We start from the raw sequence: 72,089 nt of genomic DNA on the forward strand, positions 1-72,089 counted from the left end.
AGAAAACTAGCAAAAAAAGCAAGTAACTAAAAGTAATCATGTTGCTGTTGCTCATATTTCAAAAGAAATAAATCCACTTTTTAAAAGTTTGACTTGAAAGCAAAATACTGAAAAGGTAAGACCTTGATTACATCGGTGTAAATCCATTCCAGCTGTAACAGTGACTGTGGAGTTTACTGAAGACTTGTTTTCGGCTGAACCCAAGCACTGGGTTCACAGTGCATCCTTCTGTTCTGGTCTCTTTCTTTCTCCTGACATATTCTACCTTTTCATCTCTCACATTCTGGTCCCTCCCTTTTCCCAGTGTGCCTTTCCCTGTCCTTTCCTGACTGCAGCTGCTAAGAAAGCTAAGGAATTTTAGCTGAAAGGCTCTAGCACAGTTGCCCTAGTATAGGAGGTTACTCTTACATGCATCCAAGGAAGAAGAGTCTATAATATCCTAAGGTTATTAACACCACAATTTTTACCAAAATTACCATAGCTCCATGTTGTCACCCTCAGACTTCTTTTTTTTCCTGAAATTCTGAAAATTTCTTCCTGTCAATTGTCAAGAATTTTGGGGGCTAATACTGTTAAACAGTGTGTGCCACACCTTTACACAGTGCATACAGTCAAGGAGAGTCAGGTAAGTGTATTTCAGTAAGTGTTCACTAGGTGCAGTGAACTCCTCTGTTGTACCACCATTTCACACAAGCATCTGTTATCAAGTAAATTACCCTCCATTCACTTCCTAGCTGGAATAAAGGTAAATTGGCCCATGTTGTCAGACAAACAACCCATCAGCCTGCTTCCACAAGATTTTGTGGACCTGTGTGTTTGCTTATAATCCACTGATTTAATTCCCTCTTGATGTCAAAATATTTGGAATCAATTATTACCACGAGGTCCTATCCTTCAGTAGTACATTACTGTTCATTAAGACATTCTTATAGGCAGAACTGATTTTTCTGGTTTTTTTCCACTTTTTGATTTTCTGGGACCCGCTTACATCATGCGCTCAGCTGCATGCCGTGACACAAAATTTTCATGGAAGTTTCAAAGAATAAAGGTCCTCCTATAAACCTATTGACACATCATAGCATGTAGATAATTTTAAGTTTTGTGTAGTGATAAAGAAGGAATTGTTGGTTTCATCTAGCCATGGTGATTAGTCAGCAAGTATCTCTAATGTCACAATGCAAAAATTGAAGTGGAACAGAAATAACCATTCTGATTAAAGTATGAATACTCAGATGTAGTATCTTCACCATTAAATGCAGCATGTGTTTAACAATTTCTCAGAAAAGCAAAACCAATGGAGTAGAGGATTTTTGTGAGAGGCTTTTCATGGAGCTTAGTAGTGGCTTAGCAGAACTCTAATGAAGGTTAGCCTTAACAGAGACAGCAAATGCTTGTAATGTTCTGTCCCCTGGAATGAGAAAGTAAAGTAAAGCAAAAAAGGCCTGATGGATGCATTGTTCTTCTATAAGAATTTCAGTGTTAGCATGAGCATTTTGTGATGTGTGTATTAAAAGGCACACAAGGAAACCTCACTGCTTCATGATGAGGGAATTTGTACAAGACAGTTTCTGGCATATTTGCCAGTGCAGAAACTTCTCATCACAGTAGGTGATGCTTAAAGTGGCAAGCATCATAACTTGTGTTATGTTGCTTGATGTGTTGATTTGAATCCTGTTCTAATATGATTTCTGATCATACAACCAGATCTGTTACAAAGTAGCACTCAAGAACATGGGAATTATATTGGAGTCAAAACCTTGGCTCAGGCAAACATGGGACTTGCAAGTAAATGTTTTTCCTGATAATTCAAAATTTCTCACCATGTAATGAGCTTCTTCCTCTAGTCAATATATTGGTAAATGCATTAGGTATTTCCATAGTTATATTGGTAAATCATTAATCAATTTATCCTATGTTTAAAATCTCCTGTATGTAGTGAGTTTGTGTAGCTGTGGCCCTACAAGGAATTTCACAGAGGTCCACTCTGTCTTTGTAGAGTGTTTTTTTCCAGAATCTCCAAAAATTCTTGTCAGAGAAAGATGTACAGGAAGCACCATCAGGCTGGTGGTTATCTTTAAACTGTAGTCATAATTGAACTAATTTCTGCTTCGGCTATAAATATCCCTGAAAAGCTTATTTTCACTGGAATATTAACTGTGTGGAAAAGGACAAGGGTTATGGCATTGGATTGTTTGCTCCAGTGGGAATACAACAGTTCAATGAGACACTAACAGGCAAATTGAATTTTTCTATTACATTCAAATACTTTTTCCTTCCACATATTTCATCTAACTTCTTCATCAGCTCAAACTCTTTGCTTCACTGTTGTTCAAATAAATCTCCAGCTCTCCAACAAAAATTGACTCTTTACAGTGGTTCTTTAAATTGGTTTGTTACTTCAGCTAAACATCTGGCAGAAAATGCAAAAAAAAAGTGTATTAATATATAAATTCTTCCCATCACCTCTCTGCATTGAAATCATAGAAATCCTGTCTGCTGATGAATACAGGTTCCTGCTCAGGAACCAGGCTCAGCCCATGCCAAGGGTGTTGGTTTTTGCTCTTATCAGAAGTTAGGGAGCACAGTCCCAATGTTCCCCACACTTCTGACAGCAGGACAGTGGATTTCTAGTGTCTCTAAGTGAGGTTCTCAGCCTGGAGGGGCTCATACACACCCTGGTATACTGCACATCACCTGCCAGCTTTTCTTCCCTTCAGTCGTAGCATTTCCTTGGAAAATTGTTTTTTGTAATTGAATTATGGCTTACACACCATTTTATTTTTGTGTGTCTACAGAAATAGTGCTGCAGTTGCATTTTCATGCCTTGCTATGCATTCCTAAATCGACTTAACTGGGTGAAAGTACATCAAATTCAAAAACTGTAAAGTAATTGAACAGTCAAATACAGCAATTACTTCAGATGTAGAAATTGCAGCATTGAGTAGATGACCTTGCAAGTTGCATCTGTGTGGGTGGGACCATAAGCTCAAGAGAGATTGTAGCACAGACAATGAATTTTTTTCAAACTGCAGGAGAAAATCTCTGCAAGACACTTGTGACCTTTTTATTTACCGACAGCTTTTATTTAAATTTGTAAAGAGGAAAGGTGAATATTTACTCAACCCAGATGAAACCAGACACAAATTACCACCCAGGGAAGTTTGTCCACTGACTCTTTCAAATTCAGCAAATAGAAAATGATTCTTCATTGGGCTTTTGTTCTAAAAATATTTTTTCCCCGATTACAACCAATTCATCTGTATGTTTGTTTTTGAAATACTTTATTTTCCACACTTTCAAACCCCAGTTATTTTTTAAAGCATTGTAAATATCTTTCATTAGCATATCTCATATGTTTCAGTTCAATTTTCAAATTTGATGAAAACCTCTGCAACCTCAGCTCTCAGAGGGCTTTCTGAGGTCTCTTGATTTCATTTATTCAAAATAATGAGGCCTCTGAAGTAGTGGGAAGTGGCGGAGGTGTGGAATAGAAAAGCAAGGGCAACACAATAAGGAAAATATTGAAGGTATGTATGTGTTTTAATCCTAAATACTAGCCAATCAGTTTGTGATTCACATTTTCAGCTACTTATGTAGCTGAAAATCTTAGAAAACTCCCCATATTTTCATCTTTCTTTTTCTTTCTTTTTCTTTTTCTTTCTTTCTTTCTTTCTTTCTTTCTTTCTTTCTTTCTTTCTTTCTTTCTTTCTTTCTTTCTTTCTTTCTTAGTTTCTTTCTTTCCTTCTTTCTTTCTTTCCTTCTTTCTTTCCTTCTTTCTCTCAGAAAATAAATTTAAGTGAATTTTTATAGCGACACTTTTATCTCAAGGGATAGTTTCCTTTGAAAAATAGAAACTATTTAGCAGACAAACAGTCACAATTTGCCACCACTGGAACCCAATAAATTCAAGAGACTAATCAAATTCTTATGTAGGAAAGACAGTGCTGATATTGTGTTCTTTTAAGCTGATAGGTTTTGGAATGCACTTTTCAGAAATGTGAAGATTATCTTGCTTTTTCCTTATTTTTTCAGACCACTATATTAGTAAAAATGAACGTCTTGATCAACCCTTTCATATTCATGACTTATGTCTTGATAGCATTTAAAAGTAAAATTTCAGTTGCTATTTAAATTTTAAAGTACTTTTCTCATTAACTCATTAGAAAATATTTGATTTCTGCCTAATGAAAACACACTTGAAGGTCGAAGCACAAATAAGCCCAGTCGGGGTTGAAATCCCTCCATCACTCTCTCATTGCTCCTGACAGCATTAAGCAAGGGACAAAAGGCAAATGTTAATAATGGAGTGTCAGCTTGGATGTTTGTCACTAATGCTGAATGTCCTTGCTCCTCTGTGTGCTTTCATCAGTGCCCTTACATTCCTTAAAATTTTATTTTCTAGGAGAAAAACCTGTAAGAGAAAACCAGCTCCATGTCAGCAAACAGTGTAAGTATTTTGAGTTCATTATGAGGATTCTGAGGATCTCTTCAGATGTTGACTCAAGCTCCAAAGCTGCATTCATCTGTCCTTGATGAACTCCTCCCTAATTTTGCTCCTTGAGGGAGATGACACAAAAAAGGACATCACCAAAGGAAACAGTCTAGGGAATTTATGGCCCATATGTTTTTCTAGAAACTATCAGAGATAGTGTGTCACTGGATGTTTCCATAGGAAAGGCCCTACCCGTTTTCCTGCAAGTCAGAAGAAACAGCATTCAGTGCACTCCCACTGAAAGCTTGTTTTCATTTGCTGTTTGAAACACCACCATCAAGTTAGCAAAAAATAAAATATGCCTAACAAGCAGCAGTGGGGATGAGTTAGTCACATCATTAGCAGCCTGGTCATGTCACTTAACTTATCAGCCCAACTGCTTTTGTCATCAGATCTCAGGTTTTGGCTACCAGAGGTATCCCAGGAGTGCCAAGAGCAGAGAAGGTTGGTTTTTCTCTGAGCCCCTGCTCCAGGTCTGCTCCTTCCCTCATCCAGTTGTTTCAGCCCAATCTCACTTCCACATCTTCCTAACTCCAGATGAAATCCATTGGCCAGAGAGGGTGGGAAGATGAGCTGGTACACTCTGCTGCTCAGTGGGATCCTCCAAGGAAATGGTCAGGCCTGGGTTAGGCCCTCAGAGGCTTTGGCACCTGGGATAAGGACCGAGATGATGCTGTGCATATTTCTCTATTCAGTGCCACACTATGGGTCAAGCAAGTTAGTCTATTCTGAGCCTGTTAGGAATGGTCCAAGAGCAAGGATGCTATTGAAAGAGGGTATACAGACATCCCCAGAATTCCATCCATCCTATAAATTGTCTACAAAACATTCTCGTTACAAACTAAGCAGCCTCACCCAGAAGTGCTTTATGCAAAGAGAAACTGTACCTGTGGGAATGGTAGAGCCAATGGAGACAAACTTAAGTTTTAAAGTGTGACTTAGAACTACCACACACTGTATCATTGTCCTGCCTTGGAATGTGGTAGAGATTTAGGGTGTTTTGCTGCTACTGCCACTGCAACTTTGATGACCTGGGCACAGTTCTTATTTGTTGGTCTGTTTGTTTCATTGTGCTTAAGACAGCAGATTATTTTATTTATTGTTAGCAATATACTTCTTCAATCTGTCTTCATAAATTTAATAGAAATATGTTGGCCTGTGAATAACACACAATAGAAGAATGGAAAAACATTTTCCTTAAAATTCAAAACACGGCAGTTTGTTTCTTAACCTGCAGCAGACCTCTGAAGTGTGAAATGATCAGTGCAGTCAATAGCACTTTACAGTCTAATATAGCTGAAATCTCTGTGAGCTGAAATGAACTTGTGGGAGAAGAATGAGTGCATGGTTATGGAACAAGCCTGTGCAGTGTGGATGGAAATGGGCCAAAGATAAACACAGCCACGGACTCTGCTTCAAGCAAGGATCAGAACATCCCAAGCTCTGTCCCTATCATGACATGTTGGTTTTCTCAGGAAATAGTCTCTCCCTGGGAGTCCCTGGGATGAGCCAGGAGCTCTCCCACCACGAGTGCAGTTGTGTTTGTTGTGGGACACAGAAGGAGCTGTGGGAGCTCACACACACACATAGGAGGGCTCACCATGGGTCTTAGCAAGCTTTGTCCTGTGAGAGCAGCATCAGTCTGTGCAGCTGAGGTTCTCACCTGAGAACTGACCTCTTTTTACCTCAACGTAGCAAAACTAAAGAAGAATCAAAAAGTTAAGAAGAATGAAAGTAGGAAAAAAAGGTTGGTCCTCGCCCCTTGGTATAGGTAGAAATGAATCCTGATCACTGCAATAATTTTGGAGTCAGAAACAGAAAGAGATGGATGGGGCCATTAGTGTTTTCAAAAGAACTTACAGTTCCTGCAGCTAAATGGCTGAGTAGGATGAATGTACTCCAAGATTTTGATAATATTTCCATAGGTGTTTAGTCTTCTGACCAGTAATTTAAATACTTTTGTTCAGCAATTTCTACAAATAAAAGAGGGAAGTGGAATAAAATTGAACTGGCAGAACTTTTTATTTGGCTAATCATTTTAAACTCCCAAGATTCAAGCTCAAAGTCTGTTCTCATTCTACTAGAGTTTTGTAGTCTCAAACCTTTGCTCAAGAGGAGAAATTTTTCTTGTTTCATCTTACTTAAACATTCATGCTACTGTGAACCAATTTTGACATCAAAGACATATTAACAATCTCAGGCTTCTTTCTCCTCCATGCTGTAATCACACCTGTTTTAAGTTGTCCTGACATGGAGACAAATTTATTTAAAACGGAGAATAATTTATTTAAATTTACTATTGGGAAACATTGTTCTAACTTTTAATGCTGTGTATTTGTTTTTGCTTCAGCAGCACATTTATGACAAGACATCCTTCTGCCTGTTTTCCTTCATGACCAGCAAAGCTGTTACAGGCAGCACCGAGTGTCCCCACCTCGCATTGCCTGAAAAGCCTGAGTGGGACAGCCTAGCTCCTTACTTATGATTTTACTGTCATTTCTGTGCTTTAGATCTCTTTCTCTTTTTATTTGCTAGCACTTTGTTTCTAAAAATGATGGCTGTTAAAAATGCCTTAAAACATTCAAGCACTTAGTTAATTGCATAGTCCTAAAGTAATTTAAAAAATATTAAAAATCAGAGGTTTTTTATTATGTGACTTCCTGGAAGTTCACTGAAATCATGGTAGATGACTCATGACTCCAAAAACCTCCTGATAATGTCACATCTCTAGAAAAAAATCGATAGTAATGGTAGAGGCAAGCACCAGTATTCTGAGAGGATCTTGTAAAACTTACACTGATTACTGTGTGTCTATCAGCCTGTCAAAACTCAGGAACCAAGAAAGTTTGTAAAACCAAAAAATCTGATAAAAAACAGAGGGGAAAAAAGGTGAAAACTCTGACAGAACTAGTTAGAGATAGCACTGAGATATCTCTGAGTATGAATAATTTATTTTTGCAGGTGTGGGGATTTTAAAGAACGTGGTTTAGAGATTCACCATCACTTTGCTGCCATGGAAACATCAAGCAATAAGTGTTCAAATAAAGCCATCATCAAAACAATATTGTTTAGCAGATTTCACCTCAGAAAAATGTTGATTATATATGCATTGTAAATATAAACAGCTTGGGAGAGAGGTATATATTACATGTTTATTAGATACTGAATAGGTTTCTGTCTCAAAGTCGTGACTCCTGAAACCCAGAAGGGCAAAATTCAGATCAGTATGGGAAGATGTCTTCTATTTAGCTGGGTTATTTTATTCAGTAAGTTTATTTAGCAGAAAGTATACTTTTGGATGATCAGAAATATCCATGAACATTTGAGAAATACCCAAACAAAGTTAAAAAATATGCTACAAAGAGGGAGCAAAGTAATGTCAGAGAAGCTAGTACATCTCTTTTCTGACATAAACGTTTTGAGATTTCATTTTAAAGTTTTCATTGTATAGGTCAGTGTTTAAAAATAGTGTGTTAGATCGATGAGAGCCAAAAAAAATTACAAATAAATATTGGATTTGATCTTTGAAAATTGAGATTATTTCATATTTTTGCAGAGAAATCTCTCTGATTTTGCTTTAGATTAGTTAACCACTGGCTCTGCTTTCTGTAATTCTAATAACTAAGTTAAAATCTGATAATGTCACAGCTACATATGCCTGGAAATGTAAACACTGGAAAGATTTAAGTTTCCTATTTTTCCTTACTGCATTGTACAGAAGTGATTTGTTCATAATCTCAACAAAATGAACAAATTGTTTTTCAGTAATAGAAAGACAGATTTATTCTTTCTGAGGGTTATATTCATAGGCATTTTACTGAGCCTTCAAAGATACAGATGGTATTTTTAAAAGTTCTGACCTGTTTTAGAAATGCTTTCTTTCTGACTGTTCAGCACAGAATTGCATCAGGATTACTTTCTTGATGTCATCTGCCATTAATGAATCAGCCAAAAGAGAATTGAATGGTACAACTATAAGCTAGTATGAGGCAACAACCCCGATTGGGCTATCCCACATATGAGAGTCAGCAAAATATAAAAAAAATTGTCCAGAATATATTTCTGAAATGACTTGCCCTTTCCCTACTCTGTATATCATTGGTAATTTCTGCAGAGTAAATACAGACTGCCTCAAATGGACTTTATTACTATTTTTCACGACAAGTAATACTATGTGTGACATGACTATAAATTAAATTTAACACGGAGTAAGCGATGTTCAACTTAAAATATCACAAAACTAATTTAAAAATATGACTTATAATAATTTAAAATATTAGAAATAGCCCTTCAAACAGAGTAATAGTGTTTCTAGAGAGGCTTGTGTAGAAGAGACTATACACATTAAAACATAACATTACTCAAAATTACATTAAAATAATAATGCAACTAGATAAAATATTTTTTATTTTATATATTATATAACCCCAATTTTTTAAGAAGTAGATAAAAAAATTTTGATTATTTGAAACATTATATATTATATAAAAACTAATTTTTATAAGAAGTAGATAGAACCAATTTTTGATTATTTAAACATTTTTAATAAACATTTTTTATTCCCTTTACCTCTAAATAGCTGACTTAGTGAAATTACCCCACAATATTTCTAGATGTATTTCTAGCCCAGGGCTATTCAGCTATCCACATTTCTGGATCTTGAACAGAGACAAATCCTAGTAAGCCTTCTACCGCTTTTTTACTACTAATAACTAATACTTCTGACTTTCCCATCTGGAGAGCAGTACAAAGGCTACTTTACTGTAATTCCTCTCTATGGGATTACAAGAAAATGGACAAAATTTGTTCAGAAGAAAGTATCTTCACAGAGGTCTTCATGACTTTCTTCTATTCACAGAGAAAGTAAACAATCTTCACCTTCATAGGGCTGCCAGCACAATGAGTTACTGGACCAGACCTGAGTCCATACTGAAGAATATAACACATTGTGAAGATTTTCATAGGTTTCAACTCTGCCAAGAAGCTTTTTTCCCTTCTTGTTACTGTTTAGTTGAAACCACATCAAGTCTCGACATACTGTGGTGGGTTGACCCTGGCTGGATGCCTGAAGCCCATCAAAGCCATTTTATCACTCTCTTCCACAGCTGAACAAGGAAGAGAAAAAAATAACAAAGGGTGCATGTTTGAAATAAGGACAGGCAGAGATCACTAAGCAATTACCTTCATGGGCAAAACAGACTTGACTCGGGGAAATTAATTTATTACCAATCAATGCAGAGTAAGAAAAATGAGAATTAAAAAGTAAATAATAAATTACCTTCTCTCTACTCCTCACTTCTTCCCAGGCTCCACTTCTTCCTTCTTTTTCTCTATCTCCCCTCCTCAGTGGCACAGGGGGATGGGGAATGGGAGCTGCAGTCAGTTCATCACACATTGTCTCTGCCTCTCCTTCCTACTCAGGGAGAGGATTCGTCACAATATTGCCCTGCTCCAGAGTGGGATCCCTCCATGGACTTCTCCAAAGTGAGTCCTGCTCATGGGTTGCACTTCAGTGGCCTCTCCAGCTTGGTTCCCTTCCTTGCACTGCAGTCCTTCAGGAACAAAATGTCCTTCAGGACATTTTCCCAGCAGGATTACAAGTCCTGCCAGCAAACCTGCTCCAGCATGGGCTCCTCTCTCCATGGAGCCACAGGTCCTGCCAGAAGCCTGCTCCAGCATGGACTCTTTCAGGGTCACAGTCTCCTTTGGGGGTCTCCCACAGGCTGCAGGTGTTCTCTGCATCCCCATGGACCTCCACGGGCTGCAGGGTGACAGATGCCTCACCATGGTCTGCACCAGGGACTGGATTCTGGATTTTGTGAAGTGGTCACTGCAAGCCTTGCAAGGCAAAGAAAGAAATTTGAAAGTCAAATGTGTGCAATTAACTGTGGGATGACACTCTTTCCTTCATTGTTGTCAGTTAATGACATAAAAGACTAAATTGAAGAGAATTGTTTCTCTCCTTATTTATAACATTTTATTTAATCATGAGGCAAGCAAATCAATGTTATTCCATTAATATTTTGTTTCCACAGAAGCAGACAAGAAACTAAATGACTTACTAATGATTTAAATTTAAAGCACACAGAACAATTTGCATTGGACCTCAGTGTAGTACTGCTCAAAACCAGCTTTCATTTTGGAAAATTAAATTTGTTTCTGAACAATCCAGACCATTTCATCCCAAGTAAAATTTTCTGAGCAGAAGTCTAGCATGTGTCTTATATTCATACCCTTAGATAAAAGTACTGCTTCTTCTTAAAGATGTCCTGAGAAATTAGATATTCCCAGAAAAGTTTAGATTTTTTATGTCATAACAGGACTTTGTGCAAAGTTGTAGTTTATGATGTTTTGAGTGATATATTTCAAAGTGTAGTTCAACCAGAGAAACATAACTAAAAAGGATACACTTGCTCAATATCATTGGCTTAATAATTCACAGAAAAGGATTTCATAATACTACATGAGCAACATTTTTTACAAAGCACTTAGGGGATGAAACATTTCTTTACAATACTTGTATTAGGTAAAGCAGCATTAGAGCTTCACTGGGAGATTTCTCTTAATTTTTAGCATTTCATGACTCATGTACTAAGTAGACTGCATAACTTCATAAGGGTTGGTAATAATGATGACAGATTTTTATGCATATCTTACAGCAGAATGTTGATCAGATTTCTGCAGCCACATGAAAAATCTAACTACCTGAGAGACTAAGTGTGGAAATTGAAATGAAGTAGGATGAATTAACAGGAAAAAATCCCCAGGACTATTCTTGTGCTCGAAAGTATTAGGAATCTGAGAGCATTCAGAAGGCCTTGAGTAATTTCTCTCCTCCAAGCAAAGATTATTTAGCTTGGGAGCTACATAGAGATACTAAAGTGAGAGCATGATATTTTCTTTTTAAAGAACTTTTTATTTTTATTCTGAATAACTATTTGTTGAACATATTAGGGGAAATGTCATTATGTTGAACTTCTTACGTTAAAACATTTGAAAATAATGAAGACTGTCTTAATGAAAATAGAGTTTCTTCTCAACCTACTACACAACAATTTCTGAGGAATAAAGTGCGAAAACTGCATGCAAAATAACTATTCCCCAAAGTCGTGGGGCATTTTGAAGACAGCAGCTCATAATTCCCAAGATATCTCATGGTCTTTTCTCTGAAAGGGGGGAGAGATGAAAATGAGCTCCCTTCTTTGAGCAGCAATTAAAGGCTGGGGGAGAGTGCCTGGATTCTCTATTTGAACAAAGGGCTGTTCAGGTCTGTGAACATAATACCTGGCATATGAAACTATTTATCCTTCAAACAATAAAAGGTATTAAAAGAAATAACTGTGTGGGCTGAAGGTGATGGGTAACTTACTGATGAGAGGGCTCTCTCTGCACCCTCTGGAATCTCTCCTTGCCAGTCACTGGCCACATCCTGACACATTGTCCTTACCTCTGCCACACAGGGTGTGGACCTTGAGGTGTCTGGTGGTATCATGAGTATGTTTATATTGCAAAGTGTACAAACACCACCTGCTTTACAATGACACAAGGTGATCCCAGGTGAATGTCAGGGCCACAAAACCACCAGTGTGGTGGAATGGAAAATAGAGAAAATGGGTGGGGTTTCAGCTACGATTTATGTAGATGTATGTCATTACATCCATTACTCAATATCTGTTTTAGCAGAGAACACTTTTCATGTTCCAGTATGTTGCAATGTTTTACCTCTAGTTTTCCAAGGCTCTTGTTACTACTACAAACTAAATAAAGACAAGTTTAATACAGAATTCTGAGGCAAAAGGAATCCCCATTCCTATTGAAGAGAAAAATAAGAAAATAAGCAAATTGGAGATAAAATTATTATTATTCTGTAGTGAGACATTATGTTTTCTCATGCACAGCTTGACGTTCATGTTGTGTACTTTTCTCTTAATAACCTCAGTGGACCTGGGCTCCCACGTGGAAGCTGGAAGACAGAAGTAGTTCACATCTATGATTTCTACCTCTCCTCTGGAATGGCTGTTCCTGTAGGAGGTTGTCTAAAGTAAGCTGGCAATGGTTTTGGTTTGTTTTGCATCACTGGCTATGACCTGGACAGCTTCTGTTGAGCCATGACCACGTTAGGGTGGCAGCTCCTCCCAGAGAGGAGCTGGATGGGCAGGTTGAAAAGGCTGTTGTGTCACCTGGCCTGGTTTAATCCCCACTACATTCAAGAAGATACAATGGTGTCACTCAGTACTGCCTCCCTAGCTGCACAAAGTCATGCTGACTTTAGCAAAACTTTTGCAGGCAGGACCTCCATCATGTTTATCTGAAACAGGTTGAATGTGCGCACTGAAGCTTAAGGATGTTTGAAAAAATGAAAATTATCACTGACAGAGAGCAAAGAACAATTGAGAGCTGAAATAGTCTGCTGTCTGACAGGCAGCAACTAGCTGAAAATGGAACTTCTTTGCTCTGCTTCTCTTCATTTATTCTCACAATACAGATCATACATTTTTCATGAGAAGCAAGTGCCTATGCAGATAAATGTCTGCCAAGAGTGCAACCGGGATGCAAGAGCCCATTTTGAACTCATATATGAGTAACCTTTGGAAACACTAACTGGAATACAATATTGCAATGATTTGCAAATTATATATGGATTTTCTTTTGCGTCCTGCTTCTCTAAAGATACACCAACTTCTTCCCTCAAATGGAAATAGATCAAGAACAGAGCAAGACATTCCTCATTTAATATCATCCCTTGAATGATATGTTTAAAATTACATCAAACTTCACTTCTTAGCATTTTTTACTTGTACTATATTTGCATTTCGTATTTCTAGAACAGAAAATGAAAAGTAAAGCAAGTGGCTTTGAATGTCAAGGTTGAGCTGTAAAGTTTTATTATATTTTGTTCCTCACATCAGCCTTCTGCCCATCTCCTTTAAAATGTATTCTTGTGTCCACATAGAAATCATTGCAGTTTGCAGTGTCCAAATCGCTTGGATTTGTGGATGAGATGCAAACACAGGTGACAGAAATTTTCAGCCTCCATACACAGAAAACAACAAAACCTGTTCTCAACTAAAATAATTTAATAAACCTACCTTAAGTTTAAAGAAAATGTTCATGAACGTTCCATCATATCCTGATGGCCGTTTCTCAAAAGGAAGGGATAAAGTTTGTTTTCAAAATACTCCCACAATTTTGAGACAAATTGCCAGCTGCTGTTGTGCACTGTGGACACAGACCCTCGACTGCAACTGTGGACTTAAAGTGCATAATTTTCCAGGTTTGAACACATAAAGTCCATTCCCAAGATGAGTCCACTTATTGTTGGCAAATTCAACAATGAAAGGAATGAATGAGGAAAGGAATGAGGATTAAAAATTTATTTTCTTGATCCTGGCATTGATCAAAGAGATTGTCAGCCTAACTTAGGGAAGCCTATTTGAATCTTCCCTTATGCTCAATCATCATTAGTCATGCAGATTTTCCTTCCAAATGTGCTTATATTGATGATCAAGATGGACCTAAAAATCAGCCCATGCAGAAGATCATTAAATACAGTGGATGGATTTCAATGCAGAAATAGGCTGGACACCAAAAAAAAAAAAAAATCCCTTATTCTTTCCCAGCCTCTCAGATTTTTCCTCTTCTTATGCTTTTTCTCCTTATAAATATGGTATAAATGCAGAACAGTGTGAATACCACTTCTCAGCCTGTTTTAGTCAGAGGGCTCACCACTACTGAGATTAGCTTTTCCACAAAGATTTAATAAAATCAGTGACAAAGAATAGAAACAGGTAATGTCATTAATAGAGACTAATAAGATTGTTGTTCTTAACTAAGCATATTTTAAGATTGTTTGTGCAAGGACACATAGTCAGAGGGAGAAATAGGGCAAGCCAGGATTGTTAGTTATTACAGCAGACTGCAATAAAGTCTTCTCTTCAGCCTGAAGAACCCCAGCTCTCAGCCTTTCCTCAAAGGAGAGACTAGCTCTTGCAAAATTCCTGTTTGAAGGGTATCATCATGATTATTTCTCTTGGACAAAGTTTTGTCTTCACTTTATTCTTTGATCAGACTTTCTCCGTTGGAAACTTTTGTGGGAAATAGAACTAGTCAGCACTCCAAGAAAACTTGTGGATTCTGTGTCCAAATGATATGTACTTACTCAATGCAAAATAAGATCAAGAAAAGGGAAGCAATTTCTATACTTTGGTTTTCCTTCGTTCTGATTTGACAGCTCCAAAATCTGCTCCTTGAAACAATAGGAGAGAGCACTATTTTATTTTCCAGCTCCCAAATAATGAGAATTATGCTACTTCTTCCAGGAAGTGTTGTGTCCATAGGAGTAGTCCCAGCCTCCAGGACCCCTGTGGAATATCATGGTACATTGACTTCAGCAAGATTCAGAGAAGGTTTTAGGCTTAGTGCTGCAACATCTCAGACATACATATATTAGGTGGCAGGATGCAAAATATCTCCAGCCATGCCCAGAATGTGGGTGTTGTGAAGCCACAGGAGGGAATCCTGACGTGCCAGAGATATGCCAGGTGACCAGGGGGTCAGTAGAGACCATCCTGTGCCATAAAGTAACATGGTGAGAGGTAAAATGTGCCCTGGTAGTAGAGATACAGCTGGGTGAGCTTGCCTTGGTTGCAATCACCTTTTTGCTCTTCATTCTTCACATTTAAGCTCCTAATTTGTATATCTTCAAATTTAGGATTCTGTATGTGCATGTATGCGTGCATACATATTTATATATTTATACACACACACACACACACACATCTATATGCACATATGTATACATAGGTACAGGCCTTGCTGATGCTAGTTCTTAATCTCTGACAGAACCTGGGAAGTTTTCTCCCAAAAGCCCTGTTCCAGAGTAGGTGCCCATGCCCCTGGTGACATTGATCCTCTACAGAGCTGAATAATGTCACCAGGGAAGGAGGGCACATGGGTGAAGCATTTTGCCATACAGCTGAAGATAAGGCAGGAGAAACACAATTAACCTAAACTCAACCTTCACCTCCAAGCAATTCTTTGGACCATCTATGAGTCAAGATTTCACTCAGATCTGATTTTTTCTGAAGTCTCTACTAGATCTGACTGAGCTGAGTCGTAAATTGTTCTGCGTTTTCTCCAGCTAAAATTGACCTGCTTTAGTCTACTTTATTTGTGCCATCTTTTGTAATTAAAGCACTCTACCTGAGGTCTCTGTGCTCTGTGAAGCCTTTTGTGTCTGGGCCTCAGTAATTATTTTTATAGCACCTCTTAATACATATTTCCTGCCAGGGCACTTTACTGCAAGATGCTGGGGAGTAATTGGGTACAAAATAATATGTGTTCCATAGAAAAGTCTGTGCAAAGGAAAAAGAGATGTGTTGTAGTATTTAAATGACCAAAATTATTGACCTAATAAACAACTAATGACACAGGAAGAACAAAAAAAGACTGTGATCCACTTGAAAACTCTCTTTTTTCCACCCAGTGTTTTGAGATCTACATCTTCCACACTTCTGAGCTGTTGTTTCATTCAGGACTGACTAAGCATAGCATGATTAACTCCTTTCAGCTCAGAGGATATGTATTTAGTATCCTTTCATAAGAAGAAAATAATAAGCAACTTGGACTTTCCAATATTAGCCAGAGAGCATGTAGAGTGGTTTGCAAATGCTACTGAGATTGAAAAATAGTTTAATTTCCAAATACTCATTTTGGCTTTGCAATTGAAAGAAGATTCTTTTGTTATGTTATTTAGTGACATGGGGTTTTTTAATAGAGTTTTTTCCCAAGAACCTCTTTTGTTTTAACAGACTGGTTTAAAAAGACACAAGAATTTCTTCATCCAACTGAAGCTTTTTATTTATCAGATAATTTAAGATAAACTTCACGTGTATTATAGTCTAGATATTTCCAAATTTTTGATGAAATTCTATGTTTACCCATTTTACCCTGTTTTCTTTCAAGATTTCTATAGAAAAAATCAGTGACTGAGGTTTAATAACACATTTGATCTCCTCGTTGTTAATAAAACCAAAAATACTATGTCTCTTTTATCAGACATGGAGCTGATACTGAAGCAGTCATCTCCAATGTGAGTTTTTTCTGCTTTCTGGTTTTTAATTTGATTGCTAAATAGCAAAATTAGAGTATGAGCCTTCATTCCACTGGATATCATTCCTATAATAAGTTCAAAGTCTTGTGGGCCTAAACAGAAACTTTTTCTAAAGGAAGAGATCTAAATAAAAGAGAAGTAATGGGGGGAGACAAATGTTCTTTCTCAATGTTAACTGAGAGTAATTAATCAGCAGTTAATCAAGATGAAGACTAATTGCAGTGACTCAGGTTGGAAACACAAGCCAGTTTTATTCTAGAGGATTTATTTTTTTCATTTTTTTTTTCTTTTAAGTATATATATATATATATATATATATATACATATTTCAAATTACTTCCTGATTTGGGTCCTAATGTGGGTCTTTGACCATTTTTAGTAGAGCAGAGTGGTGCTTTTCAGGAAATCATACTTCAAGGTAGACCTTACATTACTAATATATGTGAATCACCATTTCCCCTCATTGAATATGTTCCCCTCTGGACTAGAAATCACCAGTATAATTGCCAAAACTGAAGACTCTGGTTCAATCTCCCACCCCTGGGATTAGAGAGGTTACAGCCATGACAAAATCACCTACTGTTCCCATGGAAACTTCTTTTTTGCATAGATGCTTCCAGGCAAATGACAACACTGGTGATTGTTTAAAGAGCAAGATTTCAAATTTCTGTTTGAAATACTTCCCAAATCCTGTTGTAGCCTCAGGGAGAAAAATAACAACAAAAAAAGCCAATATTATTAATAACAATAAAGGTCTGAGTAATGCACATTGTCTTTAGTTCAAATCATAAGTGATTTGACATGAGTTTAACAGAACATCTGGATTAATTTTGGACCAGGAACTTTAATTGCACCCGATCTTGAAAAGGCTAGATGGGTGTTTTTTGAGGAGTAGTTTTGGTTGGTTTTCTTTCACTTTTGGCATTCATTTATAAGTCACTGAACTGATGCTTTATATCTGGGCAATGAAGCTTGCCATAGGTTATTCTGCTAGCCTTCATCAGCTTGAGACAAAGGAAAAGACTGAGTTGCATGTTCCAACATGTGGCATTGGATATCCCTCCCTTGTGTCTGCCCTGCCTGCTATAATTTACACAGCAGTGGTCTCCCTGCAAAAGCTGGAATATATTTCTAGGCACTGAGGCTGGAGATGAGGGGAGCAGAACTTCCTCTGGACCTGGAGCAGCATCTATTCACCTACAGGTCACCAGGAGAAAATCCCCGAAGAGCAGACTCAGGTCTATGCAGGAGATGGGAGGAAAAGCATTTCCACCCTGTATTCTTAGAAATTCTACACAATTGGAAAAAGGTCCCACACCCTTGGAACTCAACAGAAAAAACTTTCTCCTTCCTCATACTTCGATGCAGTCCTGCTGCACAGCCTGGGATGAGCATCCAGTGCAGAGCCCTTCCTGCAGCTCCTCATGCTGACAGCAGGTACAAAAAGCAGCAGCATTTTTTCTTGGCCTGTTCTTTACTGAATTTATCAATTGGATCTTTGGCACTGCTTATTGATTAGAGAGACTTCACTGATGTGTTACCTTGAATGTCTGATGTCTTCCTCGAATACCAGAAATTACTTTTCAGTTCATAAGGTACTTTCCTCCAAGAGTATAAAAGACCACTTTTCTTCAATAATGTGGAATGTTGCACAAAATGAACACAAAACTTGTGTAGTTTTTCCTCTATTGAAAATACCCCAAAATAGAGAAAGATAAGCAGATAAAAACCAGTACTACTTAAAAAAGTTAAATGCTCATAAAAGTAAGGACAGAATGGAAAAAAAATTGTGGAGCTGAATTTTAGGGAACAAGGACTTACAGAATTCTTGGGCTCCTTCAGTAAAAACCTTGTCACCTGTGAACTTGGAGCTGATATCACAATCCTCATAACCAACCAAAACATGACAGAGAAGGTCTCAAAAATAAACAGTGCTAGTTTTCCCTGAAAATTTGTAGCAGTAATGAAAATTACAGAGACAATTCTCTACTGTTTTTCCAATAAATGAAAATATGTAATTGAATATGTCCATTTTGTTCTCCCAGGGCTCTTCTGCACTGGTCACTCTGAGTGGCAGAGAAATGAACATTACCAGCTGAAATGCTATCTGTGAAACAGAATCTTGACCAAGCATACATACAAATGTGTCTGTTTGAAATCTCTGCATTAATACAGCCCCTGGGCAAAGGTGACAGGCAATGGTGAAACAAACATACTCATTAGAATATTTCTATGCAGTAAACAAATACAGATAAAATATAATTATTTTTTCCAGCCCCAGAGCTATTCTCTTGCCTTCTAAAAACAGTGAAGTCACCTTTCTGGTGTGTCTAACTCGAAGAGAGGTAATTAATGGCAGGTAGATTAGATGTCAAGATGTTTTCCATCAGAGATCCCATGGTCTGACATGCCTCACAGTATGGCATTTCTGTTTCAAGGTACCCTTGTCACCCCTGACTATGAACAAATCCATTTGACATCTGGATGTTTTGTCACCTGCTCTGCTAAAAATGGGTGTCGAGCAAGAGTAACAAAAACTCAGTAACTGACACACAGGAATGAAAGTTTTCTCTACTTTGAATTGGAACCATAAAGAGGCTAAGAAGATTCAAAATAAATACTGTCACCTGTATCTTCACACTTTCATAATATACTTAATGAACACGGATATATGTTATCTTTTAGAATCACAATTATTTAAAACTCTTGCCTTTGTAGTAATTTTACTTTAGGAAGTGCACAAGATTTCCAATACTGTAAAAAGAGTTGATTTTATATTCTATTTTTGCACCAATTTTCTTCTAACAGCTTGCCTGCATTAAGAAAAAAGAAAGAAAATTTACTAAAGTAGTGAAGTAAAAGAATTTAGTACCATTAAATAAAAGCTCTCCTTTTTAAACAAAGACCACCACCACTCAAAAAACCCTCTACAAAATACTTTACCATGCTATGACTGAATTATTCCATTAAATAATTTATTCCATTAAAATAATATTCACTGTTTTCTGAAAAAAAATGAAACCCAAGTTTCTATATCTGAATATTTTGGGGATTTTGTAATCCTTTTTCAAATTCTTGCTAAGTTCTGCATTACAGTTTGGGCAGGCAGTGATCAATGAAAGTAGTAAATAGAGCTAAAGGGAACTAAAAAGGTCAATTGAATATCCCTGAGGCCTACAGGTCAGCAACTAAGATAGTTTTCACTGAATGCTGCAGTGGCAATTCACTCTTCAGATCCTCTGGGCATTGCAGGGACAGAACCTAATTCTTGCATCTGAAATGAAAAACCTCAGTCCTGACTGGCTGCTCAGATCTGCCCCCAGACCCTGTCCTGTATCCTGCCTGGGAAAAGAATGCAGCTCAAATCAAGCCCCTGGGTGTACAGTCCTGGGAGACTCCAGGCTTGGAGTGCAGTCCATCTGCTGTCCCACCATTGAGGTGCTGTGTTCTAACTCTTGCCTTTCTGTTAGCATGAATATCTTACTCCTTGGGTTCTCAAAGCACTCCACAACTTGGTATCAGACAGGAGGAAGAAACAAAGGAATTAGTACCATACCCAGATCAACAGCTGGGTTTTTCTCATTAGCCCTCCCCAGACAGCATATTCTGAAGCAGAAGTTTCGGAGCACACTTTTCACACTGATTAGCACCCCTTCAGCAGCCTGTCTGAATCAGAGGACGTGTCCTGCCCTGTTAACATCTGCACAAAACCAATCCTTTCCACTCACTTCAGTGGGGACAGTTTTACACACAAGATTTTCTTTGGGCTGCAGCACTGATTTTGTTGTTTTTATCTGAGAGCACACAATGGTTCCTAAAGACACACCAGGGCTATTTTTAGTTTTCCTTGTCAATACACATGCAATTCTAAAAGAAAAATACCATTAATCTGATGATGTCAGTAAATCTGGTGGCATTAGTAGGACCTAATTTCCAAATTCAGCTTCCTCACAGCAGATATCACTTGAAATAACTTACACAGTTTTTATCTTTTCTATTAATCCCTCTTACCATGCATGCATTTTTAGTCTCCTCTTCTTTGGAAAAGGTAAATTAGCTCCATGAACTCACTTTGTAACTTTCCAGGCTGTTGACATCCCAGATGGTTTTCAATGTCTCTGAAACATGCACACACAAATATTAGGAAAAGCAACAAGCTCTCACATACCTAGGACCCTTTTAGTCATCACCCAAAATAAAGGAATTTTCAGGTTCATCTATTACCTCAAAGATGTATTTAAAAGAAGCTCTGCATGGAGAAAGCTTGGTCTAGGTCATGTTCACATCTGTAGATGACTATTCTAGCAAACACTCACCCAAAGGAAGGTCTGACTATAAAAAATACCATCCAATAATGCAGTCACAAATTTCAGCCTGTTTGTGTGACACTAATCACGCTTCTATTCCACTGACATTAAACTTCTGTGTTCCTCATCAGCCATTTCAAAAAGAAAACCTGTGTAATCAGTACCTTCTAAAATAACAGTTTTCGTATTAAGCTGCAATCCTGACATCCCAGCACAAGGCTAAGGAAGTTTTTCTGCATTACAGTCCAAAAGAGGAACCAACCTGGGAGCATCCTGTTTCCAGGTAGTTTGTCATCATTCATAACAAGTACTGACGAGAGGGAAACACTGCAAAAAAGTTGGTGCAGGAAAAGTTTCCAAGTTTTGTCTTTTACTAACACAGCTTCCACTCCGTCAGAAAGCTGGGGCTGCTGCTTACACCAGCATGGATTTACAATGATACTCTGCTTCCACACTGTGGCAGAGTTTGGTAGCTCACCAGTCATGCAACAACATAAATGGAAAAGAGGATGTTTGTATTTATTAAAGAACTTGAATTAGAAAGAATTACAAAAGGAAAATTGTAATGATTATCAGAAACATTTTCAATGGTGTTCATCCTTTCACTACAGTCATTCATTTTTATATTTTCACTTTCATTTTTTATTTAATTCTCTTCATTATTTTTTCATTCATTTTTATAATTTCATTTTTATTCATTTCCATCTTCCACCTGTTTCAAGACTACTTTTTTCACCATAGATTGCAATGCAAGGTATTCTTCTTAAGACCTCCCTGTTACCATACTTCCAGAGCTGAGGCTGGCAGCTGTGTGCCAGGGGAATGGTGAGGTGCAGGGTTTGCACTGAAGTTGGGGTTCTCCAGCACTCCCCATCCAGCCCCAGGCACGTGTGGGTCTGGAGGCATAGCCAGAGCTCGGGAACAGCTCCTGGTGCAGCAGATCTGCTCCCTGGCTCAGCCCCCTGCCGAAGCCAGGAGCAGACAAAAAGGAGGCAGCCTCGAGGATGCTCTCGGTGTCTGTGCTGAAGTGTTTAACAGAGGGTCCATCCAGGTGTGCAGTGGCCTTTTTGCACAAGGAAACATGGCCGGGTCACCAACATGTTTTATGAAAAATCTTTTCCTTAGGATTTTTTCCTCCTGAGAAGCTGAGAGGCCTCAGGAACAAACTGTAAACAATTCTTATCTGCTGCTGTGGAATGCAACAGGGGGAATCTGGGATTGGTATCATCTGGTTGTTTCCAATTAAGGGCCAATCACAGTTCACCTGGCCGGACTGTCTCGGTCAGAGACAAGCCTTTGTTATTCATTCTTTTTCTATTCTTAGCTAAGCCTTCTGATGAAATCCTTTCTTCTATTCTTTTAGTATAGTTTTAATATATTATCTATCATAAAATAATAAATCAAGCTTCTGATACATGGAGTCAACTTTCTCGTCTCTTCCCTCATCCTGGGACCCTTGTGGACAATACCACATGGCCCCAGGAATATGAGTCATTGATTTCCAGGGTCACAGGTAAATCTTTCAAACAACCAACTCTTCTTTGTAAGGAAATCCCCAGCAGCCCACGGGCAGAAGGCAGAGTAACACCTCAGGACTAAAAATACTGTGATTGAGTAGGACTCCAAATAAACACACTGGCAACAGCTGTGTGCTTAGTTTATGTTGTTTCTGGAAGACAGTGTTATTATTTTGGGTAAATAAATGATGCATTTTTGTAATCTTTACTTATTTGTTTTAAATGTGAAAAATGGTATTTTAATTTCTTTGCTGTCTTCTAGCTCCTCAAATTTTTTTTTGGGGGGGAGGGGCAGGTTGTCTATAATTTATTAAATGACATTTTTATTATTAAATCTGAAAGCATTCCATGTCTCCAGACAATGCATATAACCATATCTTAAAAACTAATTGTTACACTATCTCAGAAAAGATAATCTATTGGTGTTTTTAATAATGCAAATAAAGAATTGAAAATTAAGCTTTCAAACTATTGACCAATGAATCTCTGAAATTTTATTTTCTTTATTACAGTGATTTATAGAATGGTTTTGGTTACTTTACAGACTATTTCTTAATCTTCTGTATTGGCCATTTATTGTCCATTTTCAGCTTTTTATTCTTTTTTTTTTTTTTTTTTTTTTTTTTTTTTTTTTAGTCTCATCAGCACTAGACTGAATATTTCCAAAATAAGGTGTGTTGTTTCATCTGTTGTTTCTCACAACTTTCATTTCTTCCTTAAATCCCAGTGTGGACACATATCTGAACAGTTGGAATGATAACCTGAGAAGCCAGAATAGACCAGTCAGGCCATGGATCAGTCAGACAGAAGGGGACCATATTTGCACTGCCATTACAACAGGAGAGGCAGCTGTTATCCTTGGCTAAAGAAATCACTAACTGATGTGAAAGGAGAGGAGAAGAGGCTGTTTTTTAACCACTGTGTGGTAGGAAATGAGACTGAGGAAGCACAGTGGACATGTTTGCACAGCTTAGGCAGAAATTAGCAAATCTGCACATCATAAATACTCTGGTTTAATGATCTCTTGACTAAAAAGTGACATTTTGGGAGATTTCTGGCTACTCTCCTGTGGCAAAGTTCCTGTTTGGACAGACCTGGGAGATCTCCTGATGAGGAGTTGGTCAGGATGATACTCTGCCCACTCGGTATATGGGTGGATTTAAAACTAACACTCAAAATTGGTTGTTACAGGGCAGAGGAATAAAGAGCTGAACTCATCAGCAGTAGTAAAATGCAGAAAATATTCTGACAAAACTGGGTGCCCCCAATGTTGCAGAGTTGGGAGAAGTGAACAGAAAACTATTACTGGTTGTATTGGGTAGCAAACTTCCAAAAAATCACAAAATAGGGGCACAAATTTGAATCTCTATATTTCTAACTCCCCACATTCAAGTTTTGATTTCCCTAGGAAAATCAGAATTTTGGTCAGTACCCAGGGTCATACCAGTGTTACAGTTGAAGCTGAGAGAGGAGGGACAGTCCAAGCTTTTTTCTCTGATCCTTCTGACACCGATGCCACCAGATCACAAAATTTGGAGCAAGAGAACAACACATTCAAGCAGCAAACAGCCAGCCTGGGATTTTTCCAAAGCACCACTGTGTGCAGGTTGCAGAATCCTCCTCACACAAACATCTTCCATAAGTCTTTTTATGAGACCAGTTATGAAGCTATAAAAATGATCTATGGTCCTTTCCTAATTTTAGTGTATTGGACTCTGCTGTCAGGCAATATGAATGTGAAATATTTTCCAAGACTGACGCAACAGAGGTGCCAGAATATACATTGCTTCTTCACTTCACTAGAAATAGAAAACCAATACAATAGTACAATTGCATTTCAGGAGCTATGAGCACGAGATGACAGCAGGTCAGTGTTGTGCAGGCAGTTTTGTGGCAAGCAAGTGCAATTCAGCTGCTGCCTCCTGTGTCTTCCTTCTGAGTGACCACCTAGCTCAGATCTGAAATGTTTCCCTGCTTTTTTGCCAGGTGAGTTGTTGTGTTGCCTTAGAGAGATTAAACAGCCCTGCAGTGGGTCAGGAGAGTGCTTGAGGCAGCAAGAAGACAGAGGGAGAAGTAGCAGCAGATGAGTTTGTTCTGCTGTGACAATAACAGTGGAATCCATGGCAGAGCAGTGCCTGATACCAAAGTTAAATTGAGGAATGGAGGGGAGGAGAGGTTAAAAGGGAAAATAAAAGAGGGAGTCTGAAGCCAACTTTTCCTCTATATGGCTAGGAGGTGACCTGAAGTATTTGGAGATATGTCTGAGGACCCTTTCATGAAGGTTTTCTCTGTTACATCTGCCTGATAGAAACAAAGAATAAACCGAACAAACATTCCCATGAACGTCATCCTTGCAGACTCTCAGCTGCAGGGACGTTTTCCTTCTCAAGCCTGTGCCTGAACAACTGGAGCTATTCTGCCCAGGACATGTTTTCTACACAACACAAAAAGGTCTACTGAATGTCATTTTTTTCCATGAAGGAACAGCTGAATTTGGAAATAATCCCAGTTTTACCCATTCTCCTTTCTCACTGATCTGTTTGCCCTGCTTGACTTAGCTTAGCTATCATTTATGGAAGTAACTCAGTGCTGCAGAGATTCTCACCAGAGGGTTTATCTCTGAAAGAGGCTGAAGTCCATTTACACTGATAATAGTTTTTGTGAACAGCTTAAATAACTGATGAGAAATTTGAGATAAAAAATGTCAGCAAACATGGCAAATAATAACCCAATTAAAAATCACTAACAAATCCTGGAATACAATTCTGTTTCAGAACTCTTTTTCCCTTGCATTAAATGAGAGCTACCTACTTCCATAGCCATCCTCTGATGATCTGACCAGGATTTGCAGAAATGCTGAGTGCTCACGGCTTGAGTAGTGTAGAGGGGGCAATGAAAACCATGTGCTAACCATCTGAAACCTTCTGCAATACTAGGGAACCCAAAAGTCCTGCCACAGGGCTTTCCCCACAACTATTCAGATCAAAATTATCCTAATCTCACATGCTCAAGAAATACTGAGAGGAAGGGATTTCTAAGGGTAAGTAGTCCAACCATCCCAGCGGTTGCTGAAACACAATTGCCACCAGACCTAGATCTGGTTGTTTATAGTTTTATCCAGCCTGATGTTGAAAACTTCCAAGCCTGGAAATTCCACAACCACATCTTACTCTCACAGAGAAGAAGTTTTTGCAAAAGCATTTTGTTACGCCATCTGCAATTGCCAAGGACAGTGTAATCCTGATATCTAAGCAGCTATGACTCAAGCTGCTATAAAATTGCCTCTTAGCTTTCCCTTCTCCCTGATGTAAGCCCAAGTAACAGTAATAAAAACAAGGACAGTCATAATTTTTTTAATAGTCATAATTTCTCTACTGGCCATGATACACCTTGCATATGTTTTGTCTTTTTTCTGCAATGAGACACTGATCCTGGCTCATCTTATGGTGTCCACAAGCTTGTTTTTCTATAAAAAGGTTCATTCTTTCACCTCACAAGAAAAAAAAAAAAACATTGGAACATCATTTTTTTTCACGTTTCTCCTTAGCACTTATTGAGTGACTGAGTGATACCTTAGCACTCTTAAAAAGAGTAAATTTCAACAAGAAAAACGTAGGTAAACCTTAACTTCATTGCTAGGCCAAGACAGTGAGCTTAGTAAGATCCACACAGATATAAATTCATGCTCATGTTTAAAGTTGTCATTATTCTGCACTCTAAAAAATTTTTCTAAATTTAATTCAATATTTTCTAAATCAAAATGGAGGCAGAGGAGAACAAATTGCTCTATGAGCTCACAAGCCAAGTCTGTCCCATACTCCAGACATAGAGCCTAAAGAGGAAAAGTTGCTCATTCCCTACAATTTAGCCCTTTCAGTGCAAAGTGGAGGACACTCTGTACTGCTAGATAAATGCACTCCTGTCTCTGCTTCTACTGTCTATAGCACAGAGGAGCTGAAAGTTCCTTGAACTGCTCAAATTCACCTAACATTACCCCAGTTCTTTCCCAGTTAATCTCCCAGCACAGTCATGTACCAGGAACTGAGAAGGAAAGAAAGGAAGCGGCAATTTGGAAAGGTTTGGATTTTTAATCAGATATAAATAATGTAATGCCTTATAACAAAAAAGAAATTGAAAACAGATTTTGTCTTCAAATCTGCTTCCACCATCATAAAAATTGTTCTGCAGATTTCTTCCTTTTCGTTTTTATTCACAAAGTATTTGAAGCCAACCAAGGGCTCTAAAAGAAAAGCGAGAAGTAGAATTGTCTCTGAAGTTTCAGATATCTAACAGCTTTATTGATAAAAACTGCTCAGAAATATACCTATTTTAGCATCCACACAAAGAAGAGAAATTCAAAAATTACTCATGCTAAAAACAGTCATACATCTCAGACAAAAATTAGAACTTTGCGATTTAGTTTTACTTTTAATTCCCATCCTGAGTTTTCTTATGAGGGAGTTCTGTGGGAATTCACCCTGGGAGATTTTCAAAGCACTCAAGTATTTGCAGTTCTGATTAAGGACTCACAAACCCTTCCACTGTAGCAATCAGCTGAATAATTCAGCTTAGATTTAAGTCAAGCCCCATCATAAAATTCTTTGGAGTCTTCCAGACATGAAACACTCCTGAGACAAAACTACTGTCTCCTGCATAAAAATCAAGGGTTTCCATTTAGGGTTACAAGGAAGAAACAGAGCCTTAGTCCACCTCATATCCTTACAGGGGATGATCTGCATTTCTACCTAAAGTAATACAGTTTTGCCCTTTGGATAATGCTCAGATTTTTTTGGCATTAAAAAAAAATGGCATGGCTGTACTGAATCAGCAGGAAATTGATGTAATTCATCATCTGAAGAGCCTCAGATGTTCTGTCCACTCTGTAGCTAAGGGCACCATAATGGTGACATAAGAGAAGGATTACTACAATGAACCACTTAAAACAAGAAGAATATGATCATACTGATCTGAGGAAGCCCCCTTTTATTGCCATTTTTATTACACACTCGTGAAGATAGCAGTGTTAACAAAAGGCTCAGAATATGATATTTGTAATATTGCTCAGATCTGTGCTTTGAAAATGTAAAGAAACCCCCAAATCCCTTGATGGCTTAAAAAGGAAAGAGGAAGAGTCTGTTAGTGTCAAGAATTTTAATATTCAGTATAGTGAAATAAAAGGTTCTTCCCTTAAGAGAAAAATATTTCAAGAGATGTTGAAAAGCCTGCAGTGTTGAACCTGGAAAACTTTTTTTACATTATTTGTCCCATTTTTAAATAGTGTCATCCACAAACTAGGGCATGGCAGACAAATACAGATGAGTGGGTTCTTCAACATGGAAAACATATTTGAACCAATAATTATTTATTACTATTTCAAGCAAACTCTCTATGCTTTGTCTGTTAGGCATTTACAATATAATACTGAAATATTGAAGCACCAAAGAGAGAACTTTGTATTTTTAATAAATTTTGGTTTTAATGGATGTTAGTTCAAGTAAGAAACACCTACAAACAAAAAAACTAAGAACCACAAATCAATCCAAAACCTAAGTAATTAATCTATGCATTTTTCCTTCTTTGGCTTAACAGTAAATTTTATTAATTACCATGGATGGATATTTTTTTGGCTGTCAATATGTCACCATCATGATTTCTCATCTCATTTTGACATGAAATTTTCAGACAAAATATTTGGTTTGAGGGATCTTTGACATGGTCCCCACATCATCCCTCTCCCTAAGTTGCAGAAGTCTGGAGCTGATAGTTGGAGTGTTGAGTGGATGAGGAATTGGCTGGATGGTCCCATCCAGAGGGCAGAGGTCAGAGGAAGCTCAGTGATGAGCGATGCCCTGCAGGGGCCCACACTGAGACCAGTGCTGTTTTATTCCTCCATCAGTGGCACAGTAAGCTTGAGTGCATCCTCAGCAAGTTTGCAGATGGCCTTGCCTCTGATGAACCCAGTGGATGTGTAGGACAATGAACCACCACCCCCACAGACACACAGAAAAGCTCAGCCAAGTCCTGATGCAGAGAGACTGCCCTGCAGAAAGTGCCTGTGATGAACACAGACCAAGAAAGACTCAGTGATTCAAAGCATTTCAATTTATAGTGTGGACAGCTGCTCAAACAAATAGACAATGCTTGCTTTTCTTTTCTTTTTTTCTTTTTTTTTTGTTAACACTAGCTTTCTTTTCTTCACTCTCTTTCATCTCCCAAAGTAGCTAAGCATTTTCACATTTTAAGTATTGCACTTAAATATGCAGCTGTATATAATTAACAGGAGGAATTACTTGCACACATAAATGACAACTCCCAAACTGTCTCTCTATTCAAAGGTAGGGTGCCTAGCTTTCCCCAGCTCTTCTTTTTGCTGTTGTTAGACTTTCTGGTATCTGTACCATTCCTCTGGCAGACAAGGACACATTGACATTGGCCTTCACTAGGGGAGCAACCATCCCTGCAGGAGAATGAAGTTTGGGATGTAGCAAATGGACGTTCTTCAGAACTACTCCTCTCTCTCATCTTGCCTCAGGTTTGACTGACTGACTGACTGACTGACTGACTGACTGACTGACTGAGAGCCTGTGGAGAGCAATGCACCCCTGCTTCAGCTAGGCAGCTGGAACAAGGGGCACACAGGCCTTTCTTTTTTTCTCTGTCCCACAGGCCTGGAGGTGACAGTCACTAGAAGTCCATGTGATACAAATTAAAGGCAATGCAAAAAAAGAAGTAATATCACATTTTTAATACAGTACTGGAAGGCAATTGTGGATGAAAGCACAGCTAGCTTCCTGCAAAAGGCTGAAAAAGAAAATTACTTCTTTTTTTCCCTGCATGTGAGAAGTGGACACAGAGAACAAGAAATGCCAGTGGCAAGAGATAAGAAAAATAAACTCCAAACAACTTCAATAGCAAGAAGCTGATAAAATATTAGTTTGGTCACTGTTCTTGCAAGCATAGTGTCCTGAAAGAGCCTGGAAATATGAGATGGATCTTCTTCAAGATGTAACATTTCCAGATAAGGATGGGTACAATTGCTCTCATGTTTAAGAAAGGTCAAAAAGAAACCTGTTCTTTGCTATCTTGAAGGAAGATCTAATTGTATCAATCATGCCCGCTTAACTGAAGACATGTCACAAGCGAGGAAAAAAATGGTGACTTTTCTTTGTAAAAATGAAACAGGCATGTATGCTCATAGACATCAAGATCATTTTGGCTCTTCAGGAGATTCATGAAAAGACAGAGCCCTCTACTGGCCTCTGCTCCCCTCTGTTCTAAGCCCTTTAGAGATCCCAGTGTCAGCACTAAAAGCTTTTCTGCTGTATTCAGTGTTAGTCTAAATCTATCAGGATGGAGTGCAAATCAGGTTCCAAAAGCCATTGTTACACTTGCATAAAACTATTTTTGTAAGAGAAGATTGGTATCTTATCAGACTAGCAAAGAGAGATCAGGGTTAGTTCAGTTCGGTTCCAGTAGAAAATGTTGCATACAAGTAATACTTTACTTTTGCTTAGATACACTAAAATCTTTACTGCTGACACAAATATTTTCAACAGGTTCCAGTATTAATATTCCAGAATATTATCAGAAGCAGGTTAAACCCCTTGCCTTTCCCCTAGTACAGATCTCATATCTATTTTATCCCCTTTATTTATTTTAGTTGAACACTATCCCCTTGCAGAAACATAATGGGCACCCTGTTATTGGCCCTCTGCAAATACAAACAGAACATACCCACCCAGCCCGGGTGGATTTCAGATGAGAGGACTGCAAACTTGACACATCCTTAATTCTATTATGAATTCATCCCTTTGGAAGAAAAATGAGCAGTTTTCAAATGTACAAGCCAAATCTGTCAAGTCTCACCTCTGTGCATACCCTAACAAAATTATTACCTATTAGCACAATGTTTGTTGTGCTTTTTATTTGGATCACAGCTCTTAATTTGGAAGAATTCCTGTAATTTGGAGTAATTTTACTTAAAAGGTATGACAAGTAAAGGGTCACCAGGATTAGGCCCATAGCAGAGATAATGGGCAGCCATTCCATTTTGTCTGCCCTGATTGCAAAGCATTCCCACAGCTCCTTCCCAGCTACCTGACTGAACAATCTCTGCTTCTGTACCAACTGCTGGTGCCAGGCCAAATTTCCATCCTCTCCAGAGAACTTCAGCCCCTTGCCTTGGGATCAGAAATTCTCTTTAACTGACAGATTCCTAGAATACCTTTGAGCAACTGAGTTATGGCCCAGACCAAGTTAAAACAGTGCTGTGCAGCATTATCCTGAAAAACAGCTTAAATATGTAGCAGCGCAAATGAACCAACATTTGGAGGAGGGCTTTTACTGACTGAAGAGCCTTCAGCTCAGCTGGTTAGAGCACAGTTTTGCAAATGATGCCAAGCTTGTGGGTTTGATCCCTGTATGGGCCATTCACTTAAGAGTTGGACTCTGTGGGCTGCTTCCAGCTCAAAATATCCTGTGTGTGGGATGTACTTAGTGTGCAGGATGTCTGTGTGTCAAGAGATGAGAAGCCTACTCAGGACAGCCTTGCTACTGTACAAAGAAAGAAAGATACAAATGGCTCTCAGGCATGCACAGCAAAAACTAAACATATTGCATTTTTAACAAACTTTGCTTACAGCTATAAATCAATACGGACAGCATGATTGTCTGAAGAGAATAAACAAAACCAAGAAGTTGTGGAACACAAGATAAGCAAGAAGCTGACCCAGACAATCAGCAGACATAAATTTGGTTTATGTTGTGGAGAAGCAGGATCCCACCATGGGCTGTATAGTTTTTGCACAGTTACATCTTACCTTTCACACTACTTTGAATAATGAATCTTGTAAAATGCAGGCCCTGGGGCAGGACACGATAGATCAGGTGTAGAGAAAGGCACATTTGAGAGCCTCATGGAAATGGCTGACAGCATAGAGAACACATCTGCCTCTATCTGGACCCTTCTGACTTCCCAAAGGATACAGCTGTTTACAACAAGCCATGTACCACTTGCACACAGACATTCACTTACTCACTTTGCAAGGTGAGAAGAATCCCTCCTCCTCTGGGTGGCATCTTCGCTGAAGATGAGTTTTGGAGCATTGCAACAGATTCCAAACTCCTCATCTTGTTAGATCACAGATGATCTAGGGTTTTCAAAACATCTGTGTACACTTCTGTGGCATATGTTGCCTAAGTCCAGGATGACAGACAATTTCATCGTACATCCAGTCTTGGACATATTGAGAAGGCTGAGAAGAAACTTATTTGAAGTTGCATCCAAGAACTGCCCAAAATGCCATATTGATGTGAGACATTAAAGGATCTGTCAACTTGCTCCATGGTTTCACTTAAAAATGGACATGAATACAATAAGGGATACTACCCTGCTACTATTGTCATGGAAACAGATTTGGGCAGAATGGTGTAACGTAATTAGAAAGAGATGTGGAAATGATGTTGGAAAGAAAACTTCTTTAGATCCAAAGAGCAATACTATCTGGGGGATTTCTAAACACTGACTTTCACAAACTGACCAGTGTTCACAGCCATACAGGTATGAAAACAAAACCAGTGGAGATTGTGAATTATATTTATTATAAACTTGGCTGGACTTACCAGTAACTCCTCAGGCAGGAAGTCTCACACACACGATGGATACAGCGCAACTGAAGCAACATTACATGCATTACTGGGAAAAAAAATCTGGAGCATAAAGAATAAATATCCCCTATAAAGACAAAATATAGAAAAACACCTTCACAAACCACTATTTTCAGAGAATTTATTTATAGAATTGCTACTTCAATTTGGCACACAACTGGAAAATGCTAATACAATTTGGTGGGACGAGTAAAAATGCTGGACTGTTGCTGATCCTTTGGAGAGAAAAATGAAATATATATTGCAAATAAGGAACAATTGGTGTAGGAAACAATATTACCTGAAAGTGGGCTCTATCATCTGTAGAACACAAAAAAACCTGAAAGACCTGACACTGGGGTGACAATTCCAAATGTAGACTGAAGCTGTTAAAAGACAACTTTAACACAACCCAGGTTATTTGCTTTATTGACATAGGTGGAGCTTTTCAGAATTTAGCTTAATTTACTGTTCCCTTTTTATCTGGCTTGGTGCTGCTCACATTGAGTTCTGTTGGAATACTGCTATTGAGTTCAACAAAAATCAGGCCTTTCACAGAGGGCCAATGCAGTCTCTTTCCTATCTTTCACAAGCAATGAAGGTCAGCACCCTGGCGGGGGGCGGGGGGGGGGAGGGGGGGCACAAACACCGAATGCTTGGAACATTATAATGAAAAACCACTTTCTCTGTTTTTTTGGGTGTTTAACTTCTCCTTAGTACGTCTGCATCTTTTCTGTATGTTCAGTAGCCCTAATTGCATAAACCTCTCCATGTTCCCATTACTTCATTGGCAACTATTGCACTTCTGGTAGAATCAGTCACTACCTTAGACCTTAGTCCCGAACATTACCAGCTTCAGGATAAATTGGATAGTTGACTGCTGGGATCCTCTCACTCTGGGACTATCTTCATCTCTGATTTCATTTTTCTGTCCACATGGACTAAAGAAGGATCAAGGATCAGAAGGGAACAGAGAGGAAGAACAAAGAGGAAAAAGTAGCCACTAATTTCTGGCTCCAGAGAGAGGACAATGGACAAGGACTTCTCACAGAAGAGCTGAAAGAGCTGCTGTGGCACCTGAAAGCCAAAATATATAAGGCTTCAACACCTTCTCAATATGGGTGGTGGGTGCATGACCTGCTCGTGGGGTGGGAAGACACTTGCACCAAGTACTAGGTCATCACTGCAAGAGCTGTGGTTCACAAGTCAAGCAATTGGGTCCTCAGAATTACCTCATTCCGAGGACCCAACTGAGTTACATTACAGTGAAGCAGATATAGTCCAGTTTTATCACTGAGGACAGCAGACTGAAGACAAGACTATCGGTGGTATTCTGGCAAAATCAAAACTGTAATTGTGTGAAACGGCCTAAACCACTAAAGCACAGATGAAGGACTCAGCATGAGTGGCCTGACTGAAAACCATCCATTGAGTTTTGCCTTGGTTAGAGGCAGTCCTTCCTGCCCTTCTCCTATTTGGGCTTAAAATCCCACAGGCATTTATTTGTGGTCCATTGAATCTTACCTGTACCATTATCTAACCCCTGAAAGACAAGAGACATGAAACAATTACTGCAATTTAAAAATAAAGAAACAAAAATAATTGTCCTCTGTTGCACATCCATCTGCTTCTTTCTGCTGCTTGTTTACTTCAGAAAACAGATCCACAAAGAAGTTTGGCATAACTGGGGTGACAGTAGCCTGGAAAAGCAGTTTTCTGTGAGAGAAACTGCTACTGGAATGACATCCAGGAGAAAACAAAGCAGCCATTCTCTGCTGGAGTAACACAGCAGAAGCCCAGAATGACACTTGGTCACTTCTCACTGCACAATTCTTGGGAGATGCGGACTCTGTGTTTTAGACATTAAATCAGGAGTATAAAATACTGCACTACTGTTGTACAACCCAAACAGGTAACAGGATGCTACAAAGACATTGGAATACACTTATTTATAAACAAAAAAGCAGAGATGAACCCCGTACCAATTCTCCTCCCCACCTCTGGTCTCCAGATATTGGCCAATAAAAAAAAAAAAAAAAAAAACAACAACAACAACAAAAAAAACCCCAAACAAAACAAAAAAAACCCACCAAAACTTTTCTCACACCTGAATCCAATTAGAAAATCTGTTCCTTGTAACAACCATGAAGTAAATATATGGAACAATATCACTAGATGACTTTGCAGCTTCACTGTATGGTTAACTCACTCTCCAAGTATGCCATATCTGCTAAGTATTTTCATTATCATTACATGCTCTGTAGATCAGAACAAACAGCTCTTAAATCCATCTGTAAAAGTCTGGCAAACAGGTTAATCTGAAATTCAGTTAAATACAATATTTAACCCATTTATTTCTGTCTTCATTTATTTAGAAAATATTCATTCAAGGAATGAAAGCTAGGACTCTTGGTACAATACCAGGTATTATCTATGCTATCATACACTCTTTTTAGAAGAATGAAAAAGAGAAAATACATACAGCTTTAGAATTATTTCACTTGCAACCCTCTTAATCATAATAGCCACTCAAAATATCCACCATTGGAAAACCAATGCTAAAATAATACATTCTCTTACTTCCCTTATTTGGAGCTAGATTGCTACTATGATTTTTTTTTAATTAAGATTTTTAAAAATATATACTTTTGTAGGACCTACCTAGACCATGCAATTGTTTTAAGTAGCATCCCTAAAAATGGTGTGCGACAGCTTCATGTGGAAAACGCTAAGATGTAAAGAAAACTGTTGCAGCCCAGCAGTAAGATTTGGGTATGGCATGATTTCCTACCCTCTGGGCATAAGGTTAAGTCACATCCACACTGATGAGACCAAACAAATATTCAAGCCAGAATTTAAGCAGAACGTTTCAGAATGGAGTGTAAACAGTCAAAGAAACGACATGCTGAGTTTGAACACCATCCAAACAAAGTGCACTGGGATGCGTGCACTAAGCAAGCACTTGTGAATACCTGCTGGTCTGCATAAGAGTTACATTTATTGCAAAATGACATCTGAAACTGATATTCACCAGCTGCTCACCTATTCTCACACCAAAGCTCTTGAAATTACACTGGGAGACCACAAGCACTACCTTAGCCCTCAAGTGTGGGAAAGAAGCTCAGGCTCTACTACAAGTAATTAACTGGGCACCACACTCCCACCTTTTCTTCTATTTCATCATGAGTGAAATTAGGCCAATAATGGTCCCCTGTGAAAGGTACTGTGATCCATTGCAACAAAGCAATTTAGGATATTAACATGTCTAAACATGCACAAGTCTTCCTAATGGAAGGCTAGGCATTTTAGCCAACATGTGGGGGGAAGGAAAGGAGGGCCTCTCCTACGGTACTTTGTTTTCCTAAGGAAAAATAAAATAGGCAAATACTTCTGTTCACTGGTCTATGCCTTCAACTAATACAAGTAAGACCTTGTACATTACATAACATTTTTCATTTCCCATACAGGAAGTCTGATCACAGCTTATGCAAGGATGTGATAGAAGCATTCCCCAGAACAAAAGCAGTCCCGTTTTTAGGAAGTCTGTTTACGTAGGATTTCAAGCTGATTCTAAAACCCCACTTGCCACAGATTTTATCTTAATTGCCTACTTAAATATTGTGCATTCGATCTCTGTGACACAATCAGGTTTTTATACTAGGCTAACTATGGCTATTTCTCATATTTAAATTTTAATCCATGTTCTTCAGTAAACATACAAACAGCTGTTTTTATAAATTAGGCTTTAAGACATTTAAATCAGCCTTAAAAAGATGCAATATTCTTGTAAAATCTTAAAACCTTGATAAATATGTTTCTTTTATTCTTCATTGAAGTTTGGAAGCTCAACAACTTTTTGAAATAGACCAGATCCTTTTCAAAAAGGGCATGACCTCTTACTTGTCATAGCATATAGAAGTTTCTTAAATTTAAGAACTGGAAGTAAAATTGCTTTGTGTATTATCTATATGTGTAAAAGTTACTTTAAAAGAGCAGCAATAGTGTCTGTGTTGGAAAAGAAGTTCTCCAAAAACTACCTGCACCAAAAGGCTTGTAGGACTAAGCTTCAGTCTCCTTTGCCAGTGGGTTTGAGAAATAAGTCTGTATCTGTAGTTATGCAACATCTGGGAAGTCTTTTGGAAATGTGAACTTCAGCTAGAAGTTGAAAGCAGTATCTAAACATTCTCCATGACTGACCTAAGGAGAAAAACCTCTTTTTAATGAGAACAGCAGTTCTCATTAACAATATGAAAGAAGTCAAAATTAAAGAATTAAGGGTTTTGATCAAGCAGCCTAAGCCTTTACTGAACAAACTTTGAACAGAAACCATCTATATTAACTTAGAATTTTAGCATTCTTGAGGACAGATGGGCAGTTATTTTCTGATAATTCAAACAACACATATATTTTAACCTTCTGAAACCTTTCAGGGGGATGTAGAGAACAACAATGCAGATGGTTACATGTTTGGAGATAGAAGTCCACAACTTTTAGAGGTACAACAAATTGTCATTTTGATATCAAAGGACCTGAATTCTGTTCTGTATGTATTAGATTGCAAAGAACATTTTTCAGTAAAGTTTTGCAGACCCTGTTGTACTTCACATGCCACGTGTTCTTCAAACTTGCGCAAGCAGATTCAAATTCAAACAGTCCCTTCTCTCACTGTATAAAGTACCACAAACCAAATAAGCACAAGCTGCTTGGAATGGCTGAAGAGCTTTCTGCAGCAAAGAGTGTGCTGCAAGCTAAAGTCAAAGTTGTTCCTGGAGTTGTAGAAAAAGTGCTGGTTTATATCTTGTGTTGGAAATGAAATTAACCAGTCAACCTACTATTTCTGTAAAACTCATTCCCTATGACTCTGTCCAATGGAAAGAAAACCCAAACAAACCAAATAACAGGTACTGAAGGAAGAGGCTGCTTCTATAGGCACAAACATCACATGATGAACAAGCCCTACATTAGAGAAAAATCTATCATGCATTTTCAACACTGCTTGCAGAAATCAAGGACAAGAAGTAACTGCTAAAAACTATACAAGGAAATGCTGCCTTCTTTTAAAAAGGTATAAGGAAATAATTACACTGATTAATAAAACACCGATATTCACAACCCACCCAAACTAAAACTGGTTTACATCTTCAGGAAAGAAGTCACAAAACATTTCCTTTTTTCTCTTAAAAAGCAGAGTGCCACACTGTCAAAGATAAACTGTTGCTGCATATAGATTTGAATCAACCTTCTTGTGCTTTCCATTCAGGGGATACAAAATACGAGGTCATGATTCCTGATAAACTGTTTACAGTTTTCAGATGCCTATAAAAATCAAGCTTTTTTTCCTACCTAATTTATTATGGAATCACTAAAACTACAATAAGATGTAAAAGATTTCAAGAAATTCCTGTGAGAAATACTTAGGTTATTTTACCAAAAAAAATTGGATTTTTCTTTAGTTCACCTATGCTCACCAATATATATGGTAAATGCACCTTGAGTATAAGAATTTTATGAAAACAGTCTGAAAAAAATAAAACATGGAAACTGATGTGTGAGACCATCGTCCCCTTCCTACTTCCAATTATTATTATTATTTTATTCTTTTTAAATACCACCACTGACAAAACCCAATGCAAGATATAGTCCCCAAACCCACACCAAACTGCTTTGCTGTGCATCTTTTCCAGCAGGTTTTCACACCTGCTTCTTCAGACAGAGCATCTGGAGGCTACAAAAGCACAACTTGTACTTCTCCACCAGTCATGCTTATTTGTGTGACGTTTTTTCCAGATCTGGAAGTTTTTCAATTAGTGCTTTATGGTTCATGTTGATACTGGCTATAAGTCCTCCTTCATTGCCATCTGAGCCAGTGTAACTAATTTCTTCACCAGTCAGGGTAGTCATATGGCCACCCAAAGCTCTCAACACTGCATTTCCAGCACATATGTCCCACTTCTTAATGTAGGTGACATGGATATACACGTCAGCTTCTTCTTGATTCTTTTCAGGCACGTCAAGGAGGGCCAACACTTTATAACCTAGAAGAAATGGGCAGAGGTAAAAGGTAAAAAAAACCAAACAAAAAAATTAAATGAAGCTTTCCTGTCAAAACACGTTAAGAGAAGACCAGACACCCAAATATAGTTCTGCTCTTATGCTTACTTATTAACTTCTCAATCTCTATATCATGCTCAAGTCTATCTTTTTCTCCCTGGCTTTTTGCTGCAATAGAAGGAAGATGTATACACCACTCTTTAATAAAGTAAATCAGCAAAGGGCATTCTCCTTTATTATTCATTATGCACTACAAAGTAATTGCTCAAAACAGTATCCATTCTTTTACGATTTTTTTCAAATTTTCAACTCTTTCACCAATATTCTTGATTCACTAATCTGTTCATTTCTTCATCTTCTTAAACAGAGTCAAGCCCTGGACAAGACCTGTAATAATCAGTTAAACTTTCACTTTCTTTGTCATTTAGAGTCATTATCAAGAAGCAATACAAGACCTTCTTGACTAAACAATCTGTAAGGGAACTCTGGCTTTTCACATTAAAGACATAGAAAGATACATTTCTGTATCTTTATAAATAAATAAGGAAGAAAAGCCTAGTGCCTCCCATTTGTGTTCTGTCAGTAACATACACAAGGACATTGCATAAGTAAAAAGTATTTTAAAATTTCTTTAAATTGAGTATTAGGTAGATAAAAATGGACTTTACAGATACTAATTTTCTTCTTTTGACATAAATGCAATAAACAATAGCAAATTTTAATGGCCCTTTTCTTAATTTTTTTTTAAATCAACCATACTAACAGCTAACTAACAACCAAGTGATTCTCTTCCATGATTGTGCCTGTGGTCACACAACACTTTTTCTCCCACTGAGGCATCAGTGCCTTCCATGAACATACATCAGTGTGTTTCAATGAAAGGACCACAACAGCACTGCTGGCCTAGGCTTAGACTCAGTAACACACTAACTTGTGAACAGTCTGAAGTCTGAATCAAGTTTGCATGTAGGTTCCTAAATACAGAAAAAACTTTGTCCCTATTGTCAAGTGTTTGCTTTCAGTGATGTCAAGATCTAAAGACAAAAGGAAATAGAGAAGCCACCACAGTACACCCTTTTGTCTAGTAACAGCTACATCATTAAAATATTCAGAAGCAATAAAATGGATAAGATCCTTAAAGAACCAAACCTGCTCCACCAGCAGGGATTATCACAGTTTTATTTCCAAATGTCTGCCGTGCAACTTGCTCAACTTTTCCTGCATGGGAGCGGGACACAATAATCCTTGGAGTCTTCTCGTTGTAGGAGGAACGAGCTTTTACATTTGACCCACCATCCACCATTGCCCAAGCTACAAGAGAAACAAAAATTCTACTCAGATTTACAAAAGACAATCTCTGTTAAGTGTGAGGATAAAAGGGTACTTATATAACAACATGTAACTGATGCCTCTGACTGAATATCTCTCAGTACTGTAAGAGAGAAAGTTAGGGCTGACAGAGGATGGGGTACGTACAAGGGAAGGGACAGAGGTCACACACACATTGGCGCATATGGCATTACCCCAAACCTGACTGTTCTTGTGTAATACTTCCAAAAACCAGAATAAGAAAGAAAAGTCCCAAGCAGTTATACTTAGAATTTGCAATTGGAAAGCCACCAAAGTTAAAAGAATGGCTCCTAGTCAAAAATACATCCAGTATTTCCTCAAACAATGTTTTTATGTAAGAACAAAAAACCCCACTACCCTTTAAAACAGATATTAAAAATGCTGTGAAGTCATTTTGTTCCGAAGGATAGTAATGTTAAAGAAGGAAATAGCTCAGGAGGATAGTGCTACAAAGAAAAATATTTGGCGTTGTGTTTCAGAGAACAGAATTTAGAATCCACAACTTCCCACTTATTTCATTGTGAAGTTCAAAGCCTAGCTTGGTAGGTGGTATCCCCTAACCATTAATCTGACATTTACTTAGTAAACTACCCAGCAATTTCATCTCAGCAGAGAACCAGATTGTTTGGCAACAGACTGAGCTCTGTGTAATAACAATGTTGATTGCCCTTTATCGCTTTGTATTTGTGTGGTAGTATTAGGAACAACCTGACTCAAAACATATCGGTATTTCCAGCTTGGAAAATGAATACTTGTCACACAGAATGACAGAATTCATTGCATCTCCTCTGATTCCATATCTGTACATTGCACACTTCGCTATTATCAAAGGAGATAAATTCTCAACATTCCAATGGTAAAAACCCATTTCTTCAGATTAGGTATCAATACCTAAAAAAATATTTTCCCAAAATTCCAAGATTCTTGAAGCATATTGGAATATAGTACATACTTAAGTGACTGGTAATTAAATTCATATTTATAGACAGCAAAATATTTAGCACAAAATGTTGAGTATTCAGTGTTTTAGGGCCAAAAAAGGACAACAAATACAAAATGCATTTATTCAGACTTAGTTTTCGTTCCTGAGCTACTGCAAAACTTCAGAACTCTAGAGGTCAGTATCGCCTAAGGGAAAATGTAAACAGCAATTCCTGTTTTAAATACACAGTAAGACATGAATGCTTAAACTATTTTGAAGCCTTCAAAAGTGCATGCAAATTGCCAGACTTGCAGCAATGCTTGCTGATACATCATTAATACTAAATTAATTAATCACTTCACAGCTATGGCATTAAAAACATTTTAGATAATCAATAAGGTTATGCTAGACAGTCTTGCCTGTTACACTCAAACAGTTGCCATCAAGATCTTTATTCAATCTTTTCTTTATTCACACCGAATACACAGCAGCTCCTGGGTATATTATCACAGATCTAAGCTATTCTGCTAAATGAGCAAACCATTCTTTTTGCTAAAACTAAAAGCACACATCAAACTGGTCAGTATTTGTAGGTTTAACTTTTTTTTGTTTGCAATAAGCACTCTAATTGAAGGGATCATAGCTCTTTAAAATATTTTCAGTTAGTTCGTTCTAAATGCATTATTTTTATTTTAAACAAGGGCAGCATTTTCCTTTGTGGTTTTATAGCACAGAACACATCTACAGCTCTAATTGTGTGGTCTGCTGCAGTGCCCTTTTGCTGCTGTTTTTTGCTGCAATTTCAATCCTATGACTGACTATCATGGAAATATGTGAAGGCATGAATATACCTGTGTATGATGAGAAGGGCTTGTGTATCACACCTATTACTGGTTTACCGTTTACAGCCACACAAACCATGGTCGTGACATACTGTCGAAGATCCTCTGTGGGCAAAACAAGAAAGTGAGCAAGTTTACAATCAGATGCCAAGAACACAAAAGGAAAATAGACAGGAGATTATTCAGATTATTCTCTGAAGACTAGTCTATATTCTGCCTCTTGCAGTTATGTAACTTTAATGTATCTTCAAATAACCTTTCAGTTTTCAAAAGACTTTGAAGACTTTTCAGGTTTCCAGCAATTTTTCCTGTTCAGTAGATGTAACTTACACTCCTACCAGATCTGATACTAACAGCTGTGTCTTATGCAACATGTATTTTCATGGCAATCTGTGCCCCTCCATTCTCCCTTCTCTGCCTCATGATCTATCCTCTATTGGCTCAAAAATGGTAATTCAAAAACCAAAGAACATCCACTGGAAAGGATAATTGTATCAATTACATAGTCACAAAAAAAAAAAATCCCACTTCTTTAGTTGTTCCCTAGTACTTTTCAGCAAGAATTTTAGTTGGATTGTCTTGAACTGCTTATGTGACATCCTAAAACATTTGAAAAGGGGAAAGACTGAATTATGCATGGTTTTTTGAAAAACGACAACAAAAAATTCCTTATATCAAGGTAAATAGGATACTTACTTAGTATTCCCTTTAAATAAACAAAACCAAAAATCTAAGATACTTAGAGTTGCCACAGTAATGACTAAAATAAAGAAATGTGTAATTCCAGTACAATCCATAATTGACAATTACCATCTATTACAGCAATTAGTTAGTTGTAAGGATACCAAAGTAATTTCAGAGTTGGAATATATAAAAGCAAATGTTGTGAGTTGAGAACTACAGAGATTTCATGATGCAATCTGTTCAATTAAATCATGCTAACTTTGACATAAGACACTTTAACAAGAGACGTCCTTTTAAATACTTACTATCTTGTCTCTAGTGTAAAAGGCAAACATCAGAATTACACACATGATTTGTCATCAAGAATCAGCTACCTGTGTATTCTTGTGTAGCATCTAAGGGATCGATCCAGACAGTGACACTTTCTGCTGGCACCTCTTTAGGCTGTATTTTTTGCTTTATGTCTTCAGGAATACTGTGATCCCAGGAGACTGTCTCCTGATCAGCTGTATCAACCCGCTCCTCAGAATTTATCTGTGGTGAGACAACAAAAGTTGCATTAACATATCAGATACAGTAACTGTGGCACTTGGGAAAATTACAGGCTTGCTCACATTTTCTTTTTCTTCCTTCACCTTAATTACAGGAATTTTTTTCTTTTTTTTTCATTATTACAGTCATGTGACAAGAAATGCAAAACCACAATGCAGAATTTTACTGCAAACCACACCACAGCTGGATACTGTTGCTTTGGCTGCAGGTCTCCCTACTGAACATCCCCACAGTATGAATCACATTTTTTTAAATCAGTATTTAAATGCAGTTGCTTCAAGTAGTACAGGCAGAACATTTGACTCTGGAGAATCATACAGTACACAGACAGTAGGGGGTTTAAAATTCAATTTATACAAACCAGTAGAAACATATGGAAATGTAGAGATATACTATCACTGGATATTGTGCAGACTCTGCATGACTTGGACAAGAAGAAATCTTAGTATATATTCCTGCTGCAAGCACTGAGCTACAAGTAGAAGTTTAAGCAGCTCAGTTGAATTTAACCACTTCACAACTGTCAGACAAATTTATTTCACAAACAAGTAAGTAACATCCCATACCCATTTTTAGGGTAGGCTGAGATAAGGGCTTAAGATGGCCCATGGAGAACATTTATTACCAGCAGTCAAAAGTCAAATTTAAGCCTATTTAAGCTACCCAGCTTAATGAACTTTACTCCACACCAGAGGGCATTTCAGTATATCAAGCAGAGTTTGGCCTGACAGTGGAGCACACAGAACCAAACTGCTGAATGGAGTAATCTACTGCAAAACCCAACACAATGTCTTGTGACTGCAGTCACACAATATTTTTGGATGACCAGAGACACAGTTGTCTCTAAAGTTGTAGGCAAGTGACATGGAAAGACAATGAAAATGAAGGAGCTATCAGACTACATTTGACTGTGACAGATCTTATATGAGCAGGATTTTTACAAAACTCACATCATGACAAGAAAAGGCATCACACACACCTCAATTGTAACAGGGTATCAGCCAAGGGTTAAGGCCATTTTCTCCAAGAGACCTCAAAATAAAAGGAAGCAGAACAGCAGCAACTCCAGCCATACATCATAGCTGTCTTCTCACGTAAAACCAGTATTTGAAGCATTACATGCCAAACATGGAGCTCTTGAAGTTGCCGTGACATTTACAAATTAAACATCTGTCACTATACAATAAACCTGATGATTGCATTTTCCCCTAGGGAAAACAGTCCTGCTAAGTCAAGACGAGCAGTTCCACAGACTTGGCAGTCTCAACATAGCCCCTGGGCAGTCTAAGTTCCACTACAGCACATGACATACCATCATAAAAAAAACATTTCCTCAACAGAAGAAAGGGGCCTCCACAAAGTTAAGGGGTTGGAACCAATGCTCGAAAGGAAGAATATCTTGTTAAACCTGTTGTTACAGTACACTAGAATGTAAAGTCTGAAACTATCTGAAAGGTACTCTTTTTAGAGAAACAACACCTACTAGCTCAGATTTTGTAGCAGTGACCACGACACTGCAGCATTTATAATGCTTGTGAGGAGTCTCTCTCAACAGACATGATTATTCCACTAGAAAAAAAAACTGGTGAAAGAGTGATAAGGTTGCATAGACATCTGAAGAAAGTAAAAAAAACCCACAAAAAAAATCCCAAAGCAGGTCATTCGTTCTTCCATTTATATGACCATTTACTCTGTTGCTTTGGCTGAATACTTGCCTAAGAGGGGCTCACCAACCCCTAAAACTTCTCTTATCTTCCTGCTTTCTTTTTTTTTTTTTTTGTTTTCTTGTTAATGAAGGAGAATATACCTGGAAAACATGCCTCTGTGTTAAGTCCATGTTCCTATTTGTCATCTCATTTGCTGGCAGCCTCCAGAGGCCCTTACACTTTAAACTTTTCTCAAGCAATATGGATATATAGTCTACTGCAATCCCAAATCCTCACTCAGAAAATAGGAGTAGCTATGGTAGAAAGACAGACAAGGCCAGATATTTCAGGCACTAGACCTTATTTCAACAAGACACTCTGGGGTTAATTGCCATTGCCTAACAGCTGTAAGGTGTAAAAGTCCATCTGGAGAAGTTCTGGAAGCTGAGCACTGACATGAAGGTTAACTACATTTTGGCAATCTTCCCCGGTTATGCTTGAAGCAAAAGCCCTCCTCACAAAGAACTGCATCAAACACAAAGGTTTAATAAAATATATGTAAATCAGTGCATGGAATACTGCTGAAAAGTTAAAAAGAAAAAAAACCACAATAACAACAACAAAAACCCCCATTACTTCCTAAATAAGACAGTCTGGCTGCATCTCACCAGTACAGAGCTTCCCCAAAACCAGCCTGTAAGGTGCAGGAATTCCATAACAAATGAGGGATGCTGCTCATGGGACCCAGCAGCAGAAGTCCAACACCAATACCAGGATGAGACCATGGTGTGCCTTCCAAAATAGCCAGGTGTTTCCAGCCTTCAGAAACCTATGCACAGAGAATACTCCTGTCCAGCATGCTGGTGACTGGAACACAGATCTGTTCAGGAGCACAGGAAGCAACTCCAATGTACCACAAACTTGTCTGCATAAATGCAGTGCTCTGAATAGCTAACAGTCCTGGCCATCCAAAGACTTCAGGGAACCTCACAGTGGTTCCCTGTCCTGTGCTGGTTCAGTCCCTAAAAGCACTTCATGCTGTCTTTGTGGCAGCTTACCAGCCAAAAAGCCTGCTTGAATACTATCTAGCTCTCCCTGGCATGGTGCACAACTTCAGGCTTTTTCCTGGTCTGAAAGAGTGGAACCTAACTGTAGTTTTCCCTTTGAATTCACCCATAAAAGGTAAGTTAAAGTGAAAAAAATATATGCAAACACACATCCTCTGAAATCCAAATTTTAGGGCTGTTTCGTTAGAAAATAGAACAAGCACAACATGAATAATATCACACCCATATTATAAAAATACCAATTAAGCTACTCAAACTGAAAAAAACCAAACCAAACCAAAAAAAAAAAAAAAAAAAAAACCAAAACAACATCCCCACACAGAGTTCAGGTAACAAGAAAAGTTAACATTTACCAATCAGAATATGAACATAAGAGTATTCCAGGTATTACCTTTCATAAACAGAGATTTGAACAGGTTTCCCACAAAGGCAGTAGATGCCCTGTCCCTCAAGTGTTCCAGGTCAGGTTGGATGGGGCTCTGAGCTGTGGGAGCCCAGGAAATTCCCCTCGCTGCCCTGGAGGGCTCGAGACCCTGCCCAAGGGGCTAAGAGACCTTGGCACAGGGCCCAAGACCCCTGTGCCTTTGATTTAGCCTTTGGAAAAAAACGCTTACCAACCTTTATATGAAGGACTACAAGCCACGACAGTTTAAGCAGAATGACAGTGAATTCATCATGGGGTGAAAAAGTAGATGTTGAGGTTTTTAGAATGGGGGTTCAGGGGGCAAGATGGGGGGATCAGGGCGTGTCCAGCCTTTCTCCTTCTTCTTGGCCTCCATCTTCTGCTGCGATGTTGGCACTTTTAGATTGGTTTAGAGTAGAAGCTCACTGTCTAACATGGGTGAGAGATATTGGAAAGTAATTGTAAACATTGTATATGTAGTTCTTATTATAAAGATATAACACTGCCCCAGGGGCAGGCAGAGTGCCTCGGACTGTCTGCTGAGTGGATCTCAGCTGGACAGGAGAACATATTTTATAGGTAAGGAACAATAAACAACCTTGAGACCGAGAAATGAAGAGCTCTGACTCCTTCAAATGCCAGGCTGGGAAAAGAGACTTTTTAACATTTCTCGGGGTCACTCTGACAAGCTAGAGATCCTGAGACTGAGCAATCTGACTGAGTTGAAGATGTCTCAGCTCACTGTAAGGAGGTTGGGCTAGATGGCCTTTAAAGGTCTCTTCCAACCCACATTATTCTGATTCTATAGCTCAATGGATAAGTCTATTGATTTAAATGGGACTAAGGAAATTAAAAGCCTGGAGGCCTGAAAGCCTGGAGTGTGCACAGGGGAACATTAGTAAAACATTAATAGGTGGTTGATTTTGTTTTGTTGGTGCACGACCAATTTGTTGCTGCATGACCTACGCAGCCACTTCACCAGTGATTATTGTGCCCAAGATCATGATCATGCATGCCCAAGACTCAACTTTGCCACCTGTATCCACCCTAAATGAGATGGAAGAAAGAAGTGGAGAGACAAAAGTAAATGCAAACATTTACAAGCAATAAACCAACAGTGATTTCAACACCATCTTTCTGAGAGACTGAGAGATGTCCTCTGTGGATGGTGGAAGATACTTGATAATTACATATACCTTTTGTACTAATGTCTAGAGCAACCACTAAGAGTTCATGTTCATGTCTGTCCAACCTGGCGGCCTTTTAGATGGACTGACTGCAACAGCTGACAAGGGTGCCAAGACCAGCTGGCGTCACCTACCCAGACTTCTGTAAGGCCTTTGATAAGGTCCCACATGACATCATTATCTCCAAATTGGAGAAACATGGATTTAAAGATTATTCAGTGGATAAAGAATTGGATGGATGGACACAGCCAGGAAGTTTGGGTCAACAACTTGTATGTCCAAATGGAGGTCAGTGATGGTCTCCCTCAAGGCTCCGTTTTGGGACTGGTACTCTTTTATATCTTCATCAATGACAATAGCAAGATCAAATGGACCCTCAGCAAGTTTGCAGATGACATCAAGCAAAGCAGTGCACTTGACACAGCAGAAGGAAGGGATACTGTCCTGAGTGACTGGACAAACTTGAGAAGCTGGCTTATAAGAACCTCTTTAAGTTCAACAAGTCCAAGTGCAAGATGCTGCACCTGGTTTGGGATAATCCCAGGCATGAGTACACACTGGGGGAACTCACTGAGAGCAGCATAACAGAGACACACTTGGGATTTATTGTGGATGTGTGCCCACAGCCCAGACAGCCAACTATCTCCTGGGATGCATCAAAAAAGCAGCATGGCCAGCAGATGGAAGGAAGCAGTTCTCCCCTTCTCCTCCGCCCTGGTGAGATCCCACGTGGAGTGCTGCAAGCAGGTATGGAGTCGTCACCATAATAATGATCTGGACCTATTAGAGTGGGTCCAGAGAAGGGCCACAAAGATGATGAGAGGGATGAACATCTCTCCTATGAAGACATGCTGAGAGCTGGGTTTATTCAGCCTGGAAAAGAGAGAAGGCTCCTGGGAGACCTAAAGGCAACCTTCCAGTACTTAAATTGTGCATATAAAAAAAAAGAGGGAAAATAACCCTTTACATGGGCAGATAGGGATAGGACAAGGGGAAATTGTTTCAAACTAAAAAAGGATGGATTTGGCTTAGATTTTAGGAAGAAATTCTTTACTGTGAGGGTGGTGAGCCACTGGAGCATACTGACTAGAGAAGCTGTGGATGCCTCATCCCTCAAAGTGTTCAAGACCAGACTGGATGGGGCTTTGAGTGGCTTGGTCTTGTGGAAGGCATTCCTGCCTATGACAGGGTAGTTGGAACAAGATGACCTCTAAGGTCCCTTCTGACACAAGTTGTTTTATGACTCCACAATACCCACAATTACCCATCTTGGAAAGTATACTGACCTATAAGGTAGCTGCATGGGACTGTAATTGATTTGCCCTTATGTGACTGTGCTTCAGAGATGTCTCAGCTCCATGGAGAGGAGTTCAACCAGCAGTCTTTGGGATTTCCCCACTTAGAGACCCCTTCAACCACTGCTGCTGTACTGCACCAAAGAGCAACGTATACTCCCTGCGCAAAACTGACTGTTTTGCCTCCATTGGCTCTGCTTCTCTGTTTTCCTCCTCAAATGTACCAGAGGTGAAAGCTGTCTCAGCTTCTCACAGCATCTGCACATACACAAATGCTGTGAAGGAATCAGATGCCAAAACCCCTGAATGTAAACACCCACTAGACAAGTCAGGACATATCAATATTCTCAACAGGAGAGCACTCTCCAGGAGAGCAAAAGGCACTCAAAGCACCATTATTTCCAGTATCTGAGGAAAATATCTAACCTACCCTGGTTACAAAACAAAGCTCCAGAACCTGTTACAGAGAGAGGGGGTGTGCTATCACACCAAGACTTAGCTCACCTGCACCCAGGACAATTCATGACCCCTTCTGTTCAACTTTTAAATTTGGGGGTGGTGAATGAAAACTGCTTCTTGAAAGCCTGCGTTAATTAAATCTGAAAAGAATGCAAACTGGGAAATCAAAGTACCACCTCTTTTTGTAAATTTGAAATGCCTTTAAGCTTTAAAAAATTTGAATAGTAGCCTTACCAGCATAGCAAAAAACAAAGTCAAGGCTGATTTTATTCAATACACTGACATTTTTAAAGCAAGCTGATGCTTTTGAAAAGGTTCTTTTCCTCCTTAGATAACCACAACATATTAGAAAGGAAAAATAAGCCTTTACAGATGATCTTCATGCCTCTCAAAAATGTTCCTCTTGACAAGGTTCAATTTACATAGTTTTAGCAAGGCAGATTTTGTTATGAATGGAAAGAAGACCTTGTAGAATTATATAGTTTTCTTAAAAAAAAACCAAAAAACCAAACAACAACTTATTAAAAGGTAATTAAGTTTAGAAACTATAAGTTTAAAGTCCTAACTTTTACTTAAGTTTAAAACTATAAAGCATATTTGTATATAAATGTGTAAGGTATAAAATCTTACAAATGTATAAACTAATCAGAGGCAGAAAACCCACTGGTCTCATGCTGCTGTTGATTAGATCAGAAAACAACAAGTATTTCCATAATTATATCACAACAGTGAAAAAGAACACATGCCTTTTTCAAGGCATCTAAATCAAGGCAAACAGAGGTTTTCCTCTATCATCAACTACATCTTTATTTATTTTAGCAACAAAAAGTTACTTAATGCAAGAACAAGATGACAGAATATGCAAAGAATCTGGACAAGTCTAAATGTCAAGAAGCTCAATTAGTGCTTATCAAAACTCATTAGGCAACTCTGGCCATTAAGCCAGCAGGAAGCAGACTGAAACAAACAGGACTTAATAAATGATAAAGACATATCCAATGACAACTCTGCTTCTACGGACTTACAATGAATAGAGCTTGGTGAAAACAACAAAAGTGGAATTGAGGGAATCAGCATGGATCACAGGATTCACTGTTTCCACCGGTAATCTGCAGAAACAACTAGAATTTTAGACCAGGAAAATAAAGCCACTTGCTCATTAGCTCACACAGGTGGTTTCAGTAGATGGTAAAATTCTCCATTAAGTTCTGTACAGACCCAAGTCTAGTAAAGAGAAAGAGATTACTTGCTTGTCACAAGAGTTGTAGAACTTACAAATAAACTATTTGTAATTGCATCTGAAAAGATAATCACAGAGCTCATTACCTCTGTGTTACAGAACTAAAAGTTACAGAGCATGAAGTTACAGTCTAACTTCATTTTTATGCAGAGAGAGTGGGCATAAGTCATCTGGCATCATTTGGAACCCATGTTAGGAGATGCATCATCTCCAGACAACACCTATTACTGAGAATTCAGATTAACATTCACACTTCTTGTTTTACTTAGAAACCCACTGGCAGTGGGTTCTCCAAAGATCATCTGGGTCAGAAGAACATGAACTTTATTAAAAGCCCTAAAGAGGCTTTTAATAAAGTTCATGTTTATTAGTGAGTAGGTTCACTAATAAACATGAACTTTAGTGAGTAGGTTCACTAATTTGTCTTTTCATGTTGTGAGAATAGCCTCCTCACAAAGGAGGAGTTATTCTCACAACATGAAAAGACAAATTAGTGAACCTACTCACTAAAGTGCAATACCTCTGAAGTGGTATTTCCTTTTTTAAACTTACTGCTTTAATACACCTATCTTTCACACAGAATCAGTATCAGTTACAGAGCTTGCCATCTCAGATGAAATTCCAGTTTTTTAGGTATGGTAGTTGGCACCGTGATCAGAAGCCTGTAAACAGTTGAAACCCAGTACTTCAGATAGCCAGATAAAAAAGGAATGCTTGGAGTCATTAATCTTCAAAAGTCAGATTAATTTAGAAGAAAATCAAAGTAAAAGTGACATGTTCTTAAAGTTTCATTTCAAGCGCTGATTGCAGCATTATCATGCATAAGCTTGAAATGCGGTATTTATCATCAGTCTTAACTGGGAAACAGACATAAGAACATTTGGATTTAGAATAGCGACACGACTCAAAAAAAGATGCTCAAAGTAAAAGACTGGAGCAGAAGAAGACTTGATTTCCACCACAGTCACAATATAAAAAGAAAAGGGAGCGAACAAGATGAAACTCTATTCAGTATTTACTTTAGAAAACAAGAGATCTAGCTGGTGCAACTTTAGAACAAAAAGACAAAACAGCTCAAAATGAAAATGTAGGGCAGAATACAATCTGACCAGTAAGACTGAAGTCTGCATCCTGTGAAAATAACTCTAGCACAGCACAGCAGTGAAATAGCAGAATTGTGTGGGTCACTCTAAAATTAGCTTTTCCAGTCAGAGGACAAGAGGTAATCTAGTCAAAGCACAAGTTTAAGGAACAGGCTGTCAATCATTCCTGCCTTTGTGATCAAGCAGGGCTGCTCCTTCAGACGTGCTGGAGATGGGCTGTAGTGGGAAGTCAACCAGGGTATTCCTAAATAACCTTTCTTTCAAATAACTTTTACTTTAATTTTTTACCTGGGATTCAATCAATTTTCAAGATCCGGACATTGATCCCTGGACAGGCCACAATAAAAGAGTAAGACCCTAAGGCATGATGCTGAGAGGGATCTTTTAGCAAGTAATGCTGCTGAAACCCTGCTATCATAAGATCATTTCTTCACAGAAGCTCTTCTGAGCAGAACATACCAGCGTTGAATTTGGAAAGAATGCCTCTGTAGTCCGCTCCCACCTCAGCAGCAGGGCTGGGTCAAGCATCTCCTTAATCTCCTCACCTAATTCCCAGCCCAGTCCTTATCACACCACCACTGTGCCAGCACAAGAATAAATAAGGCTGCATGGAGAACCACCCAGGAAAGAAGTAACCCAGAAAAGATAAAGAAAATAATTAAAAAATGAAAGCAGCAGAGGGGATGATTATAGCTGGATCAGAGCTTTAACTCCTTCTTAGCATGACAAATGAATGAGGACAACATACTGGTAATGCAGGAGCAGTAACACCTCAAGCCTGTAACTGCAGTTGGGAACTTCACCAAGAGAAAGCAATGCACAGGTTTTAGCATTAAATATATTTTAAAATCAACTGTACAAAGATGCTCCATGGAATACACATGCAAACATTTACTGCTGAATGTTGAGTGCAATCACAAACTCTGGGTAATACCCAAGGTAGCAGTAAGTGATTTGCCCCTTATCTTTCCCAGGTCTATTTCTGAGGGATATAAAAACACCACCACTAAATCTAAACTAAATCTACACAGTGATAAAAAACAATTGAGCCACTCCTACCTAGGTCTTACCTAACATAGCCTTGAGAAGTCTGAACTGATGCAAATGCATCTATTTATATCTAACAGAGCAGTTGATGTCAGCAGTGGAGTTCCTCTTCCTCTGTAGAGACAATACCTTTATTCAAGAGAACAAAGGCAAGCACTTTCTGTGGGATTTTTTCCCCTCAGATTTTGAAAGCGCTTTTTTTATAAATCCCAACTCTTAGTATTATAAGGCTTCTTCCAGATTTATTTCAGCTTCTGCATGTGAGAAGCCTAACTCTTTTATCTTCTCTTAACAACCACACCTTAAGAGATTCAGATCTGCTTCAGAAAGATTGTTTGCATGTTTTCCCTTTTTATGTCCAGCAGCACAAGGAATACAATGCTGTTCACTGACTTAAGTTTATTTCAGTTGAATGACTATTACCCTTGGTTATTTTGAAATACTGAAAAGCCACAGTTATCCTTAGAGAATCACAGAGAAATAGAATGGTTGGAAGGTACCTTCCAGATCTCACTCCAAGCCCCCTGCCATGGGTTGGGACACCTTCCACTAAACCAGGTTGCTCAAGGCTTTATCCTGCCTGACCTTGAACACTTCCAGGGAGCAGTCACCCACAACTTCTCTGGGCAACCTGGTCCAGTGCCTCACCACTCCCACAGTAAAGAATTTTGTCCTAATGTCAAATCTAAACCTGCTCTCTTCCAGTTGAAAGCCATTCTTCCCTGTCCTGTCAATACATGCCCTTGTACAAACTCCACTCCAGGTCTCCTACAGCCCCCTTCAGGTAATTAAAAGCTCTGCAATATCTCACAGGAGCCTTCTCTTTTCCAGACTGAACAATTCCATTTTCTTTGCTTTACAGGCATATTTTAGCTCCTAGTTTTGTACTTGTTCATCTTCTTCCTGGATGCAGCATTTGGCAACAATTTAAATACTGAAGTTCTCCTGTTAAACTCAAGAACTTCAGCATGTGAGAAAATCAGCATTTTGCATAAGCTTACTCTTGGAATTATTGCAGTTTTTGTTTGACATCTTTTATTAGTGTCATCTTCTCTAGCAAGGAGAGAAGAGGAGGTTTACTTGACTTCAGCAGCATCTTTTATGCTGGAGTGTCAGTCTGTACGGGGGGGATAAGATTACAGATATAAAGAAGATATTTCTTACATGATGCAATTTATACTGCCTCAGAAAATCCTCTATAATCCTTATATTCACACCAAGACTCAGCAGCTCTGTTCCATGAAAGAGCTGCAGTTTTAGATGGGTTGCTCTGAAGTTATACTTGAAGGATTAGTAGATTGAGATGATACCTTGCCTTCACACCTGAGAAGCACACATAGTATGCATATAGTAGTAGAACAAAGCTTTTATTTTAGTTTGGGCAAATATTTATGACTACACATTTATCACGGACTTTAAGAGACAAAATGTCTTATCAGTGTATACACAGCTTAGTGAGTATTTTTTAAACACCACATGAGGTAAGCTGTTATTATCCCCATCATGTTCTTAGAATACTTAATGTTCCACAGCTGATCTGTCAGACTTAACAACTCCAAATCACCTGAAAAATTTGTCAAATACACTCATCCTAGATAATCTCAGTGCTCAGGCTCAGTCAGTCTAAGAAACAGTGGGGAAAAAGAAAAGACATATGCCTGGTATTTTAGTTACATAGACCTATGCACACATTTTCAGTTTTATACTGCCTTTAAGAACACATCTGCACTTTCAAAAGTACCATCTATTCTTAAAGATGAGCAGCACACATCACCTGTGAGAAAAATAAGAAGGAGTACCCAAGTTTTTTAAAAGTAGATGTTCAAAGTTAACACCCTCTGCCAGAAAGACATAAGTCAGACTGTCACCACTAGGAATACTAGGCTCCAGAGCAAGTTTACATGTGACCACAGAGCAGGCAACACACAGTCCACTGTGTTCTTCAAGTCCAGACTGAACCCATAGCCTTCTCTAGAAGCATAGGCAACTCTTACATCTAGATTGATGAAGTTCCTCCATCTGTGAAAGGGAAGAAAGCATAGAGGTTTCAAGCCAGCTAAGCTGTAAAGCCAAGATCTCTAAGGGCACTGAATAATGCAAGAGAACAGGGGTCAATACTTTTTCTTCTTTTAACACTAGGCCTGTGAAGGTGCCTTGTCACCAAGAGATAATCCAGGAAATCTTCAAAACAGAACCCGCATAATCTTTCTGTAGAGGAAGATTAGTTACATCTCAAGTTTATTTCTAACATTGAAGAATTTCTGTTTCCTCTAGATGTCATATTCAACAAGTTCTTTACGACACTTTAAAACCCCCCCAAACAAACAAACAAACAAAAAAAGCCAAAAAAGCCAACAAACAAATAGATATTTTTCCGTGGAACTTTTAAAACGGCTACTGAAATTTGAATAGTAACTCAATAACCAAAAACTGGACTTAGCTACTTTTTCTCTCAGTCCCTCCAGGAGAAGCACACAATCACCACTTCTGAGATCCAACTATAGGGCTTTCTATCCAATTCAAATGTCCATGAAAAGCTAAGGAATTTAACATCAAAAGACAGAAGTTCCCATTGATTGAAACGACAATACCAACAAACCCCAAAAATCCTCGAAATACGGTTCAAAGTTTAGGGTGCAACCTTAAGAGATAGACCCAGATTTCAGGAGGGAAGGAGATCAGGAAGGGGTGTACACCTCTGAAAGCAAAGTAAACTCTTTTTGCTCAGGCAGGCAGTGATCCACAGTATTGACACAGCTATGCTTATCAGCTGTCCCACAGCCACGAGTGCTAAACACTCGGTTATTACAGCGCTATGTTCCTAAGCCTCGAAGTCGCTGCTCCCGCCCCTGGTTGTCCCCACAACTGACGGCAGAAAGGACAACTGGCAGGACGGATAACCACCAAAGCAACGGCGCTCCTAATCTCTGCATCTTAACCGTAGGCGGAATTTGCACTGCACAGTTACCTGCATCCCTCACCACAGAGCTCAGGATCCGCAACAGCGAGACCCGGTGTTTCCCCTACCCCTCCATGCCCGCAGTGTTTGATACTGTTTCACCTCGCGTGGCTTCACTTGCAACACGCTGCAACTCCTTCCCCTGCAACCCAACACCCACGGCGAGGAGCGTGAGGTGGCACTGCCACAAATTCAGCGGGAGGGGAAGGAAAGGTGCAAACGAGGGCAGCGCTTCCCGCCGCCGGTTACAGACCGGAGAGCCGCCGGGGCTCCACAGCGGGGTCCCAGCGCCGGGCCCTCAGCAGCCCCCGCCTCACGGAGGGCGCCTGGCACCCACCTGCACGGCGGGGAAGGCGCCCTTCAGCAGGTAGAACATCCTGCGGTTGGACAGGAGGTCGCCTGTGGTCAGCTGCTCCTCGGCCCCCTCCCGCGTCTTCCCCTTCGCCTTGGCGTTGAGGACGTTCCCCTCGCGGACCCGCTTCACCTCCTCCCCGCCCCTGACGGCGGCCAGCACGGACACGGCCAGCAGCTCCCGCAGGTCCACGGTGCCGCCGGGCGCAGAGCCGTGGGACGTCTCGGGCCCGCCGGCCGCCGGCTCGCTCAGCATGAAGAAGGCGAAGCGGCCGGCCAGGAAGCCGGAGTAGAGGTGGTAGAGGACGCCCAGCCCCAGCAGGCAGAACACGGCCATGCCGAGCGGCGACAGGCGGATGCCCATGGGGGCCATGGCCGCGGGGCGGGCGGGTGGCGGGGCCGGGCAGTCACCACAATGCCATGGCACGGCCGGGGCGCTCCGCTCCGCGGCGGCTGCTGCAGCTGCGGCGGCGCCGGGCCGGCTCCACGCTCGCGGCCGGGAGGCAGCGCCGTCTGTATCCGGGTCAGGCGGAGGCGGAGCCCGCCGAGCGCACTGGGCATGTCCCGCTGCCCCGCGCTCCCGGGCGCTGCGCCTCCCGGCGGGGGCACGGCGGGTCCCACGGCTACCTGCCGGTGCTCATCCATGGCAGTACACGCGGTCCATCGCCCGCAGGTTCTCCTGAGTTCTGCGGTTTGGGGTGGTTTTTTTCCTCATCTCCCTCTAGACAGCAGATACGCCAGGAGCCCGCAGTGCGGGGCCGAACGAGGTGCTCCGTCCGCGGGCAGGACCCGAAGCCCGAGCCCGAGCCCGAGCCCGCCCGGCACGCTGGGAAGGAGTTTTCTGATGGAAATTGCTGTTGGCATAAACTGCTGCTAAATTTCTGAAGGTGCAATGTTAGCGGTGCTGAGCATCATTGCTAAGACATTCTTGTTTCTGTCATAGTGGTTCGGGAAGTTTCTGACTCTCTACCCCTCTGTTCCTCGAAGAATTCCTCTCATTCAGTAAAATGAAGCAAATCCAACTGTTTCCTCAGCCAAGTGATGTGATAAAAGCCTACCTGTCTTAATTTGTGTTTTTCTTTGCACCTCAGTTGCTTTGGGGGAGTGTGAAACTTCATAGCCAGGATGGACATCTGGGGTGGGAAGTAGGAAGAGTCTCTGATTTCTTTCTGGTCTAATTTCTGATTCCTTTTATTAGTTTTCAGTAAATTACAAATAAAAGAACTATGTTAATTCAGCATGGTTTGAATGCTTTTTATTCAAGCAGCATTCTTGTCGATACACAGGCTGTAGGAACAGATCTTAGCAGTGACTGTGGGAAGAAGTGATTATTAGGGATCATGCATTATAAGTGGTTTCTTGGGCGTTTTGGGGTTTTTTTTTTAAGTGTTAGACTTACATAACCAAGAATGTGAAAACGATAAAGACCAAAACTGAGACCAGCCTCGCAAACTGAAGGTGCCCTAAAGTCTCCTTGCATTTCCATTTTAATGGCATCTACATGTATGTGGTTACATATCCAGTGACCTGCAGGATTGCAACCTCCCTGAAGTGCAAGTGTATGTGCAGGCAGTGAAAGTTAAAGAATCATAGAATGGGAAAGCATTTCATTTGAATTCAGCAGTTGGGTTTTACTCCAACCATGCTGAGGTTAAATTTTATGTGCTATGAGGCAAAAACTAGAACATCCAGGCTTTCCAGTGTCCCATTCCTTTTAAGGTGCAAATTGTTGATTTCATTTTTTTTTTCTCTGCAGTTGCTTCTCTGGCATAATAGAAGCTTGAAAGGATACACTGATAATTTTCCTTAACATCGGTTTTACAGTTCAACATTTCCTATAATAATGACTGGTAAGAAGCTGTGCAGTGATATAGGGTTCCTCTTAGACAGGGTAGACTTGTGCCAGTTATGAGCAAAGTAGCCAGGCAGCAAATGCTGCCTGATGCTATCAGTAACAGTTTTTGTGTGTGTTCAGTAAACAAGAACTTTAAACTCCACTATGGGGGAGGAAACCCAGAAAAAGGAAGAAAACCTGCAACATTGTGAACTGGTTTCTTAATGGAAAGAAAGCAAAATACTAGGCTTTTTGTCCCACTGAAGTTTGCAAAGACCTTACAAAGGTGTAGGAAATTATTGGATTTATTGTTTGCTACTTACATTTTTATGCCTGCAGCAAACATAGAAAATATTAACAGTAATGTAAACTGAAGAAGATGGTGGACAGAGGGCTCCTTATTTCTGTGATGCTGTATGTACCATCTGTGCTAGGTTTTAGAAGATACTGAATGCAATCACACAACCTATAGACAATATGCTGTCAGCCTGTTTCTCTGTAGCAATCTTACTCTGTAATTACCAATATCATTATAAAGGTTGCAGTCTGGCATTTTCCATGTTGGTTTCCCAAGTTCCATAAATCAGGTTCCTCATGTTTATCCAGGGTGCTATGTTTATCCAGGGTGCTGTTGGCTTCAGCTGGGCTCCAGAGCACCCCAGAGATCTTTGCAAAGTGCTCTTGGCAGATGGTATAAAGATAGTTTAGGCAACGTTTCTTTATTGCTTCAACATGTAAGATGAGTTTCCAGAGACCATGGTGTAGGCATAAAATGAAATCAGCTTGTGGAAAAAAAATATTAGCAAAAGCAGATTTATCCCTTTACGTGAGAGCTAAGGACAAATTCTAATGGAAATGTTCCTTTTGCAAATGGGGAGCGTGCCAGAGCACAGGGAGTTTGGTGTCTCTGACTTTTAAAGCCTATGGCAAGAATGTATGAACTAGTGAGCTCCCATCCTTGTCTAGGCTAGCAGTGTTTTGTCAACAGTACTTTACAGTGCAGTATATTTTCATGCCTGCTTTGCCAGCATTGTTGCTGACTCGTGGAGAAACAGGCAATGCCTACATCTTCCACAGCTCCAGCCGCGCAAGCAGGTTAACAGGGTGTGTCAGCAGCCACAGAAGTGCTGTGCTGCAGCAGTTGTTGTTTCTCAGTTTATGAAACCATTCATGGGCAACCTTCCTGAGTGCTCAGTTTTTGTGTCTGCAGTTGCAATGTATCTGTGGAAAAGACAAGGAGTCCCTCAGGTTCAGAGCTGAGTTTGGTCTGCAGTGCATGAAGATCCGCTGTGTCTGTGCTTCCGAAAGGCGAAGAGAGAGCAGATGGCTGTTGGGTGGTACCGAAGGGCCTGAGGGGAACCTGCTGTGGAAGTGCCAGCACCAGCTGCAGCCACTACAATTCCCTGTCAGTGCTGGGAAGGTAGTCCATGACAGAGTCCCATCCAAGGTCTTTCACAGCAAGGGATAGCTCTCCTTTGCACAGGGCATTTGATTGGAGCAGTGTGTGTGTATGGGCAGCTGTACATAGTTGTCGTTTACGCAATTAGTTTCTTTCTTATTTCTCTCTCTTTTCTCATATTTCCTGTTCTTTTCTGGTTATTTTGTTTGTGATACCGCCTCATCCAATCCTGTTTGCAGCAGCAGTGGCAGTAATGGATAGCTCTTTCTTATATTCTGTCTGGCCATGCAGGGCTGAGAGCCTTGAGATGATTGTGCAAAGATATACCGAACCTAAGGGTATTATTAAAGACTTTATTTAATGTAAAATCAAATGTTATTTTATATAAAATAAAACCAGAATGTTACAAAATGTATGCAGCATGGAGGTGGACCAAACAAGGCAAAAAAAGGTGGATGAATGTCTGTATTTTAGAGTGCATCCCAGTGAAGAGTTCCTAGGTACCTATAGTCCAGTTTTTCTCAAAGGTTTCCTCCCCATAGTGTCCTCCTTTGTCGTGCTTCCTTTTCCTTTGCGGGGAAAGGATGACTCCAAATATACCTGAAGGCTAGGCTGCCATTCAGCAGAATTTTGATTGGCAGGGAAGCTGGACAGAGAGAAACTAGTCAAATTCAACAAGGGCAGGTCCTGCACCTGAGGAGGAATAACCCCAGGACAGGCAGGAGCTGACCTATTGGAGAACAGCTTTTCAGAGGACTGGGAGTCTTAGCAGATGGCAAGCTAACCATGACCCTTGCGGCCAGGAGGAACAAATAATATCGTGGGTGCATTGGGATAAGTGTGGCCAGCAGGTCAACAGAGGTGATCCTCCCCCTCTACTGGGCCTTAGTGAGGCCACACCTGGAGTATTATGTTCAGTTCTGGTCTCCAAAGTTCAGGAAAGACAAGGAGCTACTGTAGAGGATGAGGAGAGACTTCAGGAGCTGGACCTGTTTAGTCTAGAAATAAGAAGACTAAGAAGGGATCTCATTAATATATATAAATATCCCAAAAGTGGGTGACAAAAGGATGGTGCCAGACTTTCTAGTGTGCCTAGTGACAGGACAGGGAGCAATGGCCATAAATTTAAACAGACAAAAAAAACTTTGACTTTTTTACACTGGGGGTGGCAGAGCACTGAAGCAGGCTGCCCAGGGAGGTTGTGGAATCTCCCTTTCTGGAGTCATTCACTCACTTGGATTTGTGCTTGTGTTACCTGCTCTAGGTGACTCTGCCTTGGCAGAAGGAGTTGGAATAGATGTTCTCCAGAGGTCCTTTCTAACCCCAGTAAGAGTGTGTGACTCTGTAAAATATAAATATAGGAAGGGGTTATAATGTGAAATCCAGGTGGGAATTGCATCTGTGCTCCTCACTAGGACAGGATCCAGGTCCTGGAGCTTGCAGCAGGTCACACTGCCAGAATTAGAGCTTTCCCAAGTATGAGCTGTACAGAGCCTGTTTCCTGCATTCCTCCAGGTCAGCTTAGCATGGATACTGAGGTATTCTGCCAGCAGCAATGCAGGAATGCTCCTTGCTGTCTGATTGTCAGGAGACACTGCTTTGCCCTCCTGCCTACTCACTCTCACGAGTTTCTCAGTGCACTAAGCTGTTTCCAGGGAATGCTGCTTGCAGCAAGTGTGGCTCTGTGCCAGGCTTGGTTCTGGCTTCATGGCAATGCCAAGATTATAGAATGCAGTACCTATGATTCAGGAGAAGTCCTAAGGGAAAATGGAAGAGCCTGATCCAGGAGAGGGCATCCAAGGTGAAAACAGATGCAAAGTGTGATGGGAAGAGAGCTGTCTATGGTGAGGCTCTAGAAAGGAGCATGGTCCAAGCCTGGATTTGCAGAAGAGCAGCTGCAGCCAGGTGTTGTGAGCTCAGGAATCAAGGAGTGGGAAGCAACCTGAAAGGACCTGTGGGGTGGTCTGGGGAATTCTGATACAGGCACCTTCTGCTTGATCTGATAGAAAAGCAGTTAGCGAAAATGGTTGGAACAAATTTTCATGGACACAGGGTTTATAAATCAGATTTGCACTTAGCTAACTGAAGATATTTAATGTGCTCCTTCAAGACCTTATGCCATCTTATGAGTACAGTCAAGCCTGGTTTAGGAAAATGGGAAAGAGTGGAATTTAGCTTTTTTTGATAGATTTGTTAACAGGCCAGTTAGGTACAAAGCTTAAGAGCTATTCTGAAAAAAAAAAAAAAAGTCCTTAAGTAGTCAAGTGTAGAAATATCTTCTGAATAAGTAAGAAATTAAGAAGTTTAGAAGGGAAAAGACTCAATTTGTATGTAACCCTTACAGGATTAGAAGAGTGAGCTTATCAGTAAAAGCTTATGGGATACATAAAAAGAGGCTCTGTAGATACAAGCTTAGCTATATGGTATGCAGAAGACTGCAACCAAAGGAAATATGAGGAGGGAGATTTTTTTTATATTTGATCTTTGTGCAAAAAGCTTGAGTGCTTGTAACTTTGTCTGGTTTGGATGCTGTACAGAGAAATCCTTTTGTTTGAATTGTAAACAGCTTGGGAGTTAAATGTAATTTCACTGGTAACTGAATACCAAGGCTGTGAAGACTCTAAACCACAGCTTACAAAATGCCCAGCACTCGTGAACTGCGCTGAAGCTGTACAGAGCAGTCTGGGAGAGTGTCATAAAAATCAAGGAAAGCAGAAAAAGCTGCTGGTGACAGCAATGAAACTGCTGTGCTGACAATAAAGCAGTGGAGAAGACATCAAACTGCAGGAATATTAAGGGATTTTATGACAGCTGTCAAGTACAGCCTACACTTTGATCAAGTAAATTACTTAGCTTAGCATGGAGTAAAGTTTAGGCGTCCAAGAAAAAGAGTGATAGTAAATGACGTGATAGTAATTTCTGGCCTTGTATGCGAAAGTTAAAGTACGTAAAGTAAGTAAAAATGGTATCAAATTAGAACAGCATTTACACATGAGTTAGAAATATTTATTAATATGAGATACCCGTTCCATTTATAAAGGAATTGATGAGATGTAAGTTCAAGGCAGTGAAAAACTGTATTTCAAAGCTTTGTGGAGAGTCTTCTTTAAAAGTCTGATATTTTGCCTGAGGGGCTTAATTGCTGGTGGAATTAACAGAGTCTTTCAGAAAGGGTTGTGATGGTAAGACCACCTTAGCTAGGCAGAAGTTCATTTTGATACCAAGCTGGTTAACAGAGGCACCTCCCAGGACGGTCACAGATTTTCTGTCCACCCAAAACAAGCCAATATATTCTCTTGCTTCCAGCACTGCAGAAACCTACAGAATTGGCACTGAGTGCTGCCAGTTCCTCAGCAGTTGGGTGGCAATCACAGCTGAAGGGAGGTTTTGCTTCTCTGTTGCCAGACATGACTGCTTATTTCTGGCCCTGTACACCTCTACCCCTAGTTGTTCCAGGACAGCTAATCATGGAGATCTTTTGCAAACCAAGCCAGTTAAAGCAGGTTTATATCCCTGTGTGGTGCTGCCCACCTTGGCTTGGTACAAGCCCAAATCTGTCTGATCTCTCTGCAGCGTGTCCCCAGCTGTGTTTCCACCTCCTCCATGCAGACTGGGGAGCTCATCCATCTGTAAACTAACCCTGCAAATCAAACAGAATGTATTGGACATAGCATGCAGGTTCAGTGTTAAACTGCTCTTTTGGATGGCACATTTGGTTTTTTTCGTGTTTGAAGTTGTGTCCTAAGGAACTGGATGTTATGTTGTGTCATGGGCTCAGAGTGAGGGTTAAGAACACTTGAAGGCTCCTAAGTATTGTCCATAAAGTCCTGTGTTGTGAAGCTGCCTCCTGCACTTCCTATTGTACCTCCAGTATAGCTTCACAAAAGAGTGTGAATGCCCTCAAGAAAAGAGCTTGTGCTCTTTGAATATCTGAGGACAGTTACCTCAAAAGGAAGTAATAAACCCCAGATATTCCCATAAACAATGTATTTGAAGAGGGCAATCTAAAAATCTAGGGTAGTTCAGCACTCCTGGCAAAAGCCCTCAAAATTTACATTGGTGCAATGCCAGCCCCCCTTGGCATGCCTTTTGAAGCCCCAATGTCCATGGAACTGTAGACTTTATGGTTTTCCAAACTCAAGCATTTGTTGAAACCAATGGTAATTAGTTGCTTTTGGCTTTTCCCTTTCTGCCACAACCATATCTTGGTTTTTTATCTTCTATACTCCCTTAATTAAATTGTCAGTGGTTCACCTTGTTGTTAATATAAATAATGCTAGTTTTTGTCTTGTGCGAAATATTGATAGAATTACAGAATCATAAAATCACAGAATGGTTCAGTTTGGAAAAGACCTCTAAGATCACTGAGTCTGACCATTAACCCAGCACTGCCATGTTCAGCAAACCATGTCCCCAGGTGCCACATCCACATTTTCTTTAAAGGCTTCAGGGATGATAATTTCATCTGTTCACTAGATAGCTTGTTTCAATGCTTGACAACCTTTTAGGAAATAACTTTTCCCTAATATCTAGTCTAAAACTCCCTGGTACAACTGGAGACCATTGTCTCTTGTCTGATTGCTTGTTACCTGGTAGAAAAGGCTACAACCTCCTTTCGGGGAGTTGTAGAGAGTGAGAAAGTATCTGCTGAGCCTCCTTTTCTCCTGGCTAAACAATCCCAATTTTGCCAGCTGCTTCTCACAGGGTTTCTGCTCCAGATTCTATCCCAGCTCTGTTGCCCTTCTCTAGACATGCTCCAGCACCTAAATGTCTTCCTTTTAGAGAGGGTCTCAAAAGTGAACACAGAATTCAAGGTGTGGCCTCATCAGTGCTGAGTACAAGGGGGCACAATAATTGCCCTGGTCCTGCTGGCCACACTATTGCTGATACAGGCCAGGATGCCTTTGGCCACCTGAGCACACAGTGGCTCATCTTCAGCCAGCTGTTCACCAACACCCCCAGGTTCTTTTCTGCTGTGCTGCTTTCCAGCTACTCTGCTCCAGCCTGTAGTGCTGCATAGTGCCCCTCATCCAATTTATCAATGAAGATATTAAACAGGACTGGCCCGGCTGCTGAACCCTGGGGAACACTGTTAGTGACCAGCCACCAGCTGGATTTAACTCCATTCACCACCAGTCCCTGGGCCTGACCAGAGAGCTTTTCATCAGTTTTATCAAGCCAGATTCTATTCAGTGAATGGTGCACTTTTGTATGTCTAAATGGTGTAGTAGGTTACTGGCCATTTCCCCTTGGATTATGGGGGCTTCATTCTGCTCCCCATCTCTTTCTTCCAGTTTAGAGGGCTGGATACCCTGAGGATAACTAGTTTTTACTACTAAAGACTGAGGCAAAGAAGGCATTAGGTATCTCAGTCTGTTCCTCATCCTTTGCCACTATGTTTCCCCTGCATTGAAGAAAGATGGAGATACGCCCTAGCCCTCCTTTTGTTGACAATGTATTTTTAAAAACTCATTTTTGTTTTTATGTTGTTTTACTGACTTTGGAGATTTCATTCTAGTTAGGCTTTGGCTTTTCTAATTTTCTACCTGCATAACTTCATTATATCCTTGTAGTCTTCCTGAGTGGTCTGCCCTTTCTTCCAATAGTGATAAGAAATGTTTATGTCTCACTCTTTTCTGGTATAGTCCTGATAAAAATACTGAATTTTCAAAGATGGACTTTTAATAATAATTTTGTATTACTTTATTTAGAAAAAATAGGATATTACAAGTTAAAGACTATTAAGGACAAGTATTAAGGACTACCCAGGAAGACATAACTGAAATAATAATTGGCGTTTTGTCCTTTTAGTACTTTTTCTAACTGTCATACTAGGCAGATGAAAAGGAGCAGTGGGAAGAAAGGAGAATGTTAGCTGAAGAATTATGAGTTTAGAGTAGCAGTGTGTTCTGTTCTCAAGTATTTATGGGAAACTTTTTCCCTGTAGTTATGATGAGCATTGTCAAGAAATGTTTTTTGAGAAATTCTAAAGTAACATCCACTGTTAAAAACAGCATCCTTCTGCTTGCATAAAATTGTTACACATGTGTACTAGAATGCTATTCTTTTGGTTTTTACTAGTATTGTGAAGGCAATACCTTGATCCCCAGTTCTGAAAGAAAACCGTGCACTACCTGCATGTATCTTCATGTCAATTAAATATATCTAAACAATGGGGTTCTTGTTTGCCTTTTCTTTGCTTCAGAAAGCATCAAACTGTGGGCTGCCTTCCTTTGTCATTTTTGAGTGTGAACACACTTCATGATAATTTTGAAAATAGTAGGCTAAGGATAGGAGCAGCACAAAACCATGATCTCATTCCCCGCAGAAACAAAAAATGTGCTCTCAGACAGGAGGCAATGTTCTCACGCTCATAAAAAAACATATTTTTGGATTCAAGTAAATGGTTCTGTTAAGCAGAGTAGAACTGCATGCAGCAATTTTATCAGTCAAGTGGATGTTTTTCCCAAGCACCTTTAGATGTTAATCATAAAGTTGTTCCAAAAGCAACTGTATTTTGTTTGAGCATTGCAGATTGGCATTTTATCTTTACATGTAATTTTGACCCTCACAAACTGTTCTCGACCAGTAATACGGATTTCTATTATTACTATTCTTCTGAGCAGGAAGAGTAACAGTAATTTTTTAAAGAGGCTAAAATTTAACACCTTAAACAATTTTTCCTGGTTAGTGTTGATTGATACATATATTTTAATATTGAAGAGCTTGAAATGTCTATTTAAAATTGGTTTTTTCCTCATAAAAATGTATCCCTTTTCTTGCTACATTGTCCAGTTATTTTCTGCAATTGGCCCATGTAAATCTGACTTGTACTCCTAAGAATAATTGTGAACAAAATTTTGCCAGTTTTCTCCTAATGACAGTGTTTCTCTGGAATAATATGAATGTCTTCCAAGACACTTTGTCTGAAGCACATTGAATCCAATCAAGTAAGGATTTTCCCTCCAAATCCCATCATGTTCTTCCTATTTTTCTGCAAGTGAATGAGCAAGACACTTCTTTGAGAGAAAAACCTTTATGTGAACACCTCTGTTAATATTCTTTGCACCTCCTGCTAAACCATTCTTCAGTGTGTATTCTCAGGTTGACCATGAACATGCTTAATTCAGAATTCCAATTTTTAAATGTTGCCAGTTCACTATGAAGGCCTCTTGTTATCACTATTCAATCACAGTGTGCAAATGTCAAGTTTTGAAGCAAATTAACAGCCAGGGAAGCATGAAATGTGTGTTGTAGTTTCAGAAGGAGAGAGAAACTAGTTTCCATGAAGCTGATGTGGCTCACATTCCCATACAAGCTCGCTGTGGTCAGTTAGCACATACTGGGCAGGTCTCCAACCAGCCAGATTCTTGCATTAACATCAGAGACAAGGAGTGTTGTTGAAAGACACACAGAAGTGTTGGGATGTGCTAGAACTGAGTTCAACCAAATATGTGGGTCCAGGCTCTAGATGTAGCTGGAAAATCTGAACAAGAAGAGAGGCAGACAGATGAACACTGCTGTTTAGATATTAAAAGTACATTGTGCACCATATCCATGTTTGTAAAAAGCCCTATCAGCCTGGAATTAGTCCGAGTTTTGGGGTAGTTTTTTGGCCTATTGTTTTCATTAGACAGTGGCACTCCCAGACCCTGTTCAGCTTTCTTCCTTACGACTTGCAAATAGGGGCAGCAGAACTGGCCTCTCAATACATACCTTGCAACATAACCTTGAACGTTTGGATACTAATGGCAAAGAGGTAGGGGAAAAGCTATTTTTAAACCAGGACCCTAAAGGAAAAAATAGTAAAAATAGGTCATGTTATCCTTTCATTTAACTTTGTCAGTGCCTTTCCACACCATAAAAGATAACCTTAAAGGATGAGCCAGAAGTATCAGAATGAAATGCTTGGTTTCTAATCTTTGCTTAAGCACAAAATATTTGGAGATATATGGATATGAATGCATTCTTCCAAACAATTAAATACCTTGCTTAACATGACTGCAGTCCTACTGCTGTACAGATACAATCTCCCATAGAGTTTATGTCTCTTCCTCTGTGATCTAAGTAATATATTATTTCCAGAAACTTTTAATTTCTTGCTGATGCATTTTAAGACATTTCATGAAGTTGCAGATTGCCTTCTTATTGTTGATTCTTAATTTCAGGACATTAAAACTCTTAGGTCTCAAATGTAAGAGTCTGCCAAAGTACTTGTGTATCTGGTGCTATATTTCTGATATGATTGCTGTCCCCATCACAGCAACAATGTTCAGACCCTTTATGGGCTGATTTCTCCCAGAGCTGTTTCTTTGTAGTGCACAGCACTAAGTAATCTGACATTCCATACCCCAAAAGGCAAATAGAAGGTTAAACTGGGATGTCATTATCGTATTAATTTCCCAGGGAGGAAACAGTGAACTTGGTAGAATCAGATTGTCTGCTGTTGCTAAGATACTGGCATATGAACAAAACTTCATGGTCAAAAAAATAAAGCTAACACATGTGAAAGAATCAGCCCTAGGCGCTCAATCTCTTCCTGCAGTAGAAAGCTGTCATCCATCAACACAATCACCAGAGGGCTACATGCAGCCTTAACAAGCACTTTAACATACTGGTGATGGATCTCAACAGAGCTGAATTTGTCCAGAAAGTGTTTGAAGCAAATGTCCATGTGTAAGTTTGTCACACTACATTGCCTGAACCAAAATTGGTTAAGCTGGTTCTCCAGGGATCTCTCTCTATGTATGTATATAAGAATGTATTACACAGACAACCACTGATGCTTCCATGCGTTGTGTATTTTAGATTGTTCCACAGGGCAGGCAAGAGATGCTGGGGCAAGTCAGAGTCAAAAGTGCTGACTGAAAAACCTTTGTCTTGTACCATTCAGAATTCTCTGAGATTCTTAATAATTAAAACAAACAGCACAGTTCATCAAAGAAAAATTCAATACTTTGTGAAGTGAGAAACCCTACTAAGCTATCTTTGCAGTACAAGCGAAGACAATAATGGATCTTGTTCAAGCAAACACATGATTAAACCTGACAGTGCACATTAAACATTTGATGTGGGCAACAGTCAATACTAATGGAAGCTGTTAGTGGAGATATCCTCTGAAGCATCTCGTAGGTGAGGTGGATTGGAAACAGTGTAAAGATGGGTACATTAACAATCGGGTATTGTGGTGAATTCTAAAACCTTCCACAAACAGCAGAAGGTTTAGAAAAAAAAAATAATCACAGTGTGTGAATTAGTAGGACTTCAGCTAAAGACAGTTGCTAAAATGACTGAAGAGGTAAACTGTTTGGTTTTGAGGTGTTTTTGTTACTATAGTTCAATAAATTTACTTCTTTCCTCATGCAATATATCTGTTGCATGTTGTTGCTACCTCTGTGTGTAAGAGCTCTATTTAATGGGCAATTGAATTGCCAGAGAACTCCAGTTGTAGAAATAATTCTGTGTTGAATAACTGGAGGTCACACCAGAAAATAAACTTAAGGGAAAGAAGATAAAGCATTCTAGCATTCTTTGAAATATAGCCTGAGCATTTTAACATTCTGTGAAAGAATGTCTGAACATTCTAATATTCCGTAAATGAACATTTTGTGGTACATTTGACACATCTGAAAGACTACTGATAGCAGAAGAGGTGATGGACACAAACTAGAACACACAATATTCCAACTGCACACAAGAAAACAAGTATTTTTGCTGTAAGGATGGTCAAATTCTGGCAGAGGTTGCCAAAAGGACTGACTGGGTCTCCATACTTGCATATGGAGTATGCATTCAAGGAAGTCTGGATGGCAGTTTATTATCAGTGTGAGATATCGTAAGTTACGACCATGAGGGGATTTTTTTCTATTTTGTTTTTGCTGATAATTCTAACTATTGGTGAAGTATCATTGAAACACAGATGTCTCTCTGCATATCCCTTGCCGTGGGCACCTTGTAAATTTAGCATCACTCTGGAATGTTACTTAGGTAATGTTGCCATCTGGACATTTTGGAGAGGCTTACTTCTGAGAAAAGAGTTATTTCACTCCTGAGAAAGTAATTCTTATTTGTGGAGGCTCAGCTCAGCAGCTCTGCTGAGATTAAGGAGGCTCCTTGCTCAGTAGCTGATGTCCCAAAGCTGTAAATGTAGGCTGCAGAATCAGGTATATCTCAAAGCACCCACTGTGCTCAGTCCTCGAGCCCTTTTCTACAAAATGTTATTATTTAAACTTTTTTTTGTAAGATGGTAATGAAATTAGGTGATCCCAGTGTTGACGGTTGTTCAACCACATTAATCTATTTTGACCTGCATTTTAGTAGTGTTTAAATCATGCTTTGCGTGCTCAGCTCCTTGGAGTCACTAGGTTTTTCCTGTTTTCAGAATAAATAAAAGGAGAGGGGAATAACATTTGTATTATGAACTTTTTAATGATTATTTAAAATTAAATAATGCTATGTTCCACATTATCCTGGGAAATATCTGGAATAATTTCTTTGGAGCTAATGAAATGAAAAGTAATGGAAAACAAAATAGAAGTGATATTAGAATCTAACACAGAAAATGTTTAGAAATATTGGAATAGCTAATCAAAATTAAAAGGAATCAAGTGTTAGTTTTCTTTTACTGCCACTAAAATGGTATTTAAATTAACATTAGCTAAAGTTAGAAAAATAACCCCATTATGGATGATTGATTGAGTTGCTTACAATCTGCTTCAAAGGAAGCCATTATAAATAAATTCATTTGAAAGTGACTTGTTTCCATGTTCTAGTTCTATCTTCCTCTATCAATTGCATTAGTTAAAATTCTCCATGAAATTAAAATGTGATGTTAAAGTGAGGACTAGCAGTGCTTGCTAGAATATATTTTATTCCCTATTACACTGCCTTCAACCTAGAATAATTATAGCAGTGAAGTTACTTGAGATTTATGCCACCTTCAGTCAGAGCACACTCTGAGTTTAGAAAGGTGTGATTTTGATGTCATGTAAAACTTTCTCATTTATATTAGGAGATGCTGATGTGTCTCATGCAGACAAAACCCAACTCTGGCAGCACTATGCTGTTAAAGAAAGTTATTTCTGTTTAATGGGTTTTTGAGACTTAGCACAGTCCTGTTGAAATATTTTCTGCTTAGAGACTTTCAAACTGCTGTAATTCTTGGTGTGTGTGGTTCAGACAAGTCTCAAATTTTTGTCTTTCCAAAGCAACCAGGAACCAGATCATTAGGAGGAGGGCTCCATGAGCCAAGGGTAAGTTGTCTAGGACAGGGCTCTGCCAGCACTGCCCCTAATAGCAGATGAAAATTGTGGTGGGAGAGCTGAAGGATGAAAAAAGCATACACAAGAGAATGGTGGCAGATAGGGTAGATATTATAAAGGGAATGGGAAGAACTGGAATGAAAGCTGCTATTTGGTTATATTGCTTGAAAGCATCATGACTGATTGCAGCAGTAAGGAGTGCTTTCCTTTGGTACTTTTCACACATCTCCCCAGTTGCCTAGCATTAATCCATGGGTCATCGCTGCTTTATGGGAATGGAAGGCTGTTTCAGGGACAAATGGCACATATTTTCTTTATCCTAATGCCAAGCATTTTGGGCATAGCAGGAGACAGGACTGAGGGCTTCATATATCACCAGGGAAATTAAGCATATACATTTTATAACAGGCAAGAATCTTGCACTCAGTTTTCTAGGAAGTCTGGCTGTGGATTTTTAAAAACATGCAGGAACTTGCCTGTATTCACCCTGCTGCCTGATTTCAAGCACCTCCTGATGCACCTTAGATTTTGAGGAGCTGTGCAAAACCCATTTACATTTTTAAAGGTGAGACAGTTTGTGTGGGATTCATCTCACCTACCTTTGTAAATCTCAGTAATTAGGCTCTATCATAGTCTGTGGAAGCAGAGTAAAACCACTGGATTGCATTTACCTGTTCACAAACTAAAGTGAACTGTTCTCTCAAGGAAATTGGTTTTCTCTACTGAGTAGACAGGCAACAGAGGACAAGCTAGCTCTTACATAGCTAATGTCAGTTAAAAAGTACTCTGATCACATTATACCATATCCCCAAGGAAAAATGCACCCACCCACTGCTTCAGTAGCTTTCCTTCAAATACTAAGCACAAAGTATTTAAACTCTGAGGAATCCTGCTTCAGCCAGAACTTTGAGGTAAAGCTGTACCACCTCTTTTATGAAGGAGCTGGCCAAAGGATTCTTAGTCTCCACAGGTCTAATTTTAGGACACAAACTAGAGCAAAATCCCTCCCACCTGCTTGATGTAGCATTCTATATAAGAAGATATAAAAATAAATTTTCCCTTCCTCAGTATAATTTTGCATATTTCCTTCAGTTTTGCTTTCTCTTTTGTACATCTCTAACCCCCAAAAAAGGAGTAAAACTGCACTAAACTCAGGCTGATCTTGGCTAACATGACTGGAAAACCTGGAGGCCCTTTCTCCCATGAAGCCCACTGAAGTCACTGCTGAAGTGCCAGACCCTGGTCATGACCCTAACCCCAGCCTCCCCTCTTACTGCCTTTCTTGCAGCAGACCTGCTCTCCCTGCCCACCAGGTGTGCCTGCTGGCTGCTCCACAGCCCCAGGCAGAGAGAGCACAGCAGCAAACAAGCATCATTTGCATCCCAGATGCAAGAGAGAATAAGAGAGTAAGCTTTCTTAAGACATACCTGAGAATCTTTTCCTATTAATGTGTTCACTTATATGCTGTCTAGAAGATGTTTCTGACTTGTGTCTATTGGTCTGGCATGTTTGGTAGTTGTGGAAAATGAAAACACTATTACTGGCTTCAGTATAATATCTTAGTTCCTGAGTTCAGCAGAGAAGCCAAGGCCACAAGGATTTTCCTCAGTCTGTCAAGATGAAAAACAGAATATTCAGTCTAAATGATGTAGCAAACTTATTTATTTGGTTTTTTAGGTGCTTGGTGTCTGATTAAAGAGCATATATGAATCCTTTTTATCTATGGCCATTGAAATGTGAATAATTCTTCTGTTCATTTTCAGCTCAATATTTTCCTTGCTTGAAGACAGAGAGAACCCACATAGATAAAGTTCATGCAAAGGGAATTAAAGAAACTGAGTTTGAGATTGCTGTAAACTCATGTTGTCCTCATTATTCACTGTTTACATTTTCTGTCCTGTTTTATGTGAAACCTCTATCTCCCTGCAGAGGGAGTTCATAGTGTGAAATCAGTGAGCTCATGTTTAGTGACTGAAAAAAGAATTGTCAGTAAATAGAACTCAGAGAATCATAAACAGATATTTGAGCATTTAACTGTTAGTAGAATTCCTTTCTGTGTAGAAGTATGTGTAGAAACATATACTTCTGTCTGTATGACCTTGTGCCTGAGTACACAAATAACCTCTCACAGCATGCAGTTATTAAATAACACTTCAATTACTGAATAAATTATAGAATCAATCATAGAATCATAGAATGGCTTGGCTTGGAATGGACTTTCAAGATCATCCAGTCCCACCTCCCCTTCCACAGGCAGGGACACCTTCCATTAGACCAGATTGCTCAGAGCCCCACCCAACCCGGATTGTTCCAGATTTGGAACATCCACAGCTTCTCTGGGCAAACTTTCCAGCATGTCACCAT

General features: G+C 39.4%; 1 protein-coding gene across 1 annotated transcript; it reads right to left on the minus strand.

Moving 5' to 3' along the window:
- Window positions 1-32,201: 32,201 nt before the first annotated feature.
- BPNT2 (3'(2'), 5'-bisphosphate nucleotidase 2) lies at window positions 32,202-55,730 on the minus strand. Its single transcript, XM_009085489.4, has 5 exons — window positions 55,218-55,730; window positions 42,297-42,456; window positions 41,248-41,343; window positions 39,274-39,435; window positions 32,202-38,108 (listed from the first exon to the last, which is right to left on the minus strand). The coding sequence occupies exons 1-5, from the start codon at window positions 55,602-55,604 to the stop codon at window positions 37,837-37,839; spliced, it is 1,077 nt and encodes a 358-aa protein (XP_009083737.3). The 5' UTR covers window positions 55,605-55,730; the 3' UTR covers window positions 32,202-37,836.
- Between the last annotated feature and the right edge of the window lie 16,359 nt (window positions 55,731-72,089).

The sequence above is a fragment of the Serinus canaria genome, chromosome 2 (assembly GCF_022539315.1).
Source record: "Serinus canaria isolate serCan28SL12 chromosome 2, serCan2020, whole genome shotgun sequence".
NCBI lineage: Eukaryota > Metazoa > Chordata > Aves > Passeriformes > Fringillidae > Serinus > Serinus canaria.

Bases quoted from the DNA above. Each gene is read 5' to 3' on its own strand.
- BPNT2 (XM_009085489.4), bottom strand. From the start codon at position 55,604: ATGGCCCCCATGGGCATCCGCCTGTCGCCGCTCGGCATGGCCGTGTTC. The intron at 42,457-55,217 runs GTGGGTGCCAGG...GTCTCACCACAG, and splicing joins GCGCCTTCCCCGCCGTGCAG to ATAAATTCTGAGGAGCGGGT. The intron at 41,344-42,296 runs GTAGCTGATTCT...TTTTGCCCACAG, and splicing joins TGCTACACAAGAATACACAG to AGGATCTTCGACAGTATGTC.